Raw genomic sequence first — 72,089 nt, forward strand, 5'->3', positions numbered from 1 at the left:
AACTTGTCTAACAACCAGAGGTATAGAACCAAAGGTGATCCACGGCGAGAATAGTTGTTTTCCTCGGGAACAAATTCGTTAAGACCAAGTAATGTCTCAGCAAGTACCAGGCTAGCCAGGTTTGGGGCGTTTCCCATCAGTGCAGGAACAACCCGCAGGATCCTTTCCGAAGGCCGGCGTCCTGCAGCCGGACATAAAAAAAAATGAGCCAGAACCACAAGCATGATCAGTTTGCTTTGTGTGTGGTTGATGGTCCTCTCAGCTCCCTGGACACGCCAAATGTACTCGTCTATGTTTGTCATATTCAGAAATCCATGTTGGAGGGTAAACAAGAGAGCATCAAACATTGTACATCCATAGAAGCTGTCGCATATGTGGACGGCCATATGAGGATCTTGATGGACAGGCAAGATCATGAGTGCATTTGTACCACACCTAAGGATTGACGCAAAGTCCTCTAGCGTCGGGCATATGTGCATTTCCCCAATAACAAAAGAACGAGAGTCCGTATTCCATCTGCTTTGCATGTGGGCCATCAGTCCTTCGTTAACGTTTATTCGTATTAGAGGAAGAATCTCATCTACATGATAGACACTAAAAGGGACAGGGTCATCGTTGATCAGACTTAAGTATCTCTCCAGCTGTTGCTGCGATAAAACAAGCATGTCTTGGTCAATCTCTACATCCATCTTATGAGTTTTACGCTAAAGGAATGAAGGAAAGACACCGGTAGATAGAGATTTGGGAAGGAGTGAGAGTGTAATGTGAGAGTGAGAGTGAGAGTGAGGGTATGAGAGTGATGATCTTGATACAGCAGTAGTTGAATTAATAAATGAGTTTTCATTCTTGAATTGACATCAATACATACCACAGGTAGGGGCATTACATGTTGCGAGGATATCTTCGTTTATGAATAAACAAACATATAGTGAAGAAGATATCTTCGTCTCGTATATTAAAAATATGGATTGCACCAAAAAATAACATAAGAAGATATCTTCGTTTAGGATTTCGAAAATGTATAGTTGCGAGGATATCTTCGTTTATGATTTTAAAAACATATATTGAAGAAGATATCTTCGTCTCGGATTTCCAAAATATGGATTGCACCAAAAATGAACATAAGAAGATATCTTCGTTTATCAATTTCAAAATTTTCAGTGAAGAAGATATCTTCGTCTCGTATATTAAAAATATGGATTGCACCAAAAAATAACATAAGAAGATATCTTCGTTTAGGATTTTGAAAATGTATAGTTGCGAGGATATCTTCGTTTATGATTTTAAAAACATATAGTCAAGAAGATATCTTCGTCTCGGATTTCCAAAATATCGATTGCACCAAAAATGAACATAAGAAGATATCTTCGTTTATGAATTTCAAAATTTTCAGTGAAGAAGATATTACGGTTGCAAGTTTTTCAGTTTCATGAGGTTGACAATATATCTTCGTTTAAGAATATTAAAACACACAGTTAAGAAAACATCCTCGTTTATGATTTTAAAAAAATCGGTACAAGAAGACACATCAAACATCAATACATTATAACTCCATACATTAAGATCTGAACTGCCTTCCATACATTAAGATCTGAATTGCATTATAAGTTATAAATCAATATCAAACATCCATACATTAAAAATAGGTCAATTGACCTGTGTGAACATAAGAATTACTGTACAAGTATAATTCAGTATAACACATACAAAACCCTAATATCTTGATCTAATGGCAGTCTTTAACTTGAACCTATTGACATTGTGCTCAGACATAAGAATTCGGTATAAATATTTTATCCTCAATGTACTCAAAGCTTCGTCGGCCTTCAAAAGAACAAGAGAAAGTATAAGAACATTTAAAATTGTTAAATGTCATAGAATAACATATAAAAAACACTCACATTATTTTCGTTGATGTCACATGACCAACCCTTCATCTTTCCTCTATATGTTTCCATATGTCTCATTAAATATACACCGCAGTCGGTCTTGTTTGTTTGGTCTTGCCAAGGCAGCTTTGGGGCCGTTATCCTGTACATCTTAACCTTTTCGGCAAATCTTTGTATGCCTTGCGTTTCCAAGAAAGTCGAAAAACTATCGATTTGATTCCTCAACTGGACATACTTGTCCAAAATTTTCATTCTAGGCGGACGACCGGAGTTGTCTAGGACATTTATTTGGGAGTCTTTAATATTCACACATACAAGAAAGAAATGTCCAGAAGTGACGACAGGTAGGAATATCTGACAAAAGAACATAAACATTTGTTATTTTATGGCAGTCTCGTTACTTGGAATTGAGGGATATGTACATACCAGGTCAGCGAAGATGATGTCTTCTTTTGTGACATGGTAGTTTCTCATGTCTTCTTCAAGGGATTGACAAAATAAGGTCCTATCATACTGCAGATTAACCTGCAAAATAAGGGTGGAGACTCAAAGTCATGAACATTGAAGGATACATAGAACAAAACAAGAGAAGCACTTACATGTGAAATTGTTGAAAAACATATTATTCGTGGTTCATGCCTTGGCAACCTACGGCATTTGAAGTGCACAATTATGGACCAAGCGTCCACAACTTCGCTCGCAATTTCACGCCCCATTTTCACTGTTTGAAATAGCTTACGGGTGATATTACCCGGTGCACCTACGTACAGAACGTCCCTGCAAAATACATTCATTTACAAGACCATAACTAACTAATTTCATATTTGAAATTCAGAAAGGCATGAGAGGTAACTTACATTGGAGGCAGGTCTTCATCGAACACAAAATCGGCTAATCTCTGTTCCTTGATGGTTATGTTGTGGTCCAACATATCTGCAACCTGTTGCATGTAGGGGGATCGAAGGTGCACAGGAATTTTCGTGAGCTTCCTCTTAGGATATTCTCTAATGTTGATGCATCCCCCCCCCATCACCTTCATCTTCATCTTCAGAAGATTCAACGGCATTAGAAGCCTCAACCTTTTCCTTGCCTTTAACCTGATCATTTGGTGCAACAGACTGAGCTTTGGGTTCCGCACCATGTTCCTTCCCTTCACCCTGATCATTTGGTTCAACATGCTGCGCTTTGGGTTCCTCAACCGGTTCCTTCCCTTCACCCTGATCATCGTCTTCAAGAGTGGGTGTCTGCACTGGGGGTACCTCATCCGGTTCCTTGACTTCGCCATCATGATCAGTTGGTTCAACACGGGGTGAGGCATCTTTGTTGGGAAGAACTGTATCCTCAGGTTCGTCCGGTTGAAAAGGGGGTGACTTGGCTTGAATGGGCTGAACTGCAGCCTGTACATCTTCCAGTTCAACAAGGAGTGATTCATCGTCAATGTCCACACCTACATCCTCAACATCTTTCGGTTGAACAGGGAGTGACTGATCTTCAGTGTGCAGAACTGCATCATCGAGATCATTCGGTTCCACGTGATCCGAACGATTTTCATCAGGGGGCATAACTGCATCCTCAGGTTCGTCCGGTTGAAAAGGGGGTGACTTGGCTTGAATGGGCTGAAATGCAGCCTGTACAACTTCCTGTTCAACAAGGAGTGATTCATCGTCAATGTCATGACCTACATCCTCAACATCTTTCGTTTGAACAGGGAGTGACTGATCTTCATTGTGCAGAACTGCATCATCGAGATCATTCGGTTCCACCTGATCTGAACGATTTTCTTGATGGGGCATAACTGCATCCTCTAAATCATTCTGTTCAACCCGTGTTGTTGGATTGTCTGCATGGTCCTCCAATGCAGTCTCACATGTGTAATCAACTCGGGGACTAATGACTTTCAAGCCCGCACACGGTAAAGTATCCACAAGTGCCTCCCTTGTAGGATCTTCCACACCTACATGAACCGGACCATCGATCACCACCTTCAAGTGTTTCATGAACCCTTCAGACTCTCTGAGGTTCAGGAAACCGGCCTCAAAAAAGGGCTTCGGATCGATGTTGCGTTTCTCCAACTCCCCGGATAGGTAATTCAGCTGTTGGGCTGTATCTTTAAAAGTTTGCAGGATTTTGGAGGTCAACAACTGTACATTATGAAAAACAGACTTCATTAATCTTGAAAACAGGATAATAATGAACAATGGGAGTCAATTTATTGTTTCCACATACCTCATTATCGTCTTCTTTTACTTCAACCGAGTCAACTGGATTCTCGGGTTGTCCAACTGCTAGGCGCGCCCTTGCCCTGCCCAGCCCAAAATCACCGGCACGACCTTCTAAGTTGGTAAACTCTAACACGCTGACGTCATCCCAACAGGAGATAATTGGAAATTTTCTCTCGTAGGGGATACGTTCACCTTCCACAAAAACACCATCTAGGTAGCAAATCTGGAGTAAAGGAGTGGGAAACATGTTAGAAAATATTACATATCTATAAATCATATATAAGAGAGGCAACAATACTTACCGATAAAAGGGTTATAGGTCCATCGAAATATGGATTTTTATCTTTACTTGCTTTTTCTTTCCAACTTCTTACACTGTCAACCAATCGTTGTAGTGTAAAGTGGCACCAGTTCAGTTCCTTTATGTTATCAACCTCCATTAAGGATTTGAGAATTTTGAACCTGAAATGAAAAAAATACATTTGTCAGTATTCAAAGATACAATTAGATATATAATAGGTTTGAATACATGTTTACCTGGCTCGTGAATTTTGAACAGGACATAAAAAACTAGAGACAACAAAGACAACGAAGTCTATTTTGAAATCGTTGTCTGCACTTGTGTTACTTAATATCTTGGGGATCATAGAAAGTGTTTCGGGAGCTTTTGAGTCTTCCCCGGTCCATCTGGTCTTCCAATCCCTCAAGAAATTAAAATAATCAGGGTCCTTAGTCTTGTCCAACCCAACGGACTCGACTACGTTCATTGCCCCTCTAGGAAGGTTCATCACGAGCTGTACGAGATCTTCATCGATACGGATCTCATCACCGTTGGCCAATACCAGAGAACTCTTATCCGGGTCAAAACATTGGACTACGTGTCTGGAAAAATGAGCCAGGCACTTGGAGACGCCCATTGTAAGAAGAGAACCAAACCCGATTTCCTTCACGGCTTCCCTCTGTTCTACGCTCAATTGAGGAATGAGTTGAGCGAGGCCATGAGGTGATGATCTGGTTAGAAATGTCAGTTTACGTTTCTTGCGGGTTTTGGTTTTTTGGGGAGATGGGGGAAACTCTTCATCGAATGGGGTAGTAGACGGAGAAATATTAGTGGTTTCTGGGGGTGGTTCTGGTAACTCTTCATCGACTGTTGGAGTGGAGGTAGGAATAACATTTGGTTTTTTTTTAGGGGGAAAAGGTGGTGGTAAAATCTCATCAGTACCTGCAGCAACATCAGTAGCTTCGACAGCAACTGTGGAAACTGATTCAGCAGTCATCGACGACTTAGTATTCGTCTTCGGATTTCTCTTCCTCTTCCTTTCATAGGTCCTCGAAGTCATTAATTTTGGTGGGATAGCATAAATCAGTATTATACGAAATAAATTTAATAAACATGTGTAAAATTAGTATAAACACAATAAGATGAACATACCTCTCTGGTTTAGTGCTGGGATTGACGTTGGATGCCGGAGTGGGTGCAGTTTCGTTTTCGGTTATGCTCCTACAAACTTGCAAGACGACCTCTCGGGAGTCGATGGGATGATCCACTTCCATGTTGTTGCCTTGGTTACCCGACATGTTCAGAAGAAATCCTTGTAGTATAAACGAAATATCTAGGGTTTCGACGTTCAGTGTTTGGATTATCGCCGGGAGATAGAGAGAGAAGAATATGAACAGTTGCTTATGAAAATGAAATTGAGGGATAGTCGGCTTGTAGCGGGAAATTGAAATTATATCAACTAGTCATGGAAGCGAATAAATATTCGTTCGATATCCTAAATTCATAAAAAATGATAAAAATAAATGTAAAATAAAAACTATTCATAGAAGCGAAGATTTATTCGTGGAATGTAAATGCACGGGTAAGTGAATTTACATGACAGGCAAGTTGGCTTCTCATGTGAGGGGAGGTTGTTTTACATGAACGTCAGGCTAAAATTATTTGAAAATAAGAAATCTTCGCTTTCAATCGTCTACTCGAAATACAAAATTCAAGCGAATATTTGGTCGTTTACTGATTTTCAATTAAAATTAATTACATTAACATTTATTAATAAACGGAAAAAAAAAATATAGCCAAGGAATTGAAGCGAAGATTTGTTCGGTTGCTGCATGTCATCTACAATTAATTGAATTAATATTTAATAATCGGAAATAGAAAATCCATGTCAGTTGGGTCTTTACATACACGGGTAAATGTGTTTACATGGTAGGCAAGCGGTCTTCTCATGGGTGGGTAGGGGGGTTTTACATGAGTTTTTAATTAGAATTAATTGAAGCAAATATATCTTCGCTCATGAAGGTCTCCAGCCAAAAAAAATGAAATAAAAAAAAAGGAAATAAATAGAAAAGTAATTGAGGCGAAGATTTGTTCGGTTGCTGCATGTCATCTTCAATTAATTGAATTAATAATTAATAAATGGAAATGTGAAATCCAGGGCAGGCGGTCTTCTCATGGGTGGGTTGGGGGGTTTACATGAGTTTATAATTAAAATTAATTGAAGCAAATATATCTTCGCTCCTGAGGTTCTCCATGCCCAAAAAATGAAATGAAATGAAAAATTAAATAAAATTCCTAGATAATAAATGAATGAATTAATTGAAGCGAATATTATATCGCTGCCTGTGTTTTTTAATAAATTAAACTAATATTTAATAAACGTAAATATAATATCCCTGTCAATTCGGTCTTTACATGGACGTGTAAGTGTATTTTCATGAACGGCAGGCGGTCTTCTCATGGGTGGGTATGCGGGGTTTACATGAGGGTCATGGCAACGGGCGTGTAGATCAGAGCGAAGATATCTTATCTGGGTATTATCTGAATATTATATTATTTTCTGGCGTTAACGGGCGCTTCCGTTAACGGCGTCTTGTGTGAACCCGGGCCTAAACCCGGATTCCGGATTCTCCCTCCCTCCGTCTCCTGCCCAGATTGATTTATTATTAAATTATTAATGCTGCAATCTGATTGGTCCGCCACAGGGGAACACGGCAATCGGTAGCAGAAGATCTGAACTGAAAACATTTTCATCAACTTTTTATATTTTGTGTGGGACAATTTTACTCTTTTTTTAAATTACTTTTTTGTTTTCCTTTGAAGATATTTGTACATAAGTCATTTTTTCATATGAAGATGCTTGTACATAATCAACTACTTAGGCTATGCAAATCCATATATGGAATGCTTGTTTTAGCAACATTTTGCAATTACACATGAGTTTTTAACTTTTTAATACCGAAAAAATTAATACGGCATAATATAAGAACCAAAATTATCGGTAAGAAATCGGTACGAGTTTTCCAAAATTTCGGTATACCACGATACAGAAATAAAATCTATAATATATATATATATATATATATATATATATAAAAAACTAGTGAAATTAAAAATAACTAAATCATAATTTCTATTATAACAAAGTCTAAAAAGTCTTCAACTCAATGTATTTGTTCTCTCTATAATAGTATACTAGGAGATTCATTTTTTATTCTCCAAATAAATTTGAGACGGACTATTTATTATCTCTAGGATCGATATGTCGGGATTTCAGCAGTATCAGTATAACCTTTACGATGTACGATATGCCATACCAACCCACATCTATAATCGACCAGTTTAACACAAAATTACATTAACATACTCACATCACACAAAATCAAAATGAACTTCAATTTTTTAGGACAAAAGAATTTAGTCAATGTCTTTTTACTAATTTATTGTGAATTGTAGATGGTATATAATTATGTATACCTCCAATGGTCCTCATAAACAAAAGCCCTTCGATGAACAATTTTTAACAGGTACACTAACATATATCTGGAGAAGGGCAATTAAGGGGTACCAAAAAAGTTCACCATAAAATTACACAAAGGTGAAATGAATATTCAATGAAACTCTATACGAGCCCCACAAAGAGACAAGACGCAAACCAACCCATTATTGACACAAACCTCCTCAAAGTCATATTAGTTAAGCTGATTTCTTGCAGTGTTGCTCAAGCCAGTCCATTGTAACACTCTTTGGTCTCTCCAGAGCCAACCCTAGAGCCCGGTCCCATATTAGCTAAAAGAACAACATTAAACGAATTAGTAAGGTCCAGTTCAAAAAACAAAGTGAAGAAGCAAATAACCAAAAATAGAAATATGTACGTACTTGTGAACAGATGCCAATGGACCTCGACACACCGAAAAGAACAGTGTAATATCTGCAAAAGATATTTGATCAGCTTATTCCACTTTAATGCTTGTACAAATATATGTGGATGCTAGATAAATAGTGTTTGGAATTGAAATATACCTCGCTTCAGTTAAACCGTAATAGTTCAACAATACACCACTGTGGGCATCAACATTTGGCCAAGGGTTTTTTACCTACAAGATCATCTCATAAATAACATGCATAAGATGAGCCTATTAGGAAACTAATATTGTGACACGATCTATGTCTCAATCACAATTTCATTGGATCATTGAAGTAAAAGCTGAAATTCGTTTTTGGATGGTGATCCAATAATTTTCTAGGTGTGATTTTTTTCCTTCTATTGGTATAAAAGTCATGATCCAAATAAATTTCATTTCTAGATCACTGTGATTAACAAACATAACTGTGAAAATATTGTCAATTTCAATTGGATGTTTAGAGTGTTTCCCTACTTGAGGCGTTTTCAAAAAAATAACTATAAATTGCATTCTCTTTGTAATAGTTTATTATCTTCAAGCAAGGTTTTTTCTTAATTAAGTAGAACTAGCATGACACCCCACATGATCCCCGCTTCCGGTAAGGTTTGTTATTATATATAGCAAGGGAGGGAGATATGAATATTTTCTGTTTTTAAGTGCTTGGGTAATTTACCGGAGTGTAGAAACTATAGTTGTCTGGTTATGTGAGATTTTGATGCAGAATTAAATCTATAACCAAAAGCACAAAAGGTGAAGTCATTAGACATATAGGAGTTACCTTGCCAAGCTCTGTGAGAATAGGGGGCGCTACATCAAAAAGCTTGGAAACCTTTAGTTGAAAAAAAATCTCAGTGAGTTCATGAGAAACTTCAAATATTATAAGCATTCAGGTTAATATTAATATAGTTCAAAAAGTAATAACCAGTTGGAAAAGTGGATCATTGGGTAAGTGTTTTTGCGCAAACTCCCTCTGGCATAAATATCTTGGGTCTGTATTACGCAGAACTCCGTGTCCAAATCCAGGAACAACCTAAATATTTGGCAAGCACAAACTAACCATTAGAACTCAAATCCATCAGTTTAAACCTGTTAAAACATTTATTTACGGAAACTGTTGCAAGAAAATCCCAAGTCAGTTTAGACAGAGAAAGTTAAAAATGATTGTTGGATTGTCAAGAAGAAAGCCCACAAAAATGAATGGAAAACTCATCAAATGTAGGATCATCATCAATTTAAAAAGCCTTTGAAGGGTGAAAGAAATTAGGATAGGCATGAGAATGTGGACCACAATGCATTAGCTTGGTTTTCTGATAAAGATGTTAATGAGCCTATTTGTAACTGATGATTGGTGATCTCATTAGAAGATCATCCCAAGTTAGAATTGAAAGTGATTCTTTTTTTGGTATAAAGATTTATTTGGATGATTAATTTTTCATGATCCATAAAAATTATTTTTTTGATGATGATCCAAATAATAGTGTTAATTCTTTTATTCATTTGGTATAGAGATTTTTTCTCATGATGATGAGATTATTCTTTATCACGATGAGATTTGTCTTTTTTTATCATGATCCGATTATCTTTAAGATAATTGTAATTTTCATAAAAATAGATTTTTCTTATCATGATCAAGATGAAAAAGGATTGGTAACAAAATCCAAAACATCTATTTTCATACCTTTCCACTATTCAGTGTCTTCCAGACATAATCTTTCAATTGATCTTTGGTAATGTTCTCCCCGCACTCATCTACCACAGATTTGATCCAGAGCAAGACTTCCTGAAAATAAAATATTAGATGAAGGAGAAAAAAAATATCCACATCTCTTTTCCCTATGCACAGACAGGACAAAAGATGGGAAACTGTCCAGACTTTTACAAGCCTGGATAATAACTACATATTGAAACCAAGCAGCATTTCATCCAGAATGCAAATAGTCCAACTCTCCCCATGTAATATTTATGAAACAAAAGCATGACATTGCAGGACAGTGGGGTTATCGCTTTCATTTTATGTTGAGGTTCTGTATACATTTAAGAAAAATGAAAAGCATTTAGCATCAGTTAATGTAACACATCATGTTTATGTTGGGGGGATTGTGACGTCCCACAACGATAAATCACATCAAATATTGACTCCGTATAAGTGTGAGACTAATGGGTATAGTTATATTTATCGGTATCTTTTAGGGCTTGGGTTGTGGTGGTCCAGTTGTTTAAGGCATCTATAGACTATATCCTCACAAGCGTCGCAGACCCTGGGTCTGGGTATTACAAGCTCAAACTGAATATTATGACACATGAAAAATATTATGCACCATAAAGGGCCATTGAAATTTCTAACATATTTATGCCTAACTTTTACTTATTATGGTATTCCTATCATGGTTAGCAGTGCCACTTATCTAGAATGGTATACAGAGTAAATCAATCTTTAATATGATTGGCAACAAGAGAGAAGGCATGTCACTGCAAGAGCTAGATAGATTACTTCAGAGATCAGTCTAATAGTGACTTCAAGTTTCATAGTATCAATATGCTAAATCAAATAAACAAATGCTAGGTAAAGATCCAAGATCTGCTTAAGTAACTATAAGACGTCGTTAATCACATATAAAAATCGATTTCACCTTTTGTAATGACCAAATTTGCATAAAGAAAAAAGATCATGATCAAGTTTTAATAACTGGTTTTCTTATAAATGTCCATCTTCCTGATTGGATCAAGCAAAAGGGAACCCCCCCCCCAAAAAAAAAAAAACATAAAGTTCCAGTTCTGTCATGATCAACTTACGTCAAACAGAATTTGGAAGTTCAACCAACACCATGATGTAGACAGTACTCCTGATGATTATTTTTTTAATTTAAAAGGACGAAGTTATTTTCATTAATCCACAATTAATATGAATATCAAAAGAATCATGGTGAAACATTCAAAAAATAAATTCAAGTACAAGTCATGACATGAGTTGTCATTAGTCTATCTGAAAAAATACAACAGTTTTACTGGAACTATCCATCCTTTAACTGATAAAATGAAGGTTTAGTTGAACTGAATTGTTCCTCGGATACTGTTAAAATGAAAGCCAAGTCATCTTATATTGATTAAAAAATGCTTCTCTAAAGCTCACGTTAATCCAGGTGCAATGCACATTGAAACGATAGCTAAAAATATTCAGATTAAAAGCCACAGGGAAACAGCTAAAAGAATGACATACCTGATTCGCCAACCCATGAAGAGGTCCAGCCAAACCATTCAGTGCAGCAGCAAATGAAAGGTAATGATCTGAAAGGGCACTAGCAACCTGAATAAAAAGGAGCAAACAAAGGGATAATAATCATGAGCACCCACTGAATCAATGCTATCATAAATATAACTGACAGGAACAAATAAAAAGACAAATATATATATATTGGGTTTTTGAGCATTTGATTATTTATGTCTTGATTAATTTTTGCCAACAGATGGCACAACTTGTAAGGTCAATGCGACTTTCGCGCTGACTTGGATCAATGAATAAAATTTTGCTTATAAAAGAATATTATATATATGTATACATAAATCAGGGTAGATTACAAAATAAAAACGTGTTTGCAACTTTTTGTTTCAACTAATGCAAATTTTATATATATGTATACATAAGTTGGTCACAAGGATTTACAATTCACTCAAAGAATCCTATTAATTGAGCTATGTCAATAAGAGCTTCTGCTGCAAATGAGAACTCAAGTATGTTCAGAAGTTCACATAGCAGAGTAGCCAATCAACTACAAAAGCTAAATATCTGACATAGTGCTGAAATAAGCCCATCATGTGCATCATGGTTTTTTATCAACCAGTAAAAATTCAGATAAACCAATTCTCCAATCACTCGACTTTCTGAGATATACTTCAAGTGTGTGACGAAACCCTTCAATGACACTTAAGTTAAATGCTAGAAAGTTCATGTTAATAGCTCAACTCTTCTTGACTATTTATATAGCAAAACCATTCGCTTAAGGTAACATTAAAACATCAGCGATAACCCTTTCACAATAGAGTTTCTCTAAGCAATTTTTGATGTTTTTCGCTCCCAAAGCAAATCCATCCTTTTTCTCTATTGGGAGACAAGGTAAGTTTGCAGAAATTTATATTTTTCCTATTCATTAGCAAGCTAACTACAGAAAAGTCTTGTATGGTTTGCTAGGAGACTTTCTTTTCTTCCTATAATTCACTCACTTTCTAATGTGTTCTCATTTACTTCTTTTATGTTTTATTGTCCTATAAATACCCATATAATGTTCTCTTATAAAGCATCACAAAATAAGGAATAAACTAAGAACTATTTGTTCTCTCTTCTATCATTTAGAAACCTTCATATCTCAATCCCAATGAGCAACCAAATTTCTAGATTTTTAAAGTAGAGATAAAATTCTTGTGAGATAGAATTATTAAAGGGAAAATAGTGGAACAAAAAATCACCCGGAACAGCAGCCCGGCTACTTAATTCACTGGATAATGCATCCACTTGTGCTTACTGACATGCATAAAATGACTCAATATGCCATTCAGATATAGTTAACAGGAAGTTATACAAAATGCTAAAAGAACACACCTTTCCAGTTAAGAGTTTCTAGGGTTTTTCCCATGGCCGCGGCCCGCGGTAACCATACACAGCTATTGACGAATTTCTAGGGTTTAGCCCATGGCCGCCGTAAATTTTAGTACTACATAAGAGAACAATAGCCCATTTTTCATTATTTCTCCTACCCTACCCTACCCTAGATTACCCTCACTTTCTCTCACTAGATGACCAAAACCAGTGCAGTCAAACGCAACCTAGACTCCTACACTATCAGAGGCACCAACACAGTCGTCAAAGGTAATTGAATCTGTCTCTTTTTTTATATGATTGTCTATGTCGATTTTCTTTCTTTTTGTTTTTATGATATCGTTCTACATTATGGTTTGTTTCTGAAGTTGGAGACAATGTGCTGTTGCGATCACCGGAGAGCAATACTACTCCTTATGTGGCTCAGATTAACAAGATCCAGATAGACAATAGAAATAACGTGACAGTTCAGATAAGATGGTATTACAGGCCGGAGGATTCCAACGGAGGTCGTAAACTATTCCATGGTGAGAAAGAACTGTTCTTGTCTGACCACTATGAGTTTCAGAGTGCTTACACGATTCAAGGTAAGTGTATGGTTCATTCTTTCAAGAATTACACCAAGCTAGAGAGGGTTGGAGCTAAGGATTACTATTGCCGATTTGAATACAAAGCTGCAATCGGTCTTTTTTTACCTTTTCGCGTCAGAGTGTAAGTATATATTGTGTTTGGTTCTGTCTAACTTGGTATAGATTTTGTAGTTTTTGTGATTGATTGGTCTTATATTTTGAAGGTATTGTAAATGCCAAATACCTGAGAACCCAGACCATTTTATGGTGCAGTGTGAGGAATGCAAAAACTGGTAATAATCTTTCTAGGATTATCAATTGAATTTTTTAAGGTTGGAATTAGGAACACCACATTTCTGGGTAATTAGTAATGTGCCCTATAAGTGAGTTTAGAATTTATTTAATATTAAGTTTTACTTGTTCAAATTTGAGATGTTGTCATATACCTTTATCTTTATGTAGGTACCATCCTTCTTGTCTTGGTATGACTATAAATCAAGTAAAACAATTAGATGAGTTTATATGTTCCAGTTGTAATGGAGAGGAGGTATTCATTTTACAATGCAATGATTTATTATATATCTTATTGTTGACTCGAATAACTGAATAATTCTATTGTTATGTAGGATGAAACTTCAATGAAGAATTAAGTAAAGGAGGCAATGTGAAGTTTGAGTGTATTAATATATATTCTAATGAATCATGGTAGTGTTGTTTGGCATTGAGAGTTGTTATGCATGTATGCTTTCTAAAGTTATGTTGTAAGAAAGAGAACGCAATTTAAAACAATTATCTATTTAAGTTTGTTGATTATAATTATATAACTAGCCATTTCTAATATAAATTTAACATTAATCTAAATCTAGATTGAAAAAAAAAACTGAAATTCATCTCCTTTGACATGTTAGTCAATTAAAAGTGACAAGATTTTGATACTTTTCATGAGTTAATTAATATAACAAATCAATTTCTTTTAATTATATATCATAATACGACAAAACATGCACAATCGAAAACCTTATTATTTTTCATAATACAGTATAAGGATGGGTAAGATGTACTCTAAAAACTTATAATTAAAACATGACTTCATCAAAATGTTGTATTAGTGTTACTTACCCTATTCATCTTCTTCTAGTTCATATTGCATGGTTGAATATTAAAAGAACATTTTTTATTAATAAGAAAAATATATCCTACTAAGACAACTTGTTAAGGTAAAATATATATGAACACAAAGAGCGATGATGTCAATAAGACAAGACAACAACTTTGTAAGATACAAGTCCTCTATGGAAAGATACATCATTTTGGCTAAGTAATCAAGTTGAAAAAGTAATCAAAAAATTAAATACAAACAACCTATTCAAAATAACTAATAATGAGTAATACAATACTCAAGAGTAATGAACATTATATGAAAGAAAAGTTTATAAGCAACCAAATAACAAATAATAAGACTCCAAACAAGCAAAAATAATTAGTACTATGAATAATTAGGTGATTTATAAGAAAACAAAATACACAAAAAGAACAAACTAACGACAAACCGTACAATGGTACTTAGAAACCATTTTCTCATCCTCATTAAAAACGCTTTAAATGAAAATGGAATGTCATAATTGTTAGTGTCATATTAATTCTCTTTAATTAAAAACATATTTAAGTAATTATTTTCTCAATCCTCGCGATTTTAAATTGAGGCTAGGTTTCTAGATAATGCTATATTTTTCACCCCATATCAAAATTGAAGGGAATGTACAAAATAACATACAAATTCTTGATTTGTAATAAACCACTAACATTGAAAAAATTGATATTAAAAATAGATTTTGTTTAGCCAAAACTCCTAGGGCCACATGTCAACGTTTTCAAATCATCCAAAAGCATGCCCAAATTGTTTTATAAAATTTATCTCAATATTTCAATTTAACTAATTGATACCATTTATTTTTCTACTGTTGTGTTTCAGATTTTCAAAAAAAAATTGGCTGTTTATTTTAATCACCAAATTTCAACTTTAATTGCTTCAAAAATAATTTAATCAGGTTCCATGATTTCTCTAACTTCTAAGGTTGTCTAGGACATGATTCTAACTTTATATATCATCATTCCTAACAAATATCCACCTTGATCATAAGTGAAAGAGCTTATCTATCATCTATTTTGGTGTTCATCACAAGAGAAATTTAATTCTCTTTGAAATCCAAACATCCCATCCTGTTCATACTTTAATATGTTGTATGCGTTTTAACTTATGGAATTCTTCACCAATTATAAGCTCATCAGATACTCTTTTCAACCATTCCCCTCCTATACAACTCTCCAAGAGAAAGACACACAACCAGAAAGAGTTTGAATAATTTGTAAATTAAATTTCCTAACTTGTTTTGATTCCTTAAGCATAAACACATACCTTGATCTCCTCTTTGTCAACAACCTTGCATGATTTGTCCACAAACCCAACCAAACAAAGTCGCGGTTCCTGGATCCTCAATTTCTCAACTCCACCTTTGTAGAACCATAAGACCCACTTCATATATAGTCTCCCTTTGTGTCATTATCGGATTTGACATGAATCTTGTTTTCATCCTCAATCAGTATTGGCCTATTCCAAGCCATCACAAACAATAAGGAACAAGTTACAGTTGCATATATCTTCATTCTTTGGGTAGTCTCCATTTAACACCTTAAAGTGAAATTTAACACCTTGAAGTGGACTGCCAGTGAAATAGACACTCCCTTGCAATGAGACATGAAGAATATATAAACATCTCTTAATTAACTTGTAGATCATTTGGCTGCCCAACTTGAAAGAAGACTCTACATATATCTTTCTTTATTTTCATTCCAAACAACACTTCTTGATTTCTCCAACTTCTTTATATCAATCTTCTTTTTAAGCATATACATGAGTTCCCAAATAGTTTTCATGTCCTTGCAAGCAAGTGGATAATTTTCATAGAGCAACAACAAGATTTTGTGTTCACCACTTCCAACTTTAAAAGGGTCTCACCTTCAATCTATTTGGAAAACATTCAACAATCAATACATCACTTGAATGAATTTCCTACCATAAATCTATCATAACTTTTGTATACCGCCTAAATGATCATCTTTCTAATGCAAATACTATTCAAAATAAAAAATTGTGAAATGATGAAAACAAAAAGAATAATACATTCCATATTGTATCTAATCATATTACAATCCAATCATATTTATTTTTTAAATTACTACCATATAAATTTTATGAAGGATTGATTGATACTCATCAATAAGATCAATTTATTCGAGTTAGTACATGCATATGACAAAACATACCTTACAAAGTTCTAAAATGTTCCTTTTTTGTTTTATTGGAGATTAATATCATTATTAATTTTCTTGTTTATTTGATGATTTGTAAATCCATCTAGAAAGTTTGAAGACAATTACTAACACGGATATTATTACAAAAATAGTTGCACGAAAACCATATATATATTTGACAATTTAAACAAGATTAAAAGAAAATTCATCATCACAATTATGTTGTTCGTGTCTTATTTGTTTTAGGTATAGGGTTTCTTAACATTATTTTTAGAAACACATCATTTCAATTTGTCTCACTCTCTTTAATTAATTACTTCACATTTACCAACCATTTTAAATTTAACTTGAAAGTTAAGAGGACGAGATAACAATAACGAAGAACATGATAGTACTAACTAGTAGATTCATATTTACCTAATGAATTTTTTTGTGTGTAGAAACAAATCTTCTCATTAACTCTCAGTTTCAGTATACTTAAAAAACATTCTCCTCAACTATCAAACTTATATTTTCATTGGCTCAATAAAAACAACACATGAAAACAAATAAATGTTAAACCCCCGTGTAAAAATAGCAATGACATGAAACTATATATACATAACTTTTATTATTAGAACCTAAATTCTTAAATGTTAAACTTATCTAATATACGACATAAGTGACATTGACACACCTCTTGACTCGTGATAGATCTTCAACCAGAGATTCTGCAACAATCTCAACTTCATTTTCTGAAATAATTTCATAAGGAACATTTTTTATCTTCCACCCTTCACCCCAAAGTTATATCATAATATAAACATCATTTTGCCTAAACATATAAGTTTTTTTTGCATAACTTATATGTTGTATATAAAAACGTCCCAAAATAAAACATCAATCTATCAAGAAAATCAAACATATATTCAGCCAGTGTATGCAAAATGATGTTTATATTATGGTCCAGTCATTACCTCTTTTTGAATCACCATGAACAAGTCTTGTTCTGTAGTGCTTAAAATCTCCCTACTACAAATCAACATACTGCATATATACCTAATATTTATTACAATATAATATATACTAGCTTAAACAAGTGTGGATTAAAAAAATGAACAATGGAGAGAAGGTAAGGTTATTAATTAAGTGTTTCTTATGGATGATAGAGTAATTGAATTTATTGTCCTTAATTAACTCATAGTTCAAGTGTTTCTTTTTTTTTTTTTATCAATTTGGATACATCAAAAAAATTAAATATATAATCTTGTCAACTGAAAATTTTATTTACGAAATGACTGAATAGTTATATTCTAATACAAGTAAAACCTAACTAGCTAAGAATGTAGTGAAAGAGGTCATGCTGAAATTTGAAGGCAAATATTAATGTATATTCTTGAGAATCATGTTAGTGCCTTGTTTGACTTTGACATTCATTTATTATGTCATGTATGATTTCTAGATGTAAGTTATGTAGTAAAAAGTAGAGTCAAAGTTGAAATCAATTGTCCCATTAAATCTATTTATTATAATTGTATATTGATTTTGAATTATTTTTTTGTGACAGGTTTTAACATAAATATTAATGTTATGCTAGTGTATTTGCCCTTTGGATCAACACCAACTGAATCATTAACTAAACCATTTCAAACATCAGGAGGACGAAATTATGGTCATGTTGGATGGTTGGATATTAAAAGTATCTTAATTTATAATAAAGATATTAACATGTTCATTGATTTGTTTGTGTCTTGATCTCACCTCCTCTTTTTCACTTATCCTATTACGCTCACTCTCACTATATTTCCAGACTTTCCTGAACGCGTCGTTCCATCTGCATCCACTGGAGTGAATTGACTATCCTCAGAATCACCCGAACTTTCAGCATTTGTAACCACTCCAACATTGAACACGGTCGCACCGGTAGCTATGATGTCGCCGAATAATCTTTCATAAAATTTTTCAATTCCACCAAACTTAAACTTATTAAGTTTGACATAATAATGTTCAATACAAAATAATAAGCAAATTTAATACTAGTCCAACAAATATTAAACTATGTAAAATAGTCTAACTAGTTTTTATATATATAGACTAATAATACTAATTATGATTATATTATTATGAAAATGAACCATTCTTGTACTAACAGTATTTGTTGATTATCCCAACTCATGCATTTAAGTTTAGAATTGTGTTTTAGAAATATCCAATCTTTCAATACCTTCTTTTCTCTAAATGCCACTTGTTTTTAAAGATTTTGTGCTAATAATAGACACTCAAATGAGTCCACAAACCCTCACACCCATTATTGTAACTAATGGACGAAAGACTCTTATAACTGAAATTTCCTTTTAACTTCTCCTGATCATCACATAGTTGTAGAAACATCTCAGTTCTTTCTTTATTGGATTGAGTGATGCGAACTCCGAAATTAGAATTGTTGTTCCTTGGCATTCTAATATAATTGAATAGATATTAACAGAAATAAAAGATTGAAGAAATAAAATTGATAAAAATGATGTTGGAGACTAACAACACCAATCACTTAGACCAATGAACAACTTAAAAACCCCAAACATAAAATGTATAGGTACTGGATAAAGTTGAATTCAAAGTGGAGATAAAGGAAAAAATATCTGATAAACTTACCTTAACACTGCCGATGAAGATGTCGCTTAAGAAAAAAAAATATCCACATCTCCTTTCCCTATGCACAGACAGGACAAAAAATGGGAAACAGTCCAGACTTTTACAAGCCTAGATAATGACTACATATTGAAACCAAGCAGCATTTCATCCAGAATGCAAATAGTCCAACTCTCCCCATGTAATATTTATGAAACAAAAGCATGACATTGCAGGACAGTGGGGTTATCGCTTTCATTTTATGTTGAGGTTCTGTATGCATTTAAGAAAGATGAAAAGCATATAGCATCAATTAATGTAACACATCATGTTTATGTTGGGGGGATTATGACATCCCACAACGATAAATCACATCAAATATTGACTCCATATAAGTGTGAGGCTAATGGGTATAGTTATATTTATTGGTATGTTTTAAGGCTTGGGTTGTGGTGCTCCAGTTGTTTAAGGCATCTATAGCCTATATCCTCACAACCGCCGCGGACCCTGGGTCTGGGTATTACAAGCTCAAACTGAATATTATGACAAGGTTACCTTTACATATGCAAGATATCACATGAAAATTAGTATGCACCATAAAGGGCCATTGAAATTTCTAAAATATTTATGTCTAACTTTTACTTATTATGGTATTCCTACCATGGTTGGCAGTGCCACTTATCTAGAATGGTATACAGAGTAAATCAATCTTTAATAAGATTGGCAACAAGAGAGAAGGCATGTCACTACAAGAGCTAGATAGATTACTTCAGAGATCAGTCTAATAGTGACTTCAATTTTCATAGTATCAATATGCTAAATCAAATAAACAAATTCTAGGTAAAGATCCAAGATCTGCTTAAGTAACTATAAGACATCGTTAATCACATATAAAAATCGATTTCACCTTTTGTAATGACCAAATTTGCATAAAGAAAAAAGATCATGATCAAGTTTTAATAACTGGTTTTCTTATAAATGCCCATCTTCCTGATTGGATCAAGCAAAAGGGAAAAACCCCCCAAAAAAACATAAAGTTCCAGTTCTGTCATGATCAACTTACGTCAAACAGAATTTGGAAGTTCAACCAACAACATGATGTAGACAGTACTCCTGATGATTATTTTTTAAGTTTAAAAGGACAAAGTTATTTTCATTAATCCACAATTAATATGAATATCAAAAGAATCATGGTGAAACATTCAAAAAATAAATTCAAGTACAAGTCATGACATGAGTTGTCATTAGTCTATCTGAAAAAATACAACAGTTTTACTGGAACTATCCATCCTTTCACTGATAAAATGAAGGTTTATTTGAACTGAATTGTTCCTCAGATACTGCTCAAATGAAAGCCAAGTCATCTTATAAGGATTAAAAAATGCTTCTCTAAAGCTCACGTTAATCCAGGTGCAATGCACATTGAAACGATAGCTAAAAATATTCAGATTAAAAGCCACAGGGAAACAGCTAAAAGAATGACATACCTGATTCGCCAACCCATGAAGAGGTCCAGCCAAACCATTCAGTGCAGCAGCAAATGAAAGGTAAGGATCTGAAAGGGCACTAGCAACCTGAATAAAAAGGAGCAAACAAAGGGATAATAATCATGAGCACCCACTGAATCAATGCTATCATAAATATAACTGACAGGAACAAATAAAAAGACAAATATATATATTGAGGTTTTTGAGCATTTGATTATTTATGTCTTGATTAATTTTTGCCAACAGATGGCACAACTTGTAAGGTAATGTTTTAGTTTTCCCATGGTCAACGACTTTCGCGCTGACTTGGATCAATGAATAAAATTTTGCTTATAAAAGAATATTATATATATGTATACATAAATCAGGGTAGATTACAAAAATAAAAACGTGTTTGCAACTGTTAGAATCTAAACCACAATAAACGAGGATAAAAACGATAAAGAAGAACTAACACCAAGATTACGTGGAAAAACCCTTTACGGGTGAAAAACCACGGGCAGAAGAGAAGATTTCACTATAACGAAGATTGTACAGATTTTTGGTGGACAACGTAAAACTGTTATAGAGAAAAGACGGCCGCAATCTCTACATATTGTTTAACCCTAGAATATGATGTAAATTAAAAAGGGGCAAACCCATTAAGACTACAGGTCCATATAGTGCGGGCAAAGCCCGCTGACCCGACAAGAATTCGGGCCACAAACTCTAACAATCTCCACCTTGAAACGAATTCTAATCTTTGATAGCATAACCACAAAATCAAACCTCTTCCACCAAATCCCCTAAGGGCATAACTCAGCAATGAAGACCAACCAGGTTCAAGCAATGCTCAAACTTGGTAATAGGAAGTGACTTGGTCATCATATCTGCAGGATTATTGTGTGTACTCACCTTGCTCACAACAATATCACCACGAGCAATCACATCACGCACAAAATGATACCGTACATCAATGTGCTTAGTCCTCTCGTGAAACATCTGATCATTTGTCAGAAAAATAGCACTCTGGCTATCACAAAATATTGTAGAAATCTGCAAATCATTACTAAGTTCGCCAAACAAGCCTTTCATCCAAATTGCTTCTTTTCAAGCTTCTGTAATCGCCATGTACTCTGCCTCTGTAGTAGACAAAGCAACTGTAGCCTGCAACATAGCCTTCCAGCTAATAGCGCAACCACCAACACAAAAAATGTAACCAGACAATGATTTTCTCTTATCAAGATCTCCAGCGTAATCTGAATCAACGTAACCGACAACTCCATCTCTACTTTTCCCAAACTGTAAACAAACATCAGTAGAACCACATAAGTATCTGAGAATCCACTGAACTGCTTTCCAATGTTCCTTACCAGGGTTTGCCATATATTTACTAACAACACTAACTGCATATGCTAAGTCAGGTCGTGAACAAACCATAGCATACATAAGGGAGCCAACGGCACTAGAGTATGGCACTCGCGACATATAATCATCATCACTATCTGACTGTGGTGACAAAGAAGACGAAAGTCTAAAATGAGCAGCTAGTGGAGTACTTACCGGCTTGGCACTTTGCATGTTAAACCTACTAAGGACTTTCTCGATGTACCTCTTTTGACTTATGTACAATTTACCGGCCGGTCGATCTCTAAGAATCTCCATTCCAAGCATCTTCTTTGCTGCACCTAAATCTTTCATCTCAAACTCGCTACTCAACTGTGCTTTCACCTTTCTGACCTCTCTCTGATCTTTAGCGGCAATTAACATATCGTCAACATACAACAACAGGTAAACGAACGACCCATCATCACATACTTTAAAGTAGACACAACTATCGTAATTGCTCCTCCTGAAATCATGAGTGGTCATAAATGTATCAAATCTCTTGTACCATTGCCTCGGTGACTGTTTCAAACCATAAAGAGACTTTTTCAGCTGACATACATAGTCCTCCTTTCCTAAGGCTACGAATCCCTCTGGTTGCTGCATGTAGATGTCTTCCTCAAGTTCTCCGTCTAAGAATGCAGTTTTTACATCTAACTGCTCAAGCTCAAGATCGTGGTATGCCACAATACCTAGTAAAGCCCGAATAGAACTATGTTTCACAACTGGAGAAAATACATCAGTAAAATCAATACCTGGAGTTTGACTATATCCTTTTGCAACAAGCCTGGCTTTATACCTGGCTTCTTCAACTCCCATCGTACCTTCCTTTCTCTTATACACCCATTTGCAGCGAACAACCTTCTTGTTCTTTGGTAACTTCACTAGATCCCATGTAGCGTTCTTGTGAAGCGATTCTATCTCTTCCTGCATAGCGATCATCCACATATCAGAGTTTTCGCAGGTAATTGCCTCTGAATATGTCACAGGTTCTTCTTCTAAATCAATATCTTCAGCCACATTTAATGCATACGCAACTAAATCAGCCTCTGCATATCTCTGAGGGCGTCTAATTTCTCTACGAGGCCTATTTTTAGCAATTGAATGTTGTGGAGGTGCTTCTGTGGAACTAACATCATCCATTAAAACTGGAATAGGCTCTGGAGTTTGCTCTGGTGTAGGTTTCAACCCAATCTCAAGCTCCACCTCAATACTTGACTTCTGTTGATTTCCCTCGGAGGGAGTTGAAGACGGAGACCCCTGAAGCATGCTAGTCTCATCAAAAACAACATCTCTACTGATGACGACTTTACTAGTCTCAGGACACCACAACTTGTATCCCTTCACACCTTGCTTGAACCCTATGAACACACACTTCACCGAACGAGTCTCTAACTTCCCATTATCCACATGAGCATACGCAGGACATCCAAAAATTTTCAAATCAGAATAACTAGCAGGAGAACCAGTCCATACCTCTTGTGGAGTTTTCTCATCAATAGCAGTTGAAGGAGAGCGATTAACGAGATGACATGCATACGCAGCGGTCTCAGCCCAAAACGACATCGGTAGCCCAGCATTAAGGCGCATACAACGCACCTTCTCCATCAAAGTCCTATTCATCCTCTCTGCAACTCCATTCTGTTGAGGATTATGTCGAACTGTATGATGTCTCACAATACCTTCAGTTCTACATAAAGTATTAAACTCATTAGAACAAAACTCCAAACCGTTATCAGTTCGGAGATGCTTCACTTGCCTCCCTGTCTGCTTCTCAATCATTAACTTCCACTCTTTAAAGGTAGAAAACACGTCACTCTTTTGTTTCAAAAAGAATGTCCAAACCTTCCTGGAGAAATCATCTATAATAGTCAACATATAGAACGCACCACCTTTAGATGGTACTCTAGAAGGCCCCCACAAATCAGAATGAATGTAGTCTAGTGTCCCCTTCGTATTATGAATACCAGCCGAGAACCTAACTCTTTTCTGCTTACCAAAAACGCAGTGTTCACAAAACTTCAGCTTCGTAATACCCTGCACATCAAGAAGCCCTCTCTTGTTCAATTCGACCATGCCATTCTCACTCATGTGACCTAGACGCATGTGCCATAATCTTGTTGCATCAGAATCAGACAAAGACGAACTAGCAACAGCAACATCACCTGTAATCGTAGAGCCTTGCAGAACATATAAATTGGCAGTTTTCTTGAGTCCCTTCATCACAACAAGAGACCCCTTGCTGACCTTCACAACTCCACCTTCACCAGTGTATTTGTACCCTTTAGAATCAAGAATACTCAATGAGATTAGATTTTTCTTCATGTCGGGAACGTGCCTTACATCACCAAGTGATCGAATAGTGCCATCAAACATCTTAACTCTAACCGTACCAATACCAGCAATTCTGCAAGATGCATTATTACCCATCACAACGGTACCTCTAGAGACCTCTTCATATGTAGAGAACCAGTCCCGATTAGGACACATATGAAACGTGCATCCAGAATCAAGAATCCATTCGTCGCTCTGTTTCGAATCAATATTAGACGTAACGAGGAGTTCTCCATCATTGTACTTTTCAGCAACATCAGCTTCGCCATATTTCTCTGGTTGATTGCTCTTATGATCCTCACCAGCCCTCTAATTTTTATTCTGTAACTTATAACACTCAACAACAATATGGCCTTTTTCTTGCAGTACCTACACGTCTTATCTCTGTTCTTGGATTTTGACCTGCCACGATTATTGCTGCTAGAATACCTCTCCTGTTGTCTGCCTCGTGCAACAAGGCCTTCAGCCATGTTATCTGAACCAACAAGTTTATGCATCTTCTCTTTCGAGAAGAGTGCATCATAAACCTCATCCAGAGTCAAAGTCTCACGACTATAGAGAATGGTATCTCTAAAATTAGCATACGTAGGAGGTAGTGAACACAATAATATGAGCCCTAAATCTTCTTCATCGTACTTAACCTCCATAGATTCCAAATCAGAGACTATTTCTTTAAAAACAGTTAAGTGATTTTCTAAAGACGTACCGTCAGACATACGTTGGGAATACAAGCGTTGCTTCAAGTGTAGCTTGTTAGTCAGCGTTTTCGTCATACATAATTGCTCCAATCTTAACCAGAGTGCAGCAGCTGTTTTTTCCTTCAAACAGTCTTGAAGAATCTGATTCGACAAATGCAGATAAATCTGCGATAGAGCCTTACGATCTGCTCGTTGCTTCTCTTCATCAGTCCACGAAGACGGCATCTTGTCAGCGCCATATAGCGCATCTTCCAGATCCATCTATGCCAAAATAGCTCGCATTTTCACTTGCCATAACGCAAATCTGGTGTTACGATCCAGCAGCGGAATGTCGTATTTCATCGTGGTCATGACCAAAAAATAAAACAAACAAATTTGGCTCTGATACCAATTTGTTAGAATCTAAACCACAATAAACGAGGATAAAAGCGATAAAGAAAAACGAACACCAAGATTACGTGGAAAACCCTTTACGGGTGAAAAACCACGGGCAGAAGAGAAGATTTCACTATAACGAAGATTGTACAGATTTTTGGTGGACAACGTAAAACTGTTATAGAGAAAAGACGGCCGCAATCTCTACATATTGTTTAACCCTAGAATATGATGTAAATTAAAAAGGGGCAAACCCATTAAGACTACAGGTCCATATAGTGCGGGCAAAACCCGCTGACCCAACAAGAATTCGGGCCACAAACTCTAACAATGTTTTAGTTTTCCCATGGTCAATGCGACTTTCGAGCTGACTTGGATCAATGAATAAAATTTTGCTTATAAAAGGATATTATATATATGTATACATAAATCAGGGTAGATTACAAAATAAAAACGTGTTTGCAACTTTTTGTTTCAACTAATGCAAATATTATATATATGTATACATAAGTAGGTCACAAGGATTTACAATTCACTCAAAGAATCCTATTAATTGAGCTATGTCAATAAGAGCTTCTGCTGCAAATGAGAACTCAAGTATGTTCAGAAGTTCACATAGCAGAGTAGCCAATCAACTACAAAAGCTAAATATCTGACATAGTGCTGAAATAAGCCCATCATGTGCATCATGGTTTTTTATCAACCAGTAAAAATTCAGATAAACCAATTCTCCAATCACTCGACTTTCTGAGATATACTTCAAGTGTGTGACGAAACCCTTCAATGACACTTAAGTTAAATGCTAGAAAGTTCATGTTAATAGCTCAACTCTTCTTGACTATTTATATAGCAAAACCATTCGCTTAAGGTAACATTAAAACATCAGCGATAACCCTTTCACAATAGAGTTTCTCTAAGCAATTTTTGATGTTTTTCGCTCCCAAAGCAAATCCATCCTTTTTCTCTATTGGGAGACAAGGTAAGTTTGCAGAAATTTATATTTTTCCTATTCATTAGCAAGCTAACTACAGAAAAGTCTTGTATGGTTTGCTAGGAGACTTTCTTTTCTTCCTATAATTCACTCACTTTCTAATGTGTTCTCATTTACTTCTTTTATGTTTTATTGTCCTATAAATACCCATATAATGTTCTCTTATAAAGCATCACAAAATAAGGAATAAACTAAGAACTATTTGTTCTCTCTTCTATCATTTAGAAACCTTCATATCTCAATCCCAATGAGCAACCAAATTTCTAGATTTTTAAAGTAGAGATAAAATTCTTGTGAGATAGAATTATTAAAGGGAAAATAGTGGAACAAAAAATCACCCGGAACAGCAGCCCGGCTACTTAATTCACTGGATAATGCATCCACTTGTGCTTACTGACATGCATAAAATGACTCAATATGCCATTCAGATATAGTTAACAGGAAGTTATACAAAATGCTAAAAGAACACACCTTTCCAGTTAAGAGTTTCTAGGGTTTTTCCCATGGCCGCGGCCCGCGGTAACCATACACAGCTATTGACGAATTTCTAGGGTTTAGCCCATGGCCGCCGTAAATTTTAGTACTACATAAGAGAACAATAGCCCATTTTTCATTATTTCTCCTACCCTACCCTACCCTAGATTACCCTCACTTTCTCTCACTAGATGACCAAAACCAGTGCAGTCAAACGCAACCTAGACTCCTACACTATCAGAGGCACCAACACAGTCGTCAAAGGTAATTGAATCTGTCTCTTTTTTTATATGATTGTCTATGTCGATTTTCTTTCTTTTTGTTTTTATGATATCGTTCTACATTATGGTTTGTTTCTGAAGTTGGAGACAATGTGCTGTTGCGATCACCGGAGAGCAATACTACTCCTTATGTGGCTCAGATTAACAAGATCCAGATAGACAATAGAAATAACGTGACAGTTCAGATAAGATGGTATTACAGGCCGGAGGATTCCAACGGAGGTCGTAAACTATTCCATGGTGAGAAAGAACTGTTCTTGTCTGACCACTATGAGTTTCAGAGTGCTTACACGGTTCAAGGTAAGTGTATGGTTCATTCTTTCAAGAATTACACCAAGCTAGAGAGGGTTGGAGCTAAGGATTACTATTGCCGATTTGAATACAAAGCTGCAATCGGTCTTTTTTACCTATTCGCGTTAGAGTGTAAGTATATTGTGTTTGGTTCTGTCTAACTTGGTATAGATTTTGTAGATTTTGTGATTGATTGGTCTTATATTTTGAAGGTATTGTAAATGCCAAATACCTGAGAACCCAGACCATTTTATGGTGCAGTGTGAGGAATGCAAAAACTGGTAATAATCTTTCTAGGATTATCAATTGAATTTTTTAAGGTTGGAATTAGGAACACACCACATTTCTGGGTAATTAGTAATGTGCCCTATAAGTGAGTTTAGAATTTATTTAATATTAAGTTTTACTTGTTCAAATTTGAGATGTTGTCACATACTTCTATCTTTATGTAGGTACCATCCTTCTTGTCTTGGTATGACTATAAATCAAGTAAAACAATTAGATGAGTTTATATGCTCCAGTTGTAATGGAGAGGAGGTATTCATTTTACAATGCAATGATTTATTATATATCTTATTATTGACTCGGATAATTGAATTTATAATTCTAATGTTATACAGGATGAAACTTAAATGACGAATTAAGTAAAGGAGGCAATGTGAAGTTTGAGTGTATTAATATATATTCTAATGAATCATGGTAGTGTTGTTTGGCATTGAGAGTTGTTATGCATGTATGCTTTCTAAAGTTATGTTGTAAGAAAGAGAACTGCAATCGAAAACAATTATTTATATAAGTTTGTTAATTATAACTATATAACATTATAATTATGCTTTTCTGACTATTTCTAACATAAATTTAACATTAATCTAAATTTAGATTGAAAAAAACTGAAATTCAACTCCTTTGACATGTTAGTCAATTAAAAATGACAAGATTTTGATACTTGTCATGAGTTAATTAATATAATAGATCAATTTCTTTTAATTATATATCATAATACGACAAAACATGCATAATTGAAAACCTTATTCTTTTTCATAATATATGTATAACGATGGGTAAGATGTATTCTAAAAGCTTATAATTAAAACATGACTTTATTAAAATGTTGTATTAGTGTTACTTACACCATTCATCTTCTTCTAGTTCATATTGCATAGTTGAATATTAAAAGAACATTTTTTATTGATAAGAAATATATCCTACTAAGACAACTATATGAACACAAAGAGGATGATGTCAACAAGACAAGACAACAACTTTGTAAGATATATGTCCTTTAGGGAAAGATCCATCATTTTGGCTAAGTAATCAAGTTGAAAAAGTAATCAAAAAATTAAATACAAACAACCTATCCAAAATAACTAATAATGAGAAATACAAGAGTAATGAATATTAACACAGTATCTTTGATATGAAAGAAAAGTTTATAAGCAACCAAATAACAAATAATAAGACTCCAAACAAGCAAAATAATTAGTACTATGAATAATTAGGTGATTTATAAGAAAACAAAATACACAAAAAGAACAAACTAACGACAAACCGTACAATGGTACTTAGAAACCATTTTCTCATCCGCATTAGAAACGCTTTAAATGAAAATGGAATGTCATGACTGTGAGTGTCAATAATTCTCTTTAATTAAAAACATATATTAAGTAATTATTTTCTCAATCCTCGCGATTTTAAATTGAGGCTAGGTTTCTAGATAATGCTATACTTTTCACCCCATATCAAAATGAGAGGGAATGTACAAAATAACATACAAATTCTTGAATTGTAATAAACCACTAACATTGAAAAAAATTGATATTAAAAATAGATTTTGTTTAGCCAAAACACCTAGGGCCACATGTCAACGTCTTCAAATCATCCAAAAGCATGCCCAAATTGTTTTATAAAATTTATTCTCAATATTTGAATTTAACTAATTAACTAATTGATACAATTTATTTTTTACCGTGGTGTTTCAGATTTTCAAAAAAATTGCTGCTTATTTTAATCCCCAAATTTCAACTTAATTTAATTGCTTCAAAAATAATTTAATCAGGTTCCATGATTCCTCTAACTTCTAAGGTTGTCTAGGACATGATTCTAACTTTATAGATCATCATTCCTAACAAATATCCACCTTGATCATAAGTGAAAGAGCTTATCTATCATCTATCTTGGTGTTCATCACAAGAGAAATTTAATTCTCTTTGAAATCCAAACATCCCATCCTGTCCATACTTTCATATTCTGTATGGGCTTTAACTTATGGAATTCTTCACCAATAAGCTCACCAGATACTCTTTTCAACCATTCCCCTCCTATACAACTCTCCAAGAGAAAGACACCCAACCAGAAAGAGTTTGAATAATTTGTAAATTAAATTTCCTAGCTTATTTTGATTCCTTAAGCATAAAAACATACCTTGATCTCCTCTTTGTCAACAACCTTGCATGATTTGTGCACAAAGCCCAACCAAACCAAAGTCCTTCGGTTCCTGGATCCTCAATTTCTCAACTCCACCTTTGTAGAACCATAGGACCCACTTCATATATACTCTCCCTTTGTGTGCATTATCGGATTTGACATGAATCTTGTTTTCATCCTCAATGAGTATTGGCCTATTCCAAACCATCACAAACAATAAGGACCAAGTTACAGTTGCATCTATCTTCATCCTTTGGGTAGTCTCCATTTAACACCTTGAAGTGGACTGCCAATGAAATAGACTACTCCCTTGCAATGGGACATGGAGAATCTATAAACATCTCTTAACTTGTAGATCATTTGGTTTCCCAACTTGAAAGAAGACTCTACAAATATCTTTCTTTATTTTCATTCCAAACAACACTTCTTGATTTCTCCAACTTCTTTATGTCAATCTTCTTTTTAAGCATATACATGAGTTCCCAAATAGTTTTCATGTCCTTGCAAGAAAGTGGATAATTTTCATAGAGCAACAACAAGATTTTGTGTTCACCACTTCCAACTTTTAAAAGGGTCTAACCTTCAATCTATTTGGAAAACATTCAACAATCAATATATCACTTGAATGAATTTCCTACCATAAATCTATCATAACTTTTGTATACCACCTAAATGATCATCTTTCTAATGCAAATACTATTCAAAATAAAAAATTGTGAAATGATAAAAACAAAAAGAATATTACATCCCAATCATATTGTATCTAATCATATTACAATCCAATCATATTTATTTTTCAAATTACTACCGTATAAATTTTATGAAGGATGGATTGATACTCATCAATAAGAGCAATTTATTCGAGTTAGTGCATGCATATGACAAAACATACCTTACAAAGTTCTAAAATGTTCCTTTCTTATTGTTGATTCGAATAACTGAATTTATAATTCTATTGTTACGCAGGATGAAACTTAAATGACGAATTAAGTAAAGGAGGCAATGTGAAGTTGAGTGTATTAATATACATTCTAATGAATCATGGTAGTGTTGTTTAGCATTGAGAGTTGTTATGCATGTATGCTTTCTAAAGTTATGTTGTAAGAAAGAGAACTACAATTGAAAACAATTATTTATTTAAGTTTGTTGATTATAACTATATAACATTATAATTATGCTTTTCTGGCCATTTCTAACATTAATTTAAATCTAGATTGAAAAAAAAAAAAACTGAAATTCATATCCTTTGACATGTTAGTCAATTAAAAATGACAAGATTTTGATACTTGTCGTGAGTTAATTAATATAATAGATCAATTTCTTTTAATTATATATCATAATACGACAAAACATGCACAATTGAAAACCTTATTATTTTTCATAATATATGTATAACGATGGGTAAGATGTACTCTAAAGGCTTATAATTAAAACATGACTTCATCAAAATGTTGTAGTAGTGTTACTTACCCTTATTCATATTCTTCTAGTTCATATTACATGGTTGAATATTAAAAGAACATTTTTTATTAATAAGAAATATATCATACTAAGACAACTTGTTAAGGTAAAATCTGTATGAACACAAAGAGTGATGATGTCAACAAGACAAGACAACAACTTTGTAAGATATGTGTCCTTTAGGGAAAGATCCATCATTTTGGCTAAGTAATAAAGTTGAAAAAGTAATCAAAAAATTAAATACAAACAACCTATTCAAAATAACTAATATTGAGAAATACAATAGTAATGAACATTAACACAATATGTTTGATATAAAAGAAAAGTTTATAAGCAACCAAATAACAAATAATAAGACTCCAAACAAGCAAAAATAATTAGTACTATGAATAATTAGGTGATTTATAAGAAAACAAAATACACAAAAAGAACAAAGTAAAGACAAACCATAAAATGGTACTTAAAAACTATTTTCTCATCCGTATTAGAAACGCTTTGAATAGAAATGGAATGTCATGATGGTAAGTGTCATACTAATCATCTTTAATTAAAAAAAGATATTAAGTAACTATTTTCTCAATCCTCGCAATTTTAAATTGAGGCTAGGTTTCTAGATAAGGCTATACTTTTCACCCTATATCAAAATGTAAGGGAATGTACAAAATAACATACAAATTCTTGAATTATAATAAACACTAACATTGAAAAAAATTGATATTAAAAATAGATTTTGTTTAGCCAAAACTCCTAGGGCCACATGTCAACGTCTCCAAATCATCCAAATGCATGCCCAAATCGTTTTACAAAATTTATTCTCAATATTTCAATTTAACTAATTAACTAATTGATACAATTTATTTTCCTACTGTGGTGTTTCAGATTTTCAAAAAATTTTGGCTGCTTATTTTAATCCCCAAATTTCAACTTTAATTGCTTCAAAAATAATTTAATCTGGGTCCATGATTCCTCTAACTTCTAAGGTTGTCTAGAACATGATTCTAACTTTATAGATCATCAATCCTAACAAATATCCACCTTGATTATAAGTGAAAGAGCTTATCTATCATCTATCTTGGTGTTCATCACAAGAGAAATTTAATTCTCTTTGAAATCCAAACATCCCATCATGTCCATACTTTCATATGCTGTATGGGCTTTAACTTATGGAATTCTTCACCAATAAGCTCACCAGATACTCTTTTCAACCATTCCCCTCCTATACAACTCTCCAAGAGAAAGACACACAACCAGAAAGAGGTTGAATAATTTGTAAATTAAATTTCCTAACTTGTTTTGATTCCTTAAGCATAAACACATACCTTGATCTCCTCTTGTCAACAACCTTGCATGATTTGTCCACAAACCCAACCAAACAAAGTCCTTCGGTTCCTGGATCCTCAATTTCTCAACTCCACCTTTGTAGAACTATAGGACCCACTTCATATATAGTCTCCCTTTGTGTCATTATCGGATTTGACATGAATAATGTTTTCATCCTCAATGAGTATTGGCCTATTCCAAACCATCACAAACAATAAGGAACAAGTTACAGTTGCATCTATCTTCATCCTTTGGGTAGTCTCCATTTAACACTTTGAAGTGGACTGCCAATGAAATAGACACTCCCTTGCAATGGAACATGGAGAATCTATAAACATCTCTTAACATGTAAATCATTTGGTTGCCCAACTTGAATGAAGACTCTACATATATCATTCTTTATTTTCATTCCAAACAACACTTCTTGATTTCTCCAACATCTTTATGTCAATCTTATTTTAAGCACATACATGAGTTCCCAAACAGTTTTCATGTCCTTGCAAGCAACAGCAAGATTTTGTGTTCACCACTTCCAACTTTTAAAAGGGTCTCACCTTCAATCTATTTGGAAAACATTCAACAATCAATACATCACTTGAATGAATTTCCTACAATAAATCTATCATAACTTTTGTATACCGCCTAAATGATTATCTTTCTGATGCAAATACTATTCAAAATAAAAAATTGTGAAATGATGAAAACAAAAAGAATATTACATTCCAATCATATTGTATCTAATGATATTACAATCCAATCATATTTATTTTTCTAATTACTACCGTATAAATTTTATGAAGGAATTATTGATACTCATCAATAGGAGCAATTTATTCGAGTTCGTGCATGCATATGACAAAACATACCTTACAAAGTTCCAAAATGTTCCTTTCTTATTGTTGACTCGAATAACTGAATTTTTAATTCTATTATTACGCAGGATGAAACTTAAATGACGAATTAAGTAAAGGAGGCAATGTGAAGTTTGAGTGTATTAATATACATTCTAATGAATCATGGTAGTGTTGTTTGGCATTGAGAGTTGTTATTCATGTATGCTTTCTAAAGTTATGCCGTAAGAAAGAGAACCGCAATTGAAAACAATTATCTATTTAAGTTTGTTGAGTATAACTATATAACATTACAATTATGCTTTTCTGGCCATTTCTAACATAAATTTAACATTAATCTAAATCTGGATTGAAAAAAAACTGATATTCATCTCCTTTGACATGTTAGTCAATTAAAAATGACAAGATTTTGATACTTATTATGAGTTAATTAATATAATAGATCAATTTCTTTTAATTACATATTATAATACGACAAAATATGTACAATCGAAAACCTTATTATTTTTCATAATATATGTATAACGATGGGTAAGATGTACTCTAAAGGCTTATAATTAAAACATGACTTCATTAAAATGTTGTATTAGTGTTACTTACCCCATTCATCTTCTTCTAGTTCATATTGCATAGTTGAATATTAAAAGAAGATTTTTTATTAATAAGAAATATATCCTACTAAGACAACTATATGAACACAAAGAGCAATGATATCAACAAGACAAGACAACAACTTTGTAAGATACATGTCCTTTAGGGAAAGATTCATCATTTTGGCTAAGTAATCAAGTTGAAAAAGTAATAAAAAAAATTAAATACAAACAACCTATCCAAAATAACTAATAATGAGAAATACAAGAGTAATGAACATTAATACAGTATCTTTGATAGGAAAAAAAAAGTTTATAAGCAACCAAATAACAAATAATTAATAAGACTCCAAACAAGCAAAAATAATTAGTACTATGAATAATTAGGTGATTTATAAGAAAACAAAATACACAAAAAGAACAAACTAACGACAAACCGTACAATGGTACTTAGAAACCATTTTCTCATCCGCATTAGAAACGCTTTAAATGAAAATAGAATGTCATGATTGTGAGTGTCATACTAATTCTCCTTAATTAAAAACATATATTAAGTAATTATTTTCTCAATCCTCGCGATTTTAAATTGAGGCTAGATTTCTAAATAATGTTATACTTTTCACCCCATATCAAAATTGAAAGTAAGGTACAAAACAACATACAAATTCTTGAATTGTAATAAACCACTAACATTGAAAAAAATTGATATTAAAAATAGATTTTGTTTAGCCAAAACTCCTAGGGCCACATGTCAACGTCTCCAAATCATCCAAATGCATGCCCAAATCGTTTTACAAAATTTATTCTCAATATTTCAATTTAACTAATTAACTAATTGATACAATTTATTTTCCTACTGTGGTGTTTCAGATTTTCAAAAAATTTTGGCTGTTTATTTTCATCCCCAAATTTCAACTTTAATTGCTTCAAAAATAATTTAATCAGGTTCCATGATTCCTCTATCTTCTAAGGTTGTCTAGAACATGATTCTAACTTTATAGATCATCAATCCTAACAAATATCCACCTTGATCATAAGTGAAAGAGCTTATCTATCATCTATCTAGGTGTTCATCCCAAGAGAAATTTAATTCTCTTTGAAATCCAAACATCCCATCCTGTCCATACTTTCATATGCTATATGGGCTTTAACTTATGGAATTCTTCACCAATAAGCTCACCAGATAGTCTTTTCAACCATTCCCCTCCTATACAACTCTCCAAGAGAAAGACACACAACCACAAAGAGGTTGAATAATTTGCAAATTAAATTTCCTAACTTGTTTTGATTTCTTAAGCATAAACACATACCTTGATCTCCTCTTGTCAACAACCTTGCATTATTTGTCCACAAACCCAACCAAACAAAGTCCTTCGGTTCCTGGATCCTCAATTTCTCAACTCCACCTTTATAGAACTATAGGACCCACTTCATATATAGTCTCGCTTTGTGTCATTATCGGATTTGACATGAATTATGTTTTCATCCTCAATGAGTATTGGCCTATTCCAAACCATCGCAAACAATAAGGAATAAGTTACAGTTGCATCTATCTTCATCCTTTGGGTAGTCTCCAATTAACACCTTGAAGTGGACTGCCAATGAAATAGACACTCCCTTGCAATGGGACATGGAGAATCTATAAACATCTCTTAACTTGTAAATCATTTGGTTGCCCAACTTGAAAGAAGATTCTACATATATCTTTCTTTATTTTCATTCCAAACAACACTTATTGTTTTCTCCAACTTCTTTATGTCAATCTTATTTTAAGCACATACATGAGTTCCCAGACAGTTTTCATGTCCTTGCAAGCAACAGCAAGATTTTGTGTTCACCACTTCCAACTTTTAAAAGGGTCTCACCTTCAATCTATTTGGAAAACATTCAACAATCAATACATCACTTGAATGAATTTCCTACAATAAATCTATCATAACTTTTGTATACCGCCTAAATGATCATCTTTCTGATGCAAATACTATTCAAAATAAAAAATTGTGAAATGATGAAAACAAAAAGAATATTACATTCCAATCATATTGTATTTAATCATATTACAATCCAATCATATTTATTTTTCAAATTACTAGCGTATAAATTTTATGAAGGATTGATTGATACTCATCAATAGGAGCAATTTATTCGAGTTCGTGCATGCATATGACAAAACATACCTTACAAAGTTCTAAAATGTTCCTTTCTTATTGTTGACTCGAATAACTGAATTTTGAATTCTATTATTACGCAGGATGAAACTTAAATGACGAATTAAGTAAAGGAGGCAATGTGAAGTTTGAGTGTATTAATATACATTCTAATGAATCATGGTAGTGTTGTTTGGCATTGAGAGTTGTTATTCATGTATGCTTTCTAAAGTTATGACGTAAGAAAGAGAACCGCAATTGAAAACAATTATCTATTTAAGTTTGTTGATTATAATTATATAACATTATAATTATGCTTTTCTAGCCATTTCTAACATAAATTTAACATTAATCTAAATCTGGATTGAAAAAAACTGAAATTCATCTCCTTTGACATGTTAGTCAATTAAAAATGACAAGATTTTGATATTTGTTATGAGTTAATTAATATAATAGATAAATTTTTTTAATTATATATTATAATACGACAAAATATGCACAATCGAAAACCTTATTATTTTTCATAATATATGTATAACGATGGGTAAGATGTACTCTAAAGGCTTATAATTAAAACATGACTTCATTAAAATGTTGTATTAGTGTTACTTACCCCATTCATCTTCTTCTAGTTCATATTGAATTGTTGAATATTAAAAGAACATTTTTTATTAATAAGATATATATCCTACTAAGACAACTATATGAACACAAAGAGCGATGATGTGAACAAAACAAGACAACAACTTTGTAAGATACATGTCCTTTAGGGAAAGATCCATCATTTTGGCTAAGTAATCAAGTTGAAAAAGTAATAAAAAAAATTAAATACAAACAACCTATCCAAAATAACTAATAATGAGAAATACAAGAGTAATGAACATTAACACAGTATCTTTGATATGAAAGAAAGGTTTATAAGCAACCAAATAACAAATAATTAATAAGACTCCAAACAAGAAAAAATAATTACTACTATGAATAATTAGGTGATTTATAAGAAAACAAAATACACAAAAAGAACAAACTAACGACAAACCGTACAATGGTACTTAGAAACCATTTTCTCATCCGCATTAGAAACGCTTTAAATAAAAATATAATGTCATGATTGTGAGTGTCATACTAATTCTCTTTAATTAAAAACATATATTAAGTAATTATTTTCTCAATCCTCGTGATTTTAAATTGAGGCTAGGATTCTAAATAATGTTATACTTTTCACCCCATATCAAAATGAGAGGGAAGGTACAAAATAACATATAAATTCTTGAATTGTAATAAACCACTAACATTGAAAAAAAATGATATTAAAAATAGATTTTGTTCAGCCAAAACACCTAGGGCCATATGTCAACGTCTTCAAATCATCCAAAAGCATGCCCAAATTGTTTTATAAAATTTATTCTCAATATTTGAATTTAACTAATTAACTAATTGATACAATTTATTTTTTACCGTGGTGTTTCAGATTTTCAAAAAAATTGCTGCTTATTTTAATCCCCAAATTTCAACTTAATTTAATTGCTTCAAAAATAATTTAATCAGGTTCCATGATTCCTCTAACTTCTAAGGTTGTCTAGGACATGATTCTAACTTTATAGATCATCATTCCTAACAAATATCCACCTTGATCATAAGTGAAAGAGCTTATCTATCATCTATCTTGGTGTTCATCACAAAAGAAATTTAATTCTCTTTGAAATCCAAACATCCCATCCTGTCCATACTTTCATATTCTGTATGGGCTTTAACTTATGGAATTCTTCACCAATAAGCTCACCAGATACTCTTTTCAACCATTCCCCTCCTATACAATTCTCCAAGAGAAAGACACCCAACCAGAAAGAGTTTGAATAATTTGTAAATTAAATTTCCTAGCTTATTTTGATTCCTTAAGCATAAAAACATACCTTGATCTCCTCTTTGTCAACAACCTTGCATGATTTGTGCACAAAGCCAACCAAACCAAAGTCCTTCGGTTCCTGGATCCTCAATTTCTCAACTCCACCTTTGTAGAACCATAGGACCCACTTCATATATACTCTCCCTTTGTGTGATTATCGGATTTTGACATGAATCTTGTTTTCATCCTCAATGAGTATTGGCCTATTCCAAACCATCACAAACAATAAGGACCAAGTTACAGTTGCATCTATCTTCATCCTTTGGGTAGTCTCCATTTAACACCTTGAAGTGGACTGCCAATGAAATAGATACTCCCTTGCAATGGGACATGGAGAATCTATAAACATCTCTTAACTTGTAGATCATTTGGTTTCCCAACTTTAAAGAAGACTCTACAAATATCTTTCTTTATTTTCATTCCAAACAACACTTCTTGATTTCTCCAACTTCTTTATGTCAATCTTCTTTTTAAGCATATACATGAGTTCCCAAATAGTTTTCATGTCCTTGCAAGAAAGTGGATAATTTTCATAGAGCAACAACAAGATTTTGTGTTCACCACTTCCAACTTTTAAAAGGGTCTCACCTTCAATCTATTTGGAAAACATTCAACAATCAATACATCACTTAATGAATTTCCTACCATAAATCTATCATAACTTTTGTATACCGCCTAAATGATCATCTTTCTAATGCAAATACTATTCAAAATAAAAAATTGTGAAATGATAAAAACAAAAAGAATATTACATCCCAATCATATTGTATCTAATCATATTACAATCCAATCATATTTATTTTTCAAATTACTACCGTATAAATTTTATGAAGGATGGATTGATACTCATCAATAAGAGCAATTTATTCGAGTTAGTGCATGCATATGACAAAACATACCTTACAAAGTTCTAAAATGTTCCTTTCCTATTGTTGATTCGAATAACTGAATTTATAATTCTATTGTTACGCAGGATGAAACTTAAATGACGAATTAAGTAAAGGCGGCAATGTGAAGTTGAGTGTATTAATATACATTCTAATGAATCATGGGAGTGTTGTTTAGCATTGAGAGTTGTTATGCATGTATGCTTTCTAAAGTTATGTTGTAAGAAAGAGAACTACAATTGAAAACAATTATTTATTTAAGTTTGTTGATTATAACTATATAACATTATAATTATGCTTTTCTGGCCATTTCTAACAATAATTTAACATTAATTTAAATCTAGATTGAAAAAAAAAACTGAAATTCATATCCTTTGACATGTTAGTCAATTAAAAATGACAAGATTTTGATACTTGTCGTGAGTTAATTAATATAATAGATCAATTTCTTTTAATTATATATCATAATACGACAAAACATGCACAATTGAAAACCTTATTATTTTTCATAATATATGTATAACGATGGGTAAGATGTACTCTAAAGGCTTATAATTAAAACATGACTTCATCAAAATGTTGTAGTAGTGTTACTTACCTTATTCATATTCTCTAGTTCATATTACATGGTTGAATATTAAAAGAACATTTTTTATTAATAAGAAATATATCATACTAAGACAACTTGTTAAGGTAAAATCTGTATGAACACAAAGAGTGATGATGTCAACAAGACAAGACAACAACTTTGTAAGATATGTGTCCTTTAGGGAAAGATCCATCATTTTGGCTAAGTAATAAAGTTGAAAAAGTAATCAAAAAATTAAATACAAACAACCTATTCAAAATAACAAATATTGAGAAATACAAGAGTAATGAACATTAACACAATATGTTTGATATAAAAGAAAAGTTTATAAGCAACCAAATAACAAATAATAAGACTCCAAACAAGCAAAAATAATTAGTACTATGAATAATTAGGTGATTTATAAGAAAACAAAATACACAAAAAGAACAAAGTAAAGACAAACCATAAAATGGTACTTAAAAACTATTTTCTCATCCGTATTAGAAACGCTTTGAATAGAAATGGAATGTCATGATGGTAAGTGTCATACTAATCATCTTTAATTAAAAAAAGATATTAAGTAACTATTTTCTCAATCCTCGCAATTTTAAATTGAGGCTAGGTTTCTAGATAAGGCTGTACTTTTCACCCTATATCAAAATGTAAGGGAATGTACAAAATAACATACAAATTCTTGACTTATAATAAACGTAACATTGAAAAAAATTGATATTAAAAATAGATTTTGTTTAACCAAAACTCCTAGGGCCACATGTCAACGTCTCCAAATCATCCAAATGCATGCCCAAATCATTTTACAAAATTTATTCTCAATATTTCAATTTAACTAATTAACTAATTGATACAATTTATTTTCCTACTGTGGTGTTTCAGATTTTCAAAAAATTTTGGCTGCTTATTTTAATCCCCAAATTTCAACTTTAATTGCTTCAAAAATAATTTAATCAGGTTCCATGATTCCTCTAACTTCTAAGGATTTCTAGAACATGATTCTAACTTTATAGATCATCAATCCTAACAAATATCCACCTTGATCATAAGTGAAAGATCTTATCTATCATCTATCTTGGTGTTCATCACAAGAGAAATTTAATTCTCTTTGAAATCCAAACATCCCATCATGTCCATACTTTCATATGCTGTATGGGCTTTAACTTAAGGAATTCTTCACCAATAAGCTCACCAGATACTCTTTTCAACCATTCCCCTACTATACAATTCTCCAAGAGAAAGACACACAACCAGAAAGAGGTTGAATAATTTGTAAATTAAATTTCCTAACTTGTTTTGATTTCTTAAGCATAAACACATACCTTGATCTCCTCTTGTCAACAACCTTGCATGATTTGTCCACAAACCCAACCAAACAAAGTCCTTCGGTTCCTTGATCCTCAATTTCTCAACTCCACCATTGTAGAACTATAGGACCCACTTCATATATAGTCTCCCTTTGTGTCATTATCGGATTTGACATGAATAATGTTTTCATCCTCAATGAGTATTGGCCTATTCCAAACCATCACAAACAATAAGGAACAAGTTACAGTTGCATCTATCTTCATCCTTTGGGTAGTCTCCATTTAACACTTTGAAGTGGACTGCCAATGAAATAGACACTCCCTTGCAATGGAACATGGAGAATCTATAAACATCTCTTAACATGTAAATCATTTGGTTGCCCAACTTGAATGAAGACTCTACATATATCATTCTTTATTTTCATTCCAAACAACACTTCTTGATTTCTCCAACATCTTTATGTCAATCTTATTTTAAGCACATACATGAGTTCCCAAACAGTTTTCATGTCCTTGCAAGCAACAGCAAGATTTTGTGTTCACCACTTCCAACTTTTAAAAGGGTCTCACCTTCAATCTATTTGGAAAACATTCAACAATCAATACATCACTTGAATGAATTTCCTACAATAAATCTATCATAACTTTTGTATACCGCCTAAATGATTATCTTTCTGATGCAAATACTATTCAAAATAAAAAATTGTGAAATGATGAAAACAAAAAGAATATTTACATTCCAATCATATTGTATCTAATGATATTACAATCCAATCATATTTATTTTTCTAATTACTACCGTATAAATTTTATGAAGGAATTATTGATACTCATCAATAGGAGCAATTTATTCGAGTTCGTGCATGCATATGACAAAACATACCTTACAAAGTTCCAAAATGTTCCTTTCTTATTGTTGACTCGAATAACTGAATTTTTAATTCTATTATTACGCAGGATGAAACTTAAATGACGAATTAAGTAAAGGAGGCAATGTGAAGTTTGAGTGTATTAATATACATTCTAATGAATCATGGTAGTGTTGTTTGGCATTGAGAGTTGTTATTCATGTATGCTTTCAAAAGTTATGCCGTAAGAAAGAGAACCGCAATTGAAAACAATTATCTATTTAAGTTTGTTGAGTATAACTATATAACATTACAATTATGCTTTTCTGGCCATTTCTAACATAAATTTAACATTAATCTAAATCTGGATTGAAAAAAACTGATATTCATCTCCTTTGACATGTTAGTCAATTAAAAATGACAAGATTTTGATACTTATTATGAGTTAATTAATATAATAGATCAATTTCTTTTAATTACATATTATAATACGACAAAATATGTACAATCGAAAACCTTATTATTTTTCATAATATATGTATAACGATGGGTAAGATGTACTCTAAAGGCTTATAATTAAAACATGACTTCATTAAAATGTTGTATTAGTGTTACTTACCCCATTCATCTTCTTCTAGTTCATATTGCATAGTTGAATATTAAAAGAAGATTTTTTATTAATAAGAAATATATCCTACTAAGACAACTATATGAACACAAAGAGCAATGATATCAACAAGACAAGACAACAACTTTGTAAGATACATGTCCTTTAGGGAAAGATTTATCATTTTGGCTAAGTAATCAAGTTGAAAAAGTAATAAAAAAAATTAAATACAAACAACCTATCCAAAATAACTAATAATGAGAAATACAAGAGTAATGAACATTAATACAGTATCTTTGATAGGAAAAAAAAAGTTTATAAGCAACCAAATAACAAATAATTAATAAGACTCCAAACAAGCAAAAATAATTAGTACTATGAATAATTAGGTGATTTATAAGAAAACAAAATACACAAAAAGAACAAACTAATGACAAACCGTACAATGGTACTTAGAAACCATTTTCTCATCCGTATTAGAAACGCTTTAAATGAAAATGGAATGTCATGATTGTGACTGTCATACTAATTCTCTTTAATTAAAAAATATATTAAGTAATTATTTTCTCAATCCTCGCGATTTTAAATTGAGGCTAGATTTCTAAATAATGTTATATTTTTCACCCCATATCAAAATTGAAAGTAAGGTACAAAACAACATACAAATTCTTGAATTGTAATAAACCACTAACATTGAAAAAAATTGATATTAAAAATAGATTTTGTTTAGCCAAAACTCCTAGGGCCACATGTCAACGTCTCCAAATCATCCAAATGCATGCCCAAATCGTTTTACAAAATTTATTCTCAATATTTCAATTTAACTAATTAACTAATTGATACAATTTATTTTCCTACTGTGGTGTTTCAGATTTTCAAAAATTTTTGGCTGTTTATTTTCATCCCCAAATTTCAACTTTAATTGCTTCAAAAATAATTTAATCAGGTTCCATGATTCCTCTATCTTCTAAGGTTGTCTAGAACATGATTCTAACTTTATAGATCATCAATCCTAACAAATATCCACCTTGATCATAAGTGAAAGAGCTTATCTATCATCTATCTAGGTGTTCATCCCAAGAGAAATTTAATTCTCTTTGAAATCCAAACATCCCATCCTGTCCATACTTTCATATGCTATATGGGCTTTAACTTATGGAATTCTTCACCAATAAGCTCACCAGATAGTCTTTTCAACCATTCCCCTCCTATACAACTCTCCAAGAGAAAGACACACAACCACAAAGAGGTTGAATAATTTGCAAATTAAATTTCCTAACTTGTTTTGATTTCTTAAGCATAAACACATACCTTGATCTCCTCTTGTCAACAACCTTGCATTATTTGTCCACAAACCCAACCAAACAAAGTCCTTCGGTTCCTGGATCCTCAATTTCTCAACTCCACCTTTATAGAACTATAGGACCCACTTCATATATAGTCTCGCTTTGTGTCATTATCGGATTTGACATGAATCATGTTTTCATCCTCAATGAGTATTGGCCTATTCCAAACCATCGCAAACAATAAGGAATAAGTTACAGTTGCATCTATCTTCATCCTTTGGGTAGTCTCCAATTAACACCTTGAAGTGGACTGCCAATGAAATAGACACTCCCTTGCAATGGGACATGGAGAATCTATAAACATCTCTTAACTTGTAAATCATTTGGTTTCCCAACTTGAAAGAAGATTCTACATATATCTTTCTTTATTTTCATTCCAAACAACACTTATTGTTTTCTCCAACTTCTTTATGTCAATCTTATTTTAAGCACATACATGAGTTCCCAGACAGTTTTCATGTCCTTGCAAGCAACAGCAAGATTTTGTGTTCACCACTTCCAACTTTTAAAAGGGTCTCACCTTCAATCTATTTGGAAAACATTCAACAATCAATACATCACTTGAATGAATTTCCTACAATAAATCTATCATAACTTTTGTATACCGCCTAAATGATCATCTTTCTGATGCAAATACTATTCAAAATAAAAAATTGTGAAATGATGAAAACAAAAAGAATATTACATTCCAATCATATTGTATTTAATCATATTACAATCCAATCATATTTATTTTTCAAATTACTAGCGTATAAATTTTATGAAGGATTGATTGATACTCATCAATAGGAGCAATTTATTCGAGTTCGTGCATGCATATGACAAAACATACCTTACAAAGTTCTAAAATGTTCCTTTCTTATTGTTGACTCGAATAACTGAATTTTGAATTCTATTATTACGCAGGATGAAACTTAAATGACGAATTAAGTAAAGGAGGCAATGTGAAGTTTGAGTGTATTAATATACATTCTAATGAATCATGGTAGTGTTGTTTGGCATTGAGAGTTGTTATTCATGTATGCTTTCTAAAGTTATGACGTAAGAAAGAGAACCGCAATTGAAAACAATTATCTATTTAAGTTTGTTGATTATAATTATATAACATTATAATTATGCTTTTCTAGCCATTTCTAACATAAATTTAACATTAATCTAAATCTGGATTGAAAAAAACTGAAATTCATCTCCTTTGACATGTTAGTCAATTAAAAATGACAAGATTTTGATATTTGTTATGAGTTAATTAATATAATAGATAAATTTTTTTAATTATATATTATAATACGACAAAATATGCACAATCGAAAACCTTATTATTTTTCATAATATATGTATAACGATGGGTAAGATGTACTCTAAAGGCTTATAATTAAAACATGACTTCATTAAAATGTTGTATTACTGTTACTTACCCCATTCATCTTCTTCTAGTTCATATTGAATTGTTGAATATTAAAAGAACATTTTTTATTAATAAGATATATATCCTACTAAGACAACTATATGAACACAAAGAGCGATGATGTGAACAAAACAAGACAACAACTTTGTAAGATACATGTCCTTTAGGGAAAGATCCATCATTTTGGCTAAGTAATCAAGTTGAAAAAGTAATAAAAAAAATTAAATACAAACAACCTATCCAAAATAACTAATAATGAGAAATACAAGAGTAATGAACATTAACACAGTATCTTTGATATGAAAGAAAGGTTTATAAGCAACCAAATAACAAATAATTAATAAGACTCCAAACAAGAAAAAATAATTAGTACTATGAATAATTAGGTGATTTATAAGAAAACAAAATACACAAAAAGAACAAACTAACGACAAACCGTACAATGGTACTTAGAAACCATTTTCTCATCCGCATTAGAAACGCTTTAAATAAAAATAGAATGTCATGATTGTGAGTGTCATACTAATTCTCTTTAATTAAAAACATATATTAAGTAATTATTTTCTCAATCCTCGTGATTTTAAATTGAGGCTAGGATTCTAAATAATGTTATACTTTTCACCCCATATCAAAATTGAAAGTAATATACAAAACAACATACAAATTCTTGAATTGTAATAAACCACTAACATTGAAAAAAATTGATATTAAAAATAGATTTTGTTTAGCCAAAACACCTAGGGCCACATGTCAACGTCTTCAAATCATCCAAAAGCATGCCCAAATTGTTTTATAAAATTTATTCTCAATATTTGAATTTAACTAATTAACTAATTGATACAATTTATTTTTTTACCGTGGTGTTTCAGATTTTCAAAATTTTTGGCTGCTTATTTTAATCCCCAAATTTCAACTTTAATTGCTTCAAAAATAATTTAATCTGATTCCATGATTCCTCTAACTTCTAGGTTGTCTAGGACATGATTCTAACTTTATAGATCATCATTCCTAACAAATATCCACCTTGATCATAAGTGAAAGAGCTTATCTATCATCTATCTCTTGGTGTTCATCACAAGAGAATTTTAATTCTCTTTGAAATCCAAACATCTCATCCTGTCCATACTTTCATATGCTGTATGGGCTTTAACTTATGGAATTCTTCACCAATAAGCTCGCCAGATACTCTTTTCAACCATTCCCCTCCTATACAACTCTCCAAGAGAAAGACACCCAACCAGAAAGAGTTTGAATAATTTGTAAATTAAATTTCCTAACTTGTTTTGATTCCTTAAGCATAAACACATACCTTGATATCCTCTTTGTCAACAACCTTGCATGATTTGTCCACAAACCCAACCAAACAAAGTCCTTCGGTTCCTGGATCCTCAATTTCTAACTGCACCTTTATAGAACCATAGGACCCACTTCATATATAGTCTCGCTTTGTGTCATTATCGGATTTGACATGAATCTTGTTTTCATCCTCAATGAGTATTGTCCTATTACAAACCATCACAAACAATAAGGAACAAGTTATAGTTGCATCTATCTTCATCCTTAGGGTAGTCTCCATTTAACACCTTGAAGTGGACTGCCAATGAAATAGACACTCCCTTGCAATGGGACATGGAGAATCTATAAACATCTCTTAACTTGTAAATCATTTGGTTTCCCAAAGAAGACTCTACATATATCTTTCTTTATTTTCATTCCAAACAACACTTCTTGATTTCTCCAACATCTTTATGTCAATCTTCTTTTTAAGCATATACATGAGTTCCCAATTAGTTTTCATGTCCTTGCAAGCAAGTGGATAATTTTCATAGAGCAACAACAAGATTTTGTGTTCACCACTTCCAACTTTTAAAAGGGTCTCACCTTCAATCTATTTGGAAAACATTCAACAATCAATACATCACTTGAATGAATTTCCTACCATAAATCTATCATAACTTTTGTATACCGCCTAAATGATCATCTTTCTAATGCAAATACTATTCAAAATAAAAAATTGTGAAATGATGAAAACAAAAAGAATATTACATTCCAATCATATTGTATCTAATCATATTACAATCCAATCATATTTATTTTTCAAAGTATAAATTTTATGAAGGATGGATTGATACTTATCAATAAGAGCAATTTATTCGAGTTAGTGCATGCATATGACAAAACATACCTTACAAAGTTCTAAAATGTTCCTTTTTTTGTTTTTATTGGAGATTAATAAAATTATTAACTTTCTTGTTTATTTGACAATTTGTAAATCCATCTAGAAAGTTTGAAGACAATTAGTAACACGGATATTATTACAAAAATAGTTGCACGAAAACTCTATATATATTTGACAATTTAAACAAGATTAAAAGAAAATTTATCATCACAATTATGTTGTTCGTGTCTAATTTTTTTTAGGTATAGGGTTTCTTAACATTATTTTTTAGAAACACATCATTTCAATTTGTCTCACTCTCTTTAATTAATTACTTCGAATTTACCAACCATTTTAAATTTAACTTGAAAGTTAAGAGGACGAGATAACAATAACGAAGAACATGATAGTACTAACTAGTAGATTCATATTTACCTAATGAATTTTTTTGTGTGTAGAAACAAATCTTCTCATTAACTCTCATTTTCAGTATACTTAAAAAACATTCTCCTCGACTATCAAACTTATATTTTCATTGGCTCAATAAAAACAACACATGAAAACAAATAAATGTCAAACCCCGGTGTAAAAATAGCAATGAGATGAAACTATATATACATAACTTTTATTATTAGAACCTAAATTCTTAAATGTTAAACTTATCTAATATAAGACATAAGTGACATTGACACACCTCTTGAGCCCCTTTCTCCTACTAAAAAAGTGACTCGTGATAGATCTTCAACCAGAGGTTCTGCAACAATCTCAACTTCATTTTCTGAAATAATTTCATAAGGAACATTTTTTATCTTCCACTCTTCACCCCAAGTTATATCATAATATAAACATCATTTTGCCTAAACATATAAGTTTTTTTTGCATAACTTATATGTTGTATATAGAAACGTCCCGAAATAAAACATCAATCTATCAAGAAATTCAAACATTCAGCCAGTGTATGCAAAATGATGTTTATATTATGGACCAGTCATTACCTCTTTTTGAATCCCCATGAACAAGTCTTGTTCTGTAGTGCTTAAATTCTCCCTACTACAAATCAACATACTGCATATATACCTATTTATTACAATATAATATATACTAGCTTAAACAAGTGTGGATTAAAAAAAATGAACAATGGAGAGAAGGTAAGGTTATTAATTAAGTGTTTCTTATGGATAATAGAGTAATTGAATTTATTGTCCTGATCATAGTTCAAGTGTTTCTTTTTTTTTTTATCAATTTGGATACATCAAAAAAATTAAATATATAATCTTGTCAACTGAAGATTTTATTTACGAAATGACTGAATAGTTATATTCTAATACAAGTAAAACCTAACAAGCTAAGAATGTAGTGAAAGAGACCATGCTGAAATTTGAAGGCAAATATTAATGTATATTCTTGAGAATCATGTTAGTGCCTTGTTTGACTTTGACATTCATTTATTATGGTTAGTGTTATGTATGGTTTCTAGATGTAAGTTATGTAGTAAAAAGTAGAGTCAAAGTTGAAATCAATTGTCCCATTAAATCTATTTATTATAATTGTATATTGATTTTGAATTATTTTTTTGTGACAGGTTTTAACATAAATATTAATGTTATGCTAGTGTATTTGCCCTTTGGATCAACACCAACTGAATCATTAACTAAACCATTTCAAACATCAGGAGGACGAAATTATGTTCATGTTGGATGGTTGGATATTAAAAGTATCTTAATTTATAATAATGATATTAACATGTCCATTGATTTGTTTGTGTCTTGATCTCACCTCCTCCTTTTCACTTATCCTATTACGCTCACTCTCACTATATTTCCAGACTTTCCTGAACGCGTCGTTCCATCTGCATCCACTGGAGTGAATTGACTATCCTCAGAATTACCCGAACTTTCAGCATTTGTATCCACTCCAACATTGAACACGGTCGCACCGGTAGCTATGATGTCGCCGAATAATCTTTCATAAATACTTTCAATTCCACCAAACTTAAACTTATTAAGTTTGACATAATAATGTTCAATACAAAATAATAAGCAAATTTAATACTAGTCCAACAAATATTAAACTATGTAAAATAGTCTAACTAGTTTTTATATATATAGACTAATAATACTAATTATGATTATATTATTATGAAAATGAACCATTGTTGTACTAACAGTATTTGTTGATTATCCCAACTCATGCATTTAAGTTTAGAATTGTGTTTTAGAAATATCCAATCTTTCAATACCTTCTTTTCTCTAAATGCCACTTGTTTTTAAAGATTTTGTGCTAATAATAGACACTCAAATGAGTCCACAAACCCTCACTCCCATTATTGTAACTAATGGACGAAAGACTCTTATAACTGAAATTTCCTTTTAACTTCTCCTGATCATCACATATTTGTAGAAACATCTCAGTTCTTTCTTTATTGGATTGAGTGATGCGAACTCCTAAATTAGAATTGTTGTTCCTTGGCATTCTAATATAATTGAATAGATATTAACAGAAATAAAAGATTGAAGAAATAAAATTGATAAAAATGATGCTGGAGACAGAACAACACCAATCACCTAGACCAATGAACAACTTAAAAACCCCAAACATAAAATGTATAATATGTTTCAAATTTGTGGTACTGGATAAAGTTGAATTCAAAGTGGAGATAAAGGAAAAAATATCTGATAAACTTACCTTAACACTGTCGATGAAGATGTCGCATAAGAGAATATATATATATATATGATGGATCCAAATGCAGAGTTCATTTAATCCTAACAAATAAAAGAAGAGAATCAAAACTTTCATAATCTCAAATAAAAACGTTCTATATAACTAAATTTCATCTCATCCTTCTTTATAGAAAAAAATGAAAGAGAATTACTTATTGGAGAGCTAGACTACTGTTATTTGTTTTACCGTAGCCTGAATTCTTATCTTCAAAATCTCAATTAATACATAATTTTATAAAACAAAATGATGAGTAAAAAAAATAATTCAAACACCAAATAAATATCTACCACATTATTTCCTTCTAATTTATTATTAGTCTCCACTCTCCCCAACTCCTTTTTCAATTTGATCAAAGATATTTCTCTACACAAAAAAAGAGAAATAATATCAATATTTTAATGTAAAAAAATGTAAGTCATTTTACAAAAAAAAAATCCAAAAATATATAATTGATATTCTCAAAAAGCAATCTATTCCAATTAGTGTATATATAATTATAATACATACTTCAAAGATTTAAAATTTCATATATTACTTTCTTGTTTCACTAACACAACCCATCTCATGTGCACTTGAAAAGTTAAAAGACAGATAATAACACTATAAGAGTTAGAATTTTCTTATGTTGTATTGTTATCTTTTAAGGGAGTTTTTAAGATAAACAAAGTGTTTGAAGATAAAAGATTGATATATTTTTATATTTATTATAAAATTTCATTTTTTATACTATGAAAACTTTTTCATCAACTTTTTATATTTTGTATGGAACAATTTTATTCTTTTTTTGAGTTACTTTTTTGTTTTCCTTTGAAGATATTTGTACATAAGTCATTTTTCATTTGAAGATGCTTGTACATAATCAACTACTTAGGCTATGCAAATCCCAATTCAGATCTTCTGCTACCGATTCATGTGTTCCCCTGTTGCGGACCAATCAAATTGCAGCATTATTATTATTTTAATAAATCAATCTGGGTAGGAGATGGAGGGAGGGAGAATCCGGAATCCGGGTTTCATTCCGGGTTCACACCAGACGCCGTTAACGGAAGGGCCTGATCCGGATAAGATATCTTCGCTCCGGGCACCATGTCAGAGGGAAGGGTGAGAAGCGAAGGGAGCGAAGATCTCCCCGCCCAGGAGCCCTGACCCTCATGTAAACCCCCCAACCCACCCATGAGAAGACCGCTTGTCTTCCATGTAAATACATTTACCCGTGTATGTAAAGACCAAAATAAATATGGATTTTATATTTCCGTTTATTAAATATTAATTCAATTTATTAAAAATAACATGCAGCAACCGAACAAATCTTCGCTTCAATTACTTCACTCTTTATTTTTATTTTTTTATTAATTTTTTTTGCGGGGAGACGCTCAGGAGCGAAGACTTATTCGCTTCAATTAATTTTAATAAAAATCTCATGTAAACCCCCCAACCCACCCATGAGAATACCGCTTGCCTGTCATGTAAATACACTTACCCGTGTATGTAAAGACCAAAATTACATGGATTTTATATTTCCGTTTATTAAATATTAATTCAATTTATTAAAAATAATATGCAGCAACCGAACAAATCTTCGCTTCAATTACTACACTCTTAATTTTTTTTTTATTAATTTTTTTTTGCGGGTAGACGCTCAGGAGCGAAGACTTATCCACTTCAATTAATTTTAATAAAAACCTCATTTAAACCCCCCAACCCACCCATGAGAAGACCGCTTGCCTGTCATGTAAAAATACACTTACCCGTGTATGTAAAGACCAAAAGTACATGGATTTTATATTTCTGTTTATTAAATATTAATGTAATTTATTAAAAATCACATGCAGCAACCGAACAAATATTCTCTTCAATTACTTCACTCTTATTTTTATTTTTTATTATTTTTTTTTACGAGGAGACGCTCAGGAGCGAAGACTTATTCGCTTCAATTAATTGATTTCCATAGAGAATACCCCTTCGCCCAGATTCAATGGAATGAATAAACACTTTGTGAGAGAATATTTGTTCTTCTAGACCATGTTCCATGTAAAATGGATTGAATAGTCGCTTTTCAAGAAAACACTTATTCGCCCCTGGTCCAGGTGTCATGTGAAATGGAATGAATAGTCGCTTTTCGAGAGAATACCTGTTCGCCCAGGTTCCATGAATATATATACACCCTAATATGATTATTTTATAATCATTTCCGCCCGATTCATCTGTCTCTCTTCCTGCCTCCTTTCACGACGATTCGCAACCGGCTCCCCGTCGACCAGACCAGAAGCAACATCTTCACGTCTCTACAATGGTACGTACTCCTAAATAGTAACTTTTCATATTTAGGATTATGAAACCACTAAACCCTAGATTATGTTATGTGATGTCGTTGTATCGTTAATCTTTAGGAAACCCTACTCTCAAAATGTCATGTATAATGAAAATCCATCGTATTTAGGAAAACTTACCTAGTGTTAGGGTTTAGGATATTATTTCCATGAAACCCTAGTAAATATTAACAAAGACTGTTTTTTTTCATGCATGTGTAGGAAACCGCAAAAGCATCCGTCCAAAACTTTGGCAAAGACTGTATTTTATGCCCAAATCAATTAACAAGTGAAGATATAGTACTATTCTTCACATATATCCCTTTTTTTCCACATTGTTTAAGTTTTCATCCGGTTTATCCGAAATATTTATGATTGTTCTTAAACAGCACTTGATGCAACAATATGCTAACACATGTGGTGCCATGGTGACAATGAGGTGACGAGACGATGTGACCCACGTCATAGCATCCACCGATGCTAATGGTGGATGCGGTCGCACTATCAAAGTATTGAAGGCAATATTGAACGGGAGTTGGGTCCTTACCATTGATTGTGAGACTCTGTTATTCTTAACTTTTTACTCTTACCTCAATATTCATATATGAAACTAAAAATACCAATTGCTTTTGTACAGGGATAAAATCATCAATCAGATCTAAATGTTACGTGGACGAGGAACCGTACGAGGTGCATCGAGATAATCATGGGACTGTGGGCGGTCCAAGAGCTGGCAGAATGCGGTATTTGAACAATGTAAGTTTTGTCTGATTCCTACTCCTCCTCCATATGATATTCAATTCTCCATGATTACTAAAAATGTTTTGTATTTTCTTTCAGCTGTCGAAACTGTTCGACAGTTACACCTTTATATTTGCAGGGGAATTCATCCCGGCTTACAAACAGGATCTTATGGGGTTTGTAATTGCTGGAGGAGGTACGACTAAAGAAATGGAGAATCCATTTGTTGAGCCCGAGGACGACAAAACTATAGTTGTATACGACAAGTCTCGGCACGATGTTAATGAACTTGTTTGGGTATTTGAGGCAGTGAATCCTTTGACGACATATTTGGATGTATTTGGTGTTCCTCACACAAGTTTGCTTGAATCCATTGTTGCTTGTGATTTACAGCCTTTGTTGTTGTAATAGACATGTGTTGGTTTTGTTACTGAATATTTGAATATTTGGCATTCTTGAATTTGTTAATGTTATTTTTGATTTCATATTTCTCATTTTTGTTCATAGAATTGTATTTTTTTTAAATAGCAACATTATATTAAACAAAATCTTGAAACATGAAATAATGTATAACTTGAAGTATAAATTTTTATTCATTTATTAATACATAGAAATCTATGTAACTTAAGCGCCCCTAATGTGATAAATTTATATATGTTTTAAAACAATTGTCAAAATAATATTTTTAAAACAATTGTCAAAATAATATTGTGAAGCAATCTTCGCTTTCTGGTTGATTGATTAATATTAATTCATAATAATTTTATTCATTTAATTATTAAAATAAAATATATTTTTTATCAAGTCACCTCACCGCCACCTAACACTACCTTTTCATTAAATGCTGCATGGCAGCAAGCCATGCTTCTAAGCTACACAAAGTTTGTACTATTTTCTCTCTCACCTGTACGAGAAGCAGTCGACCATTTCTTCGTCGGAGTGATACTCCATTGTCTACCGTCGACCTCTCCTTCTCCGGAGAGTTCATTATAATATCAATCCATCTTCCTAAATTAAAATGGTATGTTTTTGAATGTCATCTATCTTCTATACTTTTCGTCACAACGTTTTTTATGTTTTTTGAATACTCGACATGAAATGTTCTGTTCTTGTTGATTATCATGAAGGAATACACATGAGCGAGAATGATATGAACGAGAATGATATTAATGATTTAAGGTATATTGTTTAACTTCTCTAATTTTTTTCGTTCATATTTAAGCGAAGATCTCTTCACTTATAGAATTTTTGATAATAGCTTTTAAAGCGAAACTCTCTTCGCCTAATATTTCAATGTGATTAATATTGAAGTGAAGCGCTCTTCGCTTATATTGCCTTCATTTTACAATCATCTACAAGTTTTGGTTAGTTGAAGATTTATTTTCCACGTGTTCTCAAATTTAACAGCGAATCTGCTAGTTGTCGTCGTCAATTGAATTTCAATGGAAACGGCTAACCTTTTGAGGACATCGAAGCCAACTTAATTCCACATTTAGGTAGGGAATTTGAGAGTGAAGAAGAAGGCTACGTATTCTATTTAGCATACGCTAAACTAATAGGATTTGGTATAAGGCGCAGTTCAAAATATGTTGACAACGATGGTAAAATACTGGATAGAGTTTTTTGTTGTAGTGCACAGGGTGAACGGGTAAAAGACAAACGTGATGTCTATGTGAGACGTAGCCGTTCTTTGACGAGGTTCGGTTGTGAAGCGAAATTGAGGATAAAGAGGGCAGATAATGGAAAGTTCCAAGTGGTAAATTTTATTAGTGAGCATTGTGATCATCTTGCAAGTCCAAAGAAAACTCACCTATATAGATACCATAGGAATATTTCTGCAGTTGCAGGCTTACATATCGAGATTGCCACTAACGTGGGAATTCCTCCTAAGGCATCACATGCTCTAATGTCTAAACAAATCGGTGGAAGGAAGAATCTAGGTTTTCTTCCTGAGGATTACAAAAATTACCTGCGAACGAAAAGAACCAGAGACTGTAATTTTGGGGAAACAAGGGGTGTATTAGAGTATTTGTAGAAAAAACAATCAAATGATCCAAGTTTTTGTAATGCTTTTCAACTTGATGTGGACGATTTAATAACGAATATTTTTTGGTGTGATTCCAACATGCGGTCTGATTATTCATACTTCGGAGACGTTGTCAGTTTTGACACCACCTACAAGAAGAATAAGGAAGGTCGTCCAGTTGCGCTTTTTGTAGGTGTGAATCATCACAAACAATCAATTATTTTTGGTGCAGCTCTATTATACGATGAAACAACAATGACTTTTGAATGGTTGTTTGATACTTTCACCAAAGTTATGCGTGGGAAAAAACCAAAAACCATTCTTACAGATCAAGACGCGGCCATGGCTAAGGCCTTGTGGTCTACATGGCCCGAAACAAATCATCGTCTATGTATTTGACACATATTTCAAAATACAGCCATACATCTTAGCTCCCTGTTCCATAATTTCAGAGAATTTTCGAAGGATTTTTCTTCATGTATATATGGTTTTGAAGAAGAGATAGAGTTTGTTGAAGCTTGGAATCAAATGTTGACAAACTACGGGCTTGAAAACAACGACTGGTTGAAACGTATGTTTTGCATTAGGCGAAAGTGGGCATTAGTCTATGGACGACAAATGTTTTGTGCTGATATGACGACAACACAGAAAAGTGAGAGTATGAACAGTGTGTTGAAAAGGTACTGCTCCTACAAACACAAGTTTTTAGAATTTTTCAAACACTTTGAAAGACTAATCGATGAAAGAAGATATGATGTGTTGAAGGCTGATTTCAAATCAATTACCAGCCAACCAAGTCTGAACTATCCAGTTTTGATCTTAAAGGATGCCTGCAAAGTTTACACCCCAGAGGTATTTAAGTGCTTTGAACAACAATGGTTTATGTCGCATGATTGTGGTGTAGAAATGTTAGAGGATGTCGACACACACAGAAAATATAAGATAACACCCCACACTAGGAGATACTCTCATACAGTTACAGTTCATAAGAATGATGATAAGAATATCGAGTGTAGAACAAGTATACCTTTCCAGTCATCAAATGCAATGCCAACGACAACTCCTCAGTTCTCAACTCCTCAACAATGGGACGAAAGTTTCAGCATGGACGCCAATACTCCGTTCACTGTTCTTTTGTCATCTCAATTATCGAATTCCAGTTTCATGTGAAATATGAAATCTGATATGTATTTGTATGTCTATTTGATTTGAAACAAGGAAGAAGGTAGAATGTATGCATGCGATGTTTTATGTAATAACAAATGAATGACAACACTAATTTATTTCTAAAAATAAAAACACGTAAATGAAGCGAATAATTATTCGCCCCCAGTCGACTCCTATTAATTATCATTTTAATTAAAAATTTAAAATTTGAATCCTAAAATTGAAGCGAATATTTATTCGCTTCAATAAAAACAAGTATTTGAGGCGAATATTTATTCTCTTCATGTTTCTTTCATTAAATTGATATTTTGTAGCATTTGGTATTTACATGTTAGAATAAGTGTAATGACATGTCAAGTAATCCGGCTTCTCATGGGTGGGGTGGGGGTTTTACATCAAAGTCAGGTTTCAAATAACATGAAGCGAAGAATTCTTCGCTCGAATTCGATTACTCTAAATTCAAAGTTTTCATATAATATTATAAAAATAAAAACTAGTAATTGAAGGAAAAATTATTCGCTCCAATTCGACTCCTAACATATAAATTTTATCAACATTTATTAAATAAACATAAATTATTTGAAGCGAATATTTATGCGCTTCATTTTTCCTTCAATTAATTTATTTATTTAATACATAAATAAACAAGTATTTGAAAATCAAATTTCATTAAAAACAATGTGTATATATATACATCTTCATTATTGTAAAAATGTGAAGTAAAATTATTTGAAAATCTAAATTACACAACATCTTCATTATTGTACAAATGTGAATTCAAATTATATGAATCGTTTAATTACTCAATCTGTATGCATCTTCATTATTGTACAAATTTCAACTAAAATTACTTAAAAACTCTAATTACACAATCTGTATATATTTCCAAATTCATTGACTAATCCATTTACTGCAGGAATTGTAGACCTTGTTCCTGGCTCTGTTGAGCTCCGAGCCAATGATACGCCAACAATATACCATCCTCAAGGTCTTTATTTGTTCCCGTACATTTTTTTTAACGCCAAAGCCACTTTTCTAATCATTCACCTGACCTTCATACGTCTCCATGTGTCTCATGCAAAAAATGTCGCAGTCAGTGTAATTCTTGGAATCCTGCCATGACAATTTCAAACATGTCTTTTCCAAACTGCCATATTTTGTAGCAATAACGGGGTCTACGTCGTTCATATATTGTTGAATGTAGTCATCCTGATACATAATTAAGAACAACATGATGTAATATAATTTAGTGCTAAGAGTAATTCAATCATTGAACTAGTTGAAAATCAAATTTTATTGTCATACCAAGATTTGGGCATTCTTATATCTTCTCTCGAAGGGCGATTGCATAGGTGACTCCCTGTTGTTAAGTACTTGAAATTGCTTTTGTATGAAGTTATAGCAAACCAAGTAGAAATGGGAGTCATCAATGATTGGGAAAAACATCTGTGAATAGAATTAAAAAAAATTAGATTTCATAGAGTTGTACATGCTATTATAAGATATCACAGCGAGAGATGTACTTACGAGGTCCACATCCAAGAGGTCCCTTTTCGAAATGTCGAAAGCCCGACCTTCACGACAGAACCTTTCATTGAATTGGTTTAGGGTAGTTATCCCACCTTCACGAAAAATCTGTTTACAGCATAGTCTTTAGTCTCACACAAATAACATAATTGATAAACAATAGTGCTAGTACAACTTACGGTGAGCGCGGTTGTGTAGAAAATCTTATTGTAACGACGTTTTACATTTCTCCTACAAAGGTCGTTCAATATGTACGACCAAATGTCAATAATCATACTGTCTACCCAGGTTTTATCAGCCATTGTAAGCATGTCCCCGCGCGTGACGTGTAGACTTAGTCTCTCCTTAAAAAATAACATTTCACTACATAAAACCAAAAAAAACATGTTTCAGAATGGGGTACAAATTATATTTTTTAGGAATAAGTAAGTATGTCCAGGAAACATTACTTTTTATCAAGTCCTGTAGCAAATATGAAACCCACAAAAATCTTCTGAATGTTTGTAATTTGTTTGACATCCCTAAACATTTTACTGTAATATGGGGTTTTCAATACTGGAGTCAATTCCAATGCGTTAAGCCATTCTTTCAATTGCATTTATGGACGAGAAGAGGCAGTTTGAAGTGGCGGTGGTAGACTAGAGATGCATTCTACTAGTTCAATTTTTACTATCGCCAAAAAAGGGGAGTTGTTGTTGGTTTCGGTGTTGATGACATCGGTTAACCAATCCGTTTTCAAATTTCGGGGGACTTTTCTGCAGACATTTAAGGCCTTTGATGGTCCAACTTCTTCTGTTTTTGAGATAATTTGGGTAGGAGGCAAGGCTGGGGTTGTTGGAGTGTTGGTGTTCGTGTTGGTTTCTGTTTTGGGAGGAATGGTGTTGGCTTTGGCTTGGGTGGTTAGAGTGTTGGTGTTTGTGTTGGTTTCTGTTTTGGGAGGAATGGTGTTGGATTTGGCTTGGGCGGTTGGAGTGAGGGTGGTTTTGGTGTTTGTTTCTGTTTTGGGAGGAATGGGGTTGGCTTTGGCTTGTGCGGTTGGACTGAGGGTGGTTTTGGTGTCTGTTTCTGTTTTGGGAGGAATGGGGTTGGTTATGGCTTGGGCGGTTGGAGTGGTTGTGGTTTGGGTGTTTGTTTCTGTTTTTGGAGGAATGGGGTTGGCTTTGGCTTGGGCGGTTGGAGTGGTTGTGGTTTTGGGGTTGGTTTCCGTTTTGGGGGGAATGGGGTTGGCTTTGGCTTGTGCCATTGGAGTGGTTGTGGTTTTGGGGTTGGTTTCCGTTTTTGGAGGAATGGGATGGCTTTGGCTTGTGCCATTGGAGTGGTTGTGGTTTTGGGGTTGGTTTCCGTTTTTGGAGGAATGGGGTTGGCTTTGGCTTGGGCGGTTGGAGTGGTTGTGGTTTTGGGGTTGGTTTCTGTTCTAGGAGGAATGGTATTCTTGTTGGCTTGGGCCGTTGGAGTGAGGGTGGTTTGTGTGTTGTCTTGGGTGTTTGGAGGAAGGGTGTTGGCTTTGGCTTGGGTGTTGGCTTTGGTGTTGGTTTCGGTGGTGGGAGGAATGGTGTTCTTGTTGGCTTGGGCTGTTGGAGTGGTGTTGGCTTTGGTGTTGGTTTCGGTGGTGGGAGGAAGGGTGTTGGCTTTGGCTTGGGTGGTGGTTTCTGTGTTGGGGTTAATGCCACTTCCTCTTGGCTGCTGATGTTTTGTTTTGTCCAAGCTCCTTTGTAAGCATTCCCTCAGGATTGAATGTGAGTTTAGTACAGTGGCAAATGGCTCAAATGCAGATTGTACAAGTTCCATTGTGTTAATCTGGTGCATCTCATTTAGATATTTAGCCCCTTGTGTCAATTCGTCTGCAGCGGCTGCAACCTTCCTCAAACATGATGCAAGATTTTGTGGAATTGGTGGCTGCTCAATAAGATTGTCATCCCCAGATTGTGGTGGTGTTGGCTCCACATTTTGTTGAATCGGTGATTGCTCATTCGGAATGGCTATGCGAGCAACTACCCTACCATGTCCAAACCCCCCTGTGCAGCCTCAAACTCAACCCTTTCGTACATCTTCTTCTCGTCATAGCATCCCAAAATAGGAAAATTCTTTGAGATCTTATTGTTTATCTTGAACTCAACCACACGGTCCAAGTAGCACAACTGATACATTAGCATAAACAAATATATGTTACGTTAAAATAAATAAAAAATTATGAAGGTACAACCTACAGCAAATAGATTTCTACACTCACCAAAAGAAACGTTAATGGTCCATGGAAATAGGATGTCTTTTTTTCTTTCCACTTATAAACACTGTCAACTAGTCCGTCTAACGTAAACTTGCACCAGTTGTAGTCTTTGATTTTAGATACATCCTTTAGGGATTTCAGTACTTTGAATCTGTACATAAAAAAGGAGTGACTCAAATTAGTTAAAATGACATTGAAGTTCTAAATGAAATTACAGAATTATTGCTAGGTTGTTTAGGTTGTCAAAATTACAGAGTTACAGGATTTTGGGATGTCCACAAAAAACTGGATACAACCTACAGAAAATAGATTTCTACACTCACCAAAAGAAACGTTAATGGTCTATGGAAATAGGATGTCTTTTTTTCTTTCCACTTATAAACACTGTCAACTAGTTCGTCTAACGTAAACTTGCACCAGTTATAGTCTTTGATTTTAGATACATCATGTAGGGATTTCAGTACTTTGAATCTGTACATAAAAAAGGAGTGACTCAAATTAGTTAAAATGACATTGAAGTTCTAAATGAAATTACAGAATTACTGCTAGGTTGTTTAGGTTGTCAAAATTACAGAGTTACAGGATTTTGGGATGTCCACAAAAAACTGGATACAACAAACACCACGAAGTCCATCTTGAAGTTACTGTCTTCGGCTGTATTATGTAGAATTTTGTCCGGCATTTGGTAGGTCGAAGGACCTCCACTGTTCTCGAATTCCCATCTCCTTCTCCACGCCGTGAGATGGTCCTTGTACACCTTGTCGTCCGTGTGAATTCCTAAACACTCTGCCACTTCTAATTCCCCTCTAGGGATGTTCAATACACATTGAACATCCTCTTCATCAATCTGCATCTCCTCTCCACTGTGTAGGACGATGCTCCTCCTTCTGGGATTGAAGAGACTCACAATGCACCGTGAGAATTCAAGTGGACATTTTGATATGCCCAGTGAAAGAAGGGAACCAAATCCTATGTCCCTCACAGCATCCTTCTATTCTTCGGATAACATGTTAATCAGGTAATGAAGGCGCGATGGAGAGGTTCTGCTCTTGAAATCAACATCAGGGTCACGTGTCTTTCTTCTTTTCTTCTTAACCTGGTTCTCATTAAGTGTTTCATTAGAAGCGTTGGCCAGAATATCCAGTGGTGTCGTGGGCGTGCCTGATGCCTCGGGTTTTCTTTTCCTTTGTTGAACACTACATTAACATGGTGCACACGTTTATTCCAAAAATTCGATGAACTACATAATCCAAAAAGAGGCAAATATGTACATTTTCTAACATTAGCGTAATTACCTCAGTGTGTTAACTTCCGTCGTCAATTCAATATATGGAACTATTTGCTTATCGGAATCCTGATTCTGAAATGATAGAGTCACATTTAGATTCAAACGAACTCAAATAAGCAAACGAAAAGGCCCACGTATGCAACCGTAAACACTTCTTACCATTTTCGCAGCAGCAGAAGATACTAACCGGAAGAGAAATGGATTCGTAGTCAAACGAGCGGAGACGACAGCGCTAGGTCAATTAGTAGAGTAACCTGGGGGTATGACGGCCGGAGTCGGGCTTGAGATATTATATTTTCTAAATTCCTCTATTAGTGTAAATGTATTTTCATGAGGCCGTATCGGTTTTTACAAACATGAATAAGGAGTTTTTCATCAACTTCATATGAGTCGAAGTATTATTCGCTCATGACATGTAACATATAATTCTGCATTATGAAAATAAAACATACTAGAATAGGCGAAGATTTATTCGTGTTGAATGCCGGATTGTACGAATATATCTTCGCTCAGAAATCTTTTACATGATTCAACATTATAAAAAAAATAATTCCAAAAGGTGAGCAACTATTCGCTTCTAAATGCGGAAGAAGCGAAGAAATCTTCGATCAGAAAATCTAACGTATCGTATACAATCTGAAGGATTGACATTTGATTGGATGGTAGCAGTGGAAATGACTTGCCGTAGTCACAAAGCCTGAGACTATGTGACAGGTGAATTGACATGACAAAAAGGTTTTGGCGCTTCATTTTATTTATTTAATTTAATATAATTTAAATGTTAATTATATTTAATATATTTTTCTTTAGATATAAATAATAATATATTTATTTTAATTTTACACTGATGTAATAAATATAATGTTTTTTATATATGAATAATTTAATATTTAATATAATATTAATTAAAATATGGAATTATTTGATTTATGATTAGAAGATTGAGCGTGTATTTGGAGAAATTTTTGGTTTTTATACAAAAACACACCAAGATCAAACAACACCTAATTTTTGTTTTTACTTTTTCATTAACAATATATAAATTATGAATGATGTTTCCTGTCAAAAAGACTGTAGACTGGTCCGATTTGATATTTCATGATTACTTTAAGATATGATATACCGTAAAAAAAACATTTCATTAATGAATTAAAAATACGAATGAAGTGTGAATAAAAAAAAAAGTTTAAAGTGATTTGAGCGAAGATTTATTCGCTGCATGTCTTTTCCAATAAATTTCATTAATAAATGGAAAAATAACTTTCATGCTAATTTTGGTCTTTACATACATGCGTCGGTGTACTTACATCAGAGGTAAACGGTGTTCTCATGGAAGGGTAGGGTGTTTTACATCAACGTCAGGTTAGAAATAATTGAAGCGAAGATTTATTCGTTTTAAACATGCTCCTCATAAATTACAATTTTCATTAAAAATTAATAAATAAATTTCAAGTAATTTGAGCGAATATTTGTTCGCTGCATGTCATCTTTAATTATTTGAATTCATATTTAATAAATGTAAATATAAAATTCATGTTAATTTTGGCCTTTACATACAAGGGTAAGTGTATTTCCATGACAGGCAAACGGTCTTCTCATGGTTGTGTTGGGGAATTTACATGTAGGACATGTGAAAAATAATGAAGCAAAGATTTCTTCGCTTCCGAACGACTCCCCGTAAAAAAAATATTTGAAAAAATTAAAACGTAAACATGAAGTAATTTTAGCGAAGATTTCTTCGTTGCATGTCATTTCCAATTAATTTATTTAGCATCTGATACACGGAACTTCAAAATTCATGTTAATTTTGGTAATTTGTGGGTTATTAAATTGTTTTGACGCTATAATTGAATTTTTTGAATTTTTTGAATTAAATATATTTTAAATCTTATTTATATTCGATATAATTTTGTTCATATAGAAATAATATTATATTTAATATAATTTTATACTTATTTATTAAAATAATTTTATCTATATAGAAATAATTTATTATTTAATATAATGTTAATTACAATATTGAATTATTTGTTTTAATGGATAAAATTATTTCTATATAGAGTTTTATACAAAAACACATAAATGTTATTGTTATTACTTTATCAATAATGAAATATAATTTATGTGATGTGACCAAAGGACTGCATACTGTTCCGATTTGATATTTGATCACGGGCTGATTACTTTTTCTGAATCCATAGATATGAAATAATTTCTATATAGGGTTTTATACAAAAACACAGAAATGCTATTGTTATTACTTTTTCAATAATGAAATATAATTTATTAATGATGTGACCAAACAAAGGACTGCATACTATTCCGATTTGATATTTGAGCACGGGCAAATTACTTTTTCTGAATCCATAGATATAAAAAAAAATTTAAGAAACCATATTTTCTGTTTGCTATAAATGTATGGATTACATAAACAATCTTGGTCGACATGAAATATTTCGTGAACATGAGCATTTCTGTTTAGAATGTGTGTTTTTTTAAGAGATTTTGTTTGGATCTATCCTTTGGGAGATTCTATGTGGTGGAAAACTTCTTCAATGAAGATCAATTGGTGGAAAACATCTTCAGTTACTACAAATTCTTCATACTTCAAGTAGAAACTACTAATCAAATGAAGATCATTCGTGTCCACTGCTGGTGGGAAACGCCAGCTGTGGGAGATTCCCTGGGATGGAAAACATCTCAAGAGATAACTCAACAGGTGTATGACCCCAGTTATGCGTGAGAGATCCGCTGTAGTCGCTTCATTGGAGATGCATTGAAGCTGGAGATGCAGTTGAATATTGTTATAATGTACAAATGTTTATGAAACGTAGAAATGTTTATGAAACGTTGTAATGGAATTTTGTTCATCGAATTATACAAAATATTTGTTATATATATTTTCATTCAGATTTCATTAAACATATTTAAAATAATGAATTTTTTATAAATAATAAAGTATTATAATATGTACTTCTGGCTAAGTATACGTTTCCCATAATTGTAATCATTGCCATAATTGTAATCTGAAGTGACATGTAATGTAAAATGTTTTGGCGCTTCTTCACAATCATTTAACCATGGATGGGATTTAATATACAAGTGAATCCATATTCGTTCAATGTTGTCGTTTTCAAATATCATTATCAAGCGAATTGTATTTCGTTTCCTAACACTGGTTGGTTTAATGAAGAAACTAACAAGCGAATGAATCTTCGTTCATAAAATATTTAGAGTTTTACATGAACATGTCACAAATACAATATTATTTAAATAAAATTATCAGGCGAATTAATCTTCGTTTTCAAGCACATGGTTTAAGATAATACACTAACAAACAAACGAAGATATGTTCGTTCGATTTACTGATTAGATACAGTGTTATGAAGCGAACAACGCTTCGATATATCATTGTAAGGGTTTACATGAACACATTAGTTGTTTTACATTATACTTTGAATTGAAAATGACATCCAAATTGCAATCAAACAATCAAACATAACGACAATGATTCGATTTATATAACTCCAGAATACAATTACTACATAATGTAAAATATAACTTCATAATATAATCAAACATAACTTTAGAATATAATTACTACACAAAAACATTTCATAATCCGTTTACATAATTACTACACAGATTAAGCAACCAAATAGCGGCTCAAAAATACAAATTAAGCTCTAGTTTGATTCATCAAAGGATGACTCGTCAATCGGTCCTGTCATCGACACGATCTCTTGTTCGATGACAGGTGGAATGTATAGCTGAATTGTTTCGTTCACAGCATTGATCCATCGATTGGGAAATAAACCGTAAAAGAATTATCTATTATTGATGCGTACTGTATGTAAAGATGATGAGGAATATGCATCAAGTCCTCCGGAGGATTCAGTCCATTCGAAGGTAGGGGATTTCGTAGGCCAAATTGTCTATATATGACAGTTGTGCAGTAGGAGGTAGTTCCCTCCAGGCCCAACACAATGATGAATGGAGAACCCCTCATCTCGTACATCATTTGACTAAAGAGATACCACGGAACAATGAACCGAATTGGGTGAATATCCGAAATAGAATTCTCAAGCACGATTCCAGCGAACCTTTGCAATTGCAGATTGGTAAAGGAAGGGTAGGGAATTGAAGGACGGGGCAACCAATGCAACTTGTCTAACAACCAGAGGTAAAGAACCAAAGGTGATCCACGGCGGGAATAGTTATTTGCCTCTGGGACAAATTCGTTAAGACAAAGTAATGTCTCAGCAAGTACAAGGCTAGCCATGTTTGGGGCGTTTCCCATCAGTGCAGGAACTACCTCCAGGAGCCTATCCGAAGGCCTTCGTCCTGCAGCCGGACACAAAAAATAATGAGCCAGAACCACAAGCATGATTAGTTTGCTTTGTGTGTGGCTGATGGTCCTCTCAGCTCGTTGGACACGCCAAATGCACTCGTCTATGTTTGTCATATTGAGAAATCCATGTTGGAGGGTAAACAAAATAGCGTCAAACATTGTACCTCCATAGAAGCTGTGGAAAATTTCGAATGCTCTATGAGGATCTTGATTGACAGGCAAAATCATGAGTGCAAGACTACCACACCTAAAGATTGAAGCAAAGTCCTCTATCGTCGGGCATATGTGCATTTCCCCAATAACAAAAGAACGAGAGTCCGTATTCCATCTGCTTTGCATGTGGGCCATCATTCTGTCGGGAAAGTTTATTCGTAAAAGAGGTAGAATCTCATGTACATGATAGACACTAAAAGGGATAGGGTCATCGTTGATCAGACTTAAGTATCACTCCAGCTGTTGCTGCGATAAAACCAGCATGTCTGGGTCCATCTCTACCTCCATCTTATGAGTATTACACTAAATGAATGAAGAGAACGAATCTAGTGTAGACACCGGTAGAGAGAGATTTGGGAAGGACAGAGTCAAAACAGAAAGAGAGGTGAGAGTGGGAGTGGAGTGTGAGAGTGAGAGTGAGGGTGTGAGAGTGATGATGTTTATCAGCAGTAGTTGAAGTAATAAATGATTTTTCATTCATGAATTCACATCCTTACATAACTCCGGTAGGGGCATTACATGTTGTGAAGATATCTTCGTTTAGGAATTTTAAAACATATAGTGAAGAAGATATCTTCGTCTCTGATTTTAAAAATATGGCTTGTACCAAAAAAAGCATAAGAAGATATCTTCGTTTAGGAATTTGAAAATATATAGTTAAGAAGATATCTTCGTTTAGGAATTTTAAAACATATAGTGAAGAAGATATCTTCGTCTCTGATTTTAAAAATATGGCTTGTACCAAAAAAAACATAAGAAGATATCTTCGTTTAGGAATTTGAAAATATATAGTTAAGAAGATATCTTCGTTTAGGAATTTGAAAACTTATAGTGAAGAAGATATCTTCGTCTCTGATTTTAAAAATATGGCTTGTACCAAAAAAAACATAAGAAGATATCTTTGTTTAGGAATTTGAAAATATATAGTTAAGAAGATATCTTCGTTTAGAAATTTGAAAAATTATAGTGAAGAAGATATCTTCGTCTCTGATTTTAAAAATATGGCTTGTACCAAAAAAAAACATAAGAAGATATCTTTGGTTAGGAATTTGAAAATATATAGTTAAGAAGATATCTTCGTTTATTTTTTTGAAAACATATAGTTAAGAAGATATCTTCGTTTCTGATTTTAAAAATATGGGCACAAAAAGACATTAGAAGATGTCTTCGTTTATTTTTTTGAAAACATATAGTTAAGAAGATATCTTCGTTTCTGATTTTAAAAATATGGGCACAAGAACACATAAGAAGATATCTTCGTTTATGAACTTGAAAACATGTAGTTAAGAATATATCTTCGTTTAAGAATTTGAAACTAGAGAGTTACGAAAATAACTTCGTTTCTGATTATAAAAATATGGGTACAAGAAGACATATCAAACATCAATAAATTATAAGTTCTAATTCCATAAAGTACATTATTACACCAATGTCAATTGACCTGTGTAAACATAAGAAATAATGTACAAGTATAATTCCGTATAACACATACAAATCTCTAAAATCTGGATCCAATTGCATTCTTTAACTTAAACCTATTGACATTGTGCTCAGACATAAGAATTCTGTACAAATATTTGATCCTCAACGTACTCAGAGCTTCTTCGGCCTTCAAAAGAACAAGAGAAAGTATAAGAACATCTAAAATTGTTAAATGTCATAGACTAACATATGGTATAACACTTACATTTTTTCCGTTGATGTCAATACCCCAATCCTTCACCGCTCCTCTATATGTTTCCATATGTCTCATTAAATATACACCACAGTCTTTCTTGTTTGTTTTGTCTTCCCAATCCAGCTTTGGGGCCGTTATCCTGTATTTTATAACTTTGGAAGTAATTCTTTCTAGGCCTTGCCTTTCCAAGAAAGTCCCAAAACTATCGACTTGATTCCTCAAATTGGTATACTTGTCCAGAATTCTCATTTTAGGCGGACGACCGGAGTTGTCTAGTACTTGATTTGGGAGGCTTTAATATTCACACATACAAGAAAGAAATGTTTGCAATAGACGACAGGTAGGAATATCTGTAATAAGAACACAAACATTTATTATTTGATTGCATACTCGTTACTTGGAATTGAGGGATATGTACATACCAGGTCAGCGAATATGAGGTCTTCTTTTGTGACATGGTAGTTTCTCATGTCTTCTTCAAGGGATTGGAAAAATAAGGTGGAATCATACTCGAGATTAACCTGCAAAATAAGGGTAGAGTATCAAAGTCATGAACATTGAAGGATACATAGCACAAAACAAGAGAAGCACTTACATGTGATATTGATGAAAAACAAATTATTCGTGGTTCATGCCCTGGCAACCTACAGCAATTGTAGTGCACAATTATGGACCAAGCGTCCACCACTTCGCTCGTAATTTCTTCACCCAATTTCATTGTTTGAAATAGATTACGGGTGATATTACCCGGTGGACCTTCGTACAGAACGTCGCTGCAAAATAGATTCATTTAGAAGAACATAACTAACTACTTTCATATTTCAAATTTCTAAAAGAATTTTAAGTAACTTACCTTCCAGACAGGTCTTCAGCAAAAACAAAATCGGCCAATCTCTGTTCCTTGTTGGTTATTTTGTGGTCCAACTTATCCGCAACCTCTTTCATGTAAGGGGATCGAAGGTGCACAGAAATTTTTGTGATCTTCCTCTTAGGATAGTCTCTAATGTTGACGCATCCTCCCCCCCCCCCCCCCCCATCATCTTCATCTTCATCTTCAGAAGATTCAACAGCTTTAGAAGCCTCAACATGTTCCTTCCCTTCACCCTGATCATCGTCTTTAACAGTGGGTGACTGAGCTTTGTGTTCCTCAACTTGTTCCTTCCCTTCACCCTGATCATCGTCTTTAACAGTGGGTGACTGAACTTTGTGTACCTCAGTCTGTTCCTTCCCTTCACCCTGATCAGTTGGTTCAACAGTGGGTGAGTCAGCTTTGTTGGGCAGAACTGCATCCTCAAGTTCTTCCTGTTGAAAAGGGGGTGACTGAGCTTCAATGTGCAGAAATGCAGCCTCGACATCTTTCTGTTCAACAAGGAGTGATTGATCTTCAATGTCCTGAACTACATCCACAAGATCTTTATGTTGAACAGGGAGTGACTGAGCTTCATTGTGTAGAACTGCTTCCTCGAGATCATTCGCTTCAACGTGATCTAAGCGATTTTCTTGATTTTGCATAACTGCATCCTCAAAATCATTCAGCCCGTGCTGATGGATTGTCTTCATTGTCCTCAACTGCATCCTCAAAGGTGTATTCAACCGGGGGACTATTGATTTTCAAGCCCGCACTCTCTAAAGTGTCCCTAAGTGCCTCACTTGGAGGATCTTCCGCACCTACACGAACCTCACCATCATTCACCACCTTCAAGTGTTTCATGAACCCTTCAGACTCTCTTAGGTTTAGGAAATCGGCCTAAAAAAAAGGCTTCGGATCGATGTTGCGTTTCTCCAACTCCACTGATAGGTAATTTAGTTGTTGGGCTGTATCTTTAAAAGTTTGCAGGATTTTTGATGTCAACATCTGTAGATTATGAAAAACAGATTTTATTAGTCTTGAAAACAAGAAAATATAGACAAATTTGAGTCAATTTCTTGTTTCCACATACCTCATCAACGTCTTCTTTTACTTCAATCAAATCAACTAGATTCTCAGGTTCTTTATCTGCTAGGCGCGCCCTTGCCCGGCCCAACCCAAACCCACCGGCACGACCTTCTAAGGTGGTAAACTCTAACACTGTGACGTCATCCCAACAAGAGATTATTGGAAATTTCCTTTCATAAGGAAGACGTACACCTTTCACAAAAACACCATCTAGGTAGCAAATCTGGAGTAAAGGAATGGGAAACATGTTAGTAAATATTTGATACCTATAAAGCATATACAAGAGAGGAATTATTTACCAATAAAAAGGTTATAGGTCCATCAAAATATGGATTTTTATCTTTACTTGCTTTTTGTTTCCAACTTCTTACACTTTCAACCAATCGTTGTAGTGTGAAGTGGCACCAGTTCAGCTCCTTTATGTTATCAACATCCATTAAGGATTTCAGAATTTTGAACCTAAAATGAATAAAATACATGTGTGAGTAATCACAAATACAATTACATATATAATAGGTTTGAATACATGTTTACCTGGCTCGTGAATTTTGAACTGGACATAAAAAACTTGAGACAACAAAGACAACAAAGTCGATTTTGAAATCGTTGTTTGCACTTGTGTTACTTAATATCTTGGGTATCATAGAAAGTGTTTCAGGAGCTTTTGAGTCTTCCCCGGTCCATCTGGTCTTCTAATCCCTCAAGAAATTAAAAAAATCAGGGTCCTTAGTCTTGTCCTCCCTAGCGGACTCAACTACGTTCATTGCCCCTCTAGGGAGGTTCATCACGAGCTGTACGAGATCTTCATCGATAAGAATCTCCTCATCGTTGGCCAATACCAGAGAACTCTTATCCAGGTCAAAAGATTCGATTACGTGTCTCGAAAAATGCCCCGGGCACTTGGAGACACCCATTGTAAGAAGAGAACCAAACCCGATTTGCTTCACGACTTCCCTCTGTTCTACGCTCAATTTAGGAATCAGTTGAGCGAGGCCATGAGGTGATGATCTTGTTAGAAATGCCACTTTCCTTTTTTTGATGGTTTTGGTTTTTTGGGGAGATGGTGGTAAATCTTCATCGAATGGTGTAGTACACGGAGAAATATTAGTGGTTTCTGGGGGTGGTGCTGGTAACTCTTCATCGACTTGTGGAGTGGATGTAGGAATAACATTGGTTTTTTTTGGGGGGGGGGGGGGGGGGGAAGGTGGTGGTAAAATCTCATCAAAATGTGTATTACCTACAGCAATATCAGTAGCTTCGAAAGCAACTGTGGAAACTGATTCAGCAGTCGATGACTTCATATTCGTCTTCGTATTTCTCTTCCTCTTCCTTTCATATATAACCAAGTTATTAAACCTCGAAGTCATTATTTTCGGTGGGATAGCATAAATCAGTATTCAACTAAATAAATGGAATAAACATGTGTAAAATTAGTAGAAAATATATAAATACAATAAGATTAACCTACCTCTCTGGTTTATTGCGGGGATTGACGTTGGATGCAGGATTGGGGGCAGTTTCGTTTTCGTTTATGCTCTTACAAACTGACAAGACGACCTCTCGAGAGTCGATGGTATCCACTTCCATGTTGTTGCCTTGGTTTTCTAACATTTTCAGAAGAAATCCTTGTATAATAGAAGAAATCTCTAGGGTTTCAACGTTGAATATTTGATGATCGCCGGGAGATATAGAGAGAAGAATATGAACAATTACTCATGAAAATGAAAATGATGTAGAGTGGGATTGTAGCGGGAAATTGAAATTATAACAATAAGTAATTGAAGCGAAGAAATATTCGTTCTATATCGTATCCTCGTAAAAAAATTCATAAATTATTTTAAATATCAAAATAATTATTTGAAGCGAAGATTTATGCGCTGCATGTAAATTCCCTCATTAAGTGTATTTACATGAGAGGTAATCGGTCTTCTCATGGGAGGGGAGGGGTTTTACATGAACGTCTGGTTAAAAATAATTGAAACAAAGATTTATTCGCTTTAAAAGTATCCTCGTAAATTTAATATTGAATTTTTTTAAAATAATAAATTATGTAATTTAAGCGAATATTTCTTCGATACAAATCATCTCTTGTTAAATAAAAAAAATTTTAAAAAAATTAAAACTAAAATGAGGCAATCGAAGCGACTATTTATTCGCTTCATATTATTTGAAATAAATTTAATTGATATTTAATAATGCCAATCGTTTGCTCGTAACATTTAATTAAAAAAAAATAAGAGTGTAGTAATTGAAGCGAAGATTTGTTCGGTTGCTGCATGTTATTTTTAATAAATTGAATTAATATTTAATAAACGAAAATATAAAATCCATGTAATTTTGGTCTTTACATACACGGGTAAGTGTATTTACATGACAGGCAAGCGGTCTTCT

General features: G+C 33.3%; 2 protein-coding genes and 1 pseudogene across 2 annotated transcripts; 2 read left to right on the forward strand and 1 right to left on the reverse strand.

Moving 5' to 3' along the window:
• Nucleotides 1-8,087: 8,087 nt before the first annotated feature.
• LOC124939187 (citrate synthase, mitochondrial-like) lies at nt 8,088-20,982 on the reverse strand (the record flags this gene model as incomplete). The annotated part of the gene is made up of 7 exons (XM_047479689.1): nt 8,088-8,180; nt 8,271-8,322; nt 8,415-8,488; nt 9,075-9,125; nt 9,219-9,326; nt 9,975-10,076; nt 20,863-20,982. Coding segments are annotated over 7 exons (600 nt in total), but the record flags the coding sequence as incomplete, so codon positions are not given.
• Nucleotides 13,055-14,106, forward strand: LOC124938467 (chromatin remodeling protein EBS-like). The gene is made up of 5 exons (XM_047478910.1): nt 13,055-13,157; nt 13,256-13,598; nt 13,681-13,749; nt 13,919-14,003; nt 14,083-14,106. Exons 1-5 carry the CDS (start codon nt 13,085-13,087, stop codon nt 14,104-14,106), a joined length of 594 nt encoding a protein of 197 aa, XP_047334866.1. The 5' UTR covers nt 13,055-13,084.
• A 6,278-nt stretch (nt 20,983-27,260) lies between the features above and the next one.
• LOC124940686 lies at nt 27,261-27,956 on the forward strand (annotated as a pseudogene).
• Nucleotides 27,957-72,089: the final 44,133 nt, after the last annotated feature.

The sequence above is a fragment of the Impatiens glandulifera genome, chromosome 5, assembly GCF_907164915.1.
Source record: "Impatiens glandulifera chromosome 5, dImpGla2.1, whole genome shotgun sequence".
NCBI classification, from domain to species: Eukaryota; Viridiplantae; Streptophyta; class Magnoliopsida; order Ericales; family Balsaminaceae; genus Impatiens; species Impatiens glandulifera.

Excerpts from the sequence above, each read along its gene's own strand:
- LOC124938467 (XM_047478910.1), top strand. The coding sequence starts at position 13,085 with ATGACCAAAACCAGTGCAGTCAAACGCAACCTAGACTCCTACACTATC. Across the intron at positions 13,599-13,680 it reads TTACCTTTTCGCGTCAGAGT|GTATTGTAAATGCCAAATAC; the intron begins GTAAGTATATAT and ends TATATTTTGAAG. Across the intron at positions 13,750-13,918 it reads TGTGAGGAATGCAAAAACTG|GTACCATCCTTCTTGTCTTG; the intron begins GTAATAATCTTT and ends ATCTTTATGTAG.